This window comes from Lissotriton vulgaris, chromosome 9 (assembly GCF_964263255.1).
Source record: "Lissotriton vulgaris chromosome 9, aLisVul1.2, whole genome shotgun sequence".
NCBI lineage: Eukaryota > Metazoa > Chordata > Amphibia > Caudata > Salamandridae > Lissotriton > Lissotriton vulgaris.
The window spans coordinates 542164638-542236726 of record NC_141697.1 but is presented as its reverse complement, the minus strand read 5'-3'; positions in this window follow the sequence as shown (position 1 = coordinate 542236726).

Sequence of the window (72089 nt, the reverse complement as noted above, 5' to 3'; positions counted from 1 at the left end):
ATGGGTCAGAACCTGTGTTTCCCGGAATATATTATATATGTGGGAACAAGGCTTATTTCAAATTGCCGGATCACTGGTATGGAAGCTGCTACTTTGGCATTGTTTTCCCGAAGATATACCATGTGAATAATGCTGCTGGAAGCAATGATGAAGAAACTAATGGCTTAGTGCGTAGTAAACGTGAAAGTGTAGGTGAAATTATAGGTGATATCTTTAGTGCACTGATACCTGGAATGGGGGTAGTTCTGAACACTCATAGAATCTGCAAATTGTCTACAGTAGTGGATCGGTTATCTACCGACACTGCTGCTGGATTCCTGCTGGTCAATACTGAGATGGTTGCGATCAGATCAATGGTTTTGCAAAATCGCCTTGCTCTTGACACCTTATTGGCAAAAGAGGGCGGAGTCTGTAGAATGCTGAAGGCGCAACATTGTTGCACCTACATTCCTGACAAAAGTATCGAATTAAAACAATATGTGAAGAACATTACTAATTTGGAAAAAGAGCTCAAACCATTAGAGGTTGACAGTGCCTGGACGAGACTGACTGGAGGTCTCTCCTCTATAGGTAGTTGGTTTTCTAACCTAGGTAGAAACATCCTGTGGAAAATACTGATGCCAATATTTGGAATAGGTGTGATTGTGTTGATAATTTTCATCTGCTGTAAATGTCAAAAGTGCAAAAGAAAAACTGTAAACAAAAGAGGAGTGAAGAGAAACATTGATGAATTAGAATTAGAAGAATTAAGGAATGAAATCTACAAAAAGGTGAAGAATCATCACTCTCATAGAGAAGCTGAAAGAAAAATCAATAATAAGTTTATCGAAATTGAAATGAATGAAATGGAAGAATGAAAGTTGGCATCTGTTTCCTTTGTAGTGATGATAGTAAATATCATCAAAGAGGGGATTGATGGAGCAAGGATTCGCACGTAAAGCGACTTGCTCTCACTCATGAACCTCGTTTAACGTATAATCATATTAATCCCACTGTTCGTCATTTATTTTTGCATTTTCCCCAACACGCGGGTGTCCCCAAGAGGCTTGCCTGTGTGTCTTTTCATACTAACAAAGCTTGCACTAGAAGAAATGGCTGCTTCGCTGAAATTCAGTCTGCGCATGCGTCGGTCATACCCATGTGATGTGACGCACTCGCATTCTGGAGGGAATCTGTGCTCATGCGCACTGTTGCAAACATGACCGCTTGTCTCTCATCACGCTCTACGCTTGCAACTGCTGCTTTAGCCTATCTGTCTTTTCGCACTAAACCTTAATGCTATAGAAGTTATAAAGTAAGGGGTGTGTTTAATTTTAGCATGGTATACAGTGTGATCATTATTTTTATGTGATTCTAATTTGTTCTCGCTTACTTTTCATGTATCACGTCTCTGGGGCTGGGAAAATCGGGAGTGGAGCCATACTTGAGGCTCTGCTGGGCACCGTCATGTGACCAGGGAGAAACCCTACTGCGCAGAAGCTGAAACAAGCCAGCTGGCTCCTGAAGCCCAATGCGCCTGGGAAGCATCTCCAGGAGAAGGGATCTTACCTTGGAGCGAAGCAACACTGTTGCTACCTACTATGAACTGCATTGTCTTGCTGTATTCCTATGCATGGGAACGTGAACCCAAGGGGCGGATAAGAAAAATTAAATATGTATGATGTGAACTCTGAATTCTAGGAGGCGACAATGTCCAAGTCACCTCTCCTGACCAATCATAATGTGAGAAACTGTCACTTGCAACATTGGTGGGTGGTCTAAGGGTCCCCAAACAGTATAACTGCCCTAGTTTAGCTTAGGAAAATTGTCCGACTTGTCCGAGTAGCAGACCTGTCACTGACCCTACGAACTCTATAGGTGATCCAATCTTGAGTGCTGCAGAGCACTCTGTCCATACTTTCCACAAACTCCTAGGGGTGGAAATAGTCTTAAGTGCTGGCGGAGCACTTTGCTGGGAAATTCGAAAACCCAATCGGGGTTACTGGCGGATTACTTGCAGAAAGGGGTAACGCAGGCGTTGCTTCCGAAGCTGTGGGTGTTGGTCGTACCTTGGTGAGCCCAGTCCTGAACCTAAATCCTGAGGGGTATCCTGTCCTGACTGCCCGTGAGCTGTACCTGCTCGCTTGCTGGTATTCCTTTCTGAGGGTCCTTGTCCCCGTCCTTCCAATCTGACCCGTGGCCAGGGTTGGTCTTCATTCTGAATTAGGTAAATATTAGTCTGTGGGTTTGCGTCTCTCTCTCTCTCTCTCTCCTTTCTTGATAAAGCACTCTTGCCTGTGATATTGCTCTATCAATTTGAAATACCAATTATTTAGATGTGTTCCACTTCTCTCCCCACCTTTAGGATATCATTGATCGGTCATACATACTAGCGTGTTCCCTATTTTTCCCCTTCCTTTAGAGTGGTTGCAGTGAATGTAGTAAGAATAGCATAAGTAGTTTAGTTCAAGTATACACTTCAGGTCCCTTGTTCAGTTCCTACTTATGTTTGAATTGCGTGTTCTCTAAATACTCATATCCCTTGATGTCCACATATTCTCAATGGTCCTTGCTCTAATTCACAGTTATATTTTGGTTGTGATCCTAATGCTTGATGTGTTATTTTGTATCCTGCTTATCCTGATATATATATTTTGAATCATTAGATAAAACTTTTAACCCCATCAGGTGTCTGTGGTTATTTTGTGGATTATAGTGTGGACAATGTACTTTGGGTTATAAAGTGTATTTCTTCCAGGACCCCTGTCACCTATTCCCTGCTAGCTCCTGATCCATCTGGAGTAATGTGCCTGTGGTAAGTCAGGTACATGATTAGCAGTGGTGAGAAGTCACCCCCCCCGGATTACTCATAGTAGCGTGTATTAACTCACCCGGTTCACGCCAAACGCGAGTCATTGGTTTGAATGTGCACGCCAGGGCCCAGTGCGTGTGAGAATCAGGAAATCCAGTGACCCGGGTGAACTGCGCGCTCTATCATTTCCATCGCTACGCCTGCCTTGCTAATAGGCGATAGCGACGTTAGCGACTGCTAACAGGTTGGGTACACCCACTTTGCATGTCATTAGCGATAAATATCGCTGACATGCAAAGCAGGCCCCAAACCGCTCGCTATCGCCTAAAAGCTGTTGCTAACATCAGTTAGCAACAGCTTGCAAATAGAGCGATAGAATTATCGCTGCTCCGGCTATAATTGCCTATCAGCCTATCACCCCCCTTGGTAATATGCCCCTCAGTCCTGTTGCAGTTGGCCCAGAGCACCAATGCTATAAGAGCTGTATATGGAAAGTGTACATGTGGGGTCCCCAAAATAATCAGTTTTGTCCTTTTGTTCTTACTTGTGAATGACCTCTGAGAGGTAAGTGTTTCACTGGTGTTTGGGTGGTTTTGTTTCATGCAATACATTGAATGAGATTACAGTGCTTTTGTTAAATAAGCTTGGACCCAAAATACAACACTCATCTAACTAATTGCACTTGAGTGTATTGGTTGTTGACCAGAAACAGGCCAAACGTTAATGACTCAAGTCTAAGAATTACTGGTGGCAGGAACAGTATAGGTTTCATAGGCAAGGGTTTAATAGGTCCTAGGGGCATCTGAAAGGTGCTCAAAGAATTTATATATCTCTACAAGAAAACATATGTACATACGTCTGCCTCGATCCTCATGCGTGTTGGAAAATCTATGAGCCAATGAGAAAGGACACTTTAATGAAAGATACATTTAGGAAGTTTAGTACTTTTCAAGAAAGAAGTAAAGAGGCAGAGGAATAAGAGAAAGAAGGCTAAAGGAGGAAAAGGAGAAAGAAAGGAACAGAAGAGGCAATAAAAAAGGGTAAGGTAAGGAGGAGAGGAGGAGGATAGAAAGATACAGAATGTAAGAAAGAAGAAAAGTACAGATAGAAAACAACAGGAATAAAGCATAGAAGACGGATGAAAGGGGAGACGGAAGAAAAGGAGAGAAGATACAAAGGAGAGGAGGGAAAGATTGACAGTGAGGATGGAAATAAGAAATGAAGTAAATGAAGGATGGATGAATGGATAGCAAGAATGCAAGGAGGGGAAGGATTGAGAGAAAGGAAAAAAGGAATGTTAGAAAGTAATGAAAGAAATGAAAGAAACAAGAATGTGAAGCAAAGAAACACAACAGAGTACAAAGGGGAGAAAGAAAGGAAAGAAGAGATGAAAGAAAGAAGAAGAAAAAAGAAGGACGCAACAAAAAAGAAAAAAATAAGAATGAAGCAAAGGAAACAAAAAAGAAACAAAGGAGAGAGAAAAGAGACTAAATGAGAGACTGAAAGAAACAAACAAATAAGGAATAGAGAGGAAGAGACAGGAAGGAGACAAAGAAAGGAATAGTGAAAAAGATAGAAAAAAAGTAAAGCATGAGAAAGAAAACAGAAACACAGAAAAATAAGAGACAAAAGAAAGAAGGCAATGAAGACTAGATAAACAGATCAAAAAGTGTGCTCTGAGGTATTTATTTGTTAATAGCCTTCTTATCAGGAAGACTGATGATGGGCGGGGCGGGGCCAGTTGGAGCTAAAGCCCAATCAGCCCAAAGGGTGTTGTGCGCCTGATGGAGACAGGAATTAATTTTGTAGATAAATCCCACGGTTTAAACCAACCAACTATGGCCCGATTAACAAAGCCATTTTGCCTGTAAATCAACATTTTAAACCTATCAGGTGTCCACAAAATGATACCTAGAATGCGTCAGTGCCTTACGTACTACACAACTGTGTACAAGTCCACACATTCAAACTCGGTGCAAGGGGTGGGGAGTCGGCAGATCAAGATGTGGTTTGCCTTGAGAGTTTGTGAACACCCAAAAGCTTGTGAACTAGGTACTACTAGATACTCTGACTAGTCCACATCAGAAATGGTCAGAGTTTTCTTCCGTACAGGGTGGGAATAAATCACCTTTCAGGATGGGAACAGGAACAGAAAATCCCCAAACCGTTGGCAAAGGGATTTCTCCATCGAGAAAAATGTCTTCCCCATGAAAGAAAAAGGAGAAAAAGAATATGCAATTGCACAGCTGGGCTGCCCATCCCAATGTTTATCTGTAACCTCCATAAAATGTCTCATTGTGAAAATCACAACTCCCAAAAATGACAGATAGCTTTGCCAGTAGTATGCCTTGAAACCCGCAACTACCTACTCCTCGTCCCTTAGGGCCTAACTCCTCAATTTCTTCAAACTGAAATCCGCGACTGGAGCACTGATCTGGTATTGCCAATGTCTGTCAATCCCAAAAGATAGTAAATCTGCACACTTTCAAAGGAGTACTTTTACTGAATTGTTTTCTGACTGGGCCCATAATTGATATTGTACCCTTACTATCCCTATGCCCTGGTAGATAGCATCTCTGTGGCAGGGCATTATTCCCTCCCTCGCTGGGACGATAAGGAGAGCACATCGGCATTAGGTAACAGGAATGTGCAAACCTATATAAAGTTGGGCATCTGATCTCGATTTTGCAAAGGTGATGCTGAATGAGAGTGCTGTGTGGTCCATGTGCCTTTCCCTAACCTTTCAGTTGCTGCATCCATGACTAGTTTCCAGCCTTTCACCAGCTAAAATAATTCTGTTGTAGCTCTACTATGTTGTAAAGGTTAGCAACGAACTGACAAATAAAATAGCTTATAACCCCCTGAGTATTTAGGGTCAGATTACACATTCTGTCAAGTATTGCCAAATAGAATCACATTGCAAGGTAGGACTGTTAGAACATGGGTGTCTAGTTGGCAGAGGTTGACACCCTGTCAAGTAGAGACCACAATCCTATTCAGGGTAAGCTAGATACACGCTTTAAATTACCTGTGCTCACCCTCTTGTAGCTTGGCAGATAGCAGGAAGGCTTACCTTAAGAGGCAATTCATAAAGTATTTGTGCAAAACACACACACCCACACACACACAGTAGCACAATGAAATCACCTCAAAAGGACTCCACACAGGTTCAGAAAAATAAAGAATATTTATTTGAGTAAAACAAGATAAAAATGACAAAAATCCAATCAGTAGAAGTCAAGATATGATGTTTTAAAGAATACATGTAAACATAGTGCTTAGAAGTCACTAGCGATCAAAAGCTTACTTAGGGTCATGAGGGACTGGTACAAATCAAAAGTTCAGGCCGACCTCAATGGAGGGCAGGCCGGCTACAGGATCCAGACAGGTCCCGCTGAAGAAATACCTTGCTGGACCATGTATCAATGCCTCATCGTCGTGCAAAGGGGGTCCGTGTTGTTGTCAAGCTCCTTTGAAGTGAATGCAATGCATCATTGTCGAGCCACACACAGCCTGCGTGGTTGTTGGGCCACGCAGGCTGTGGATCCACTGTTATCGAGCAGCCTCTGCATTAGCATGGAAGGACGATGCGGCTGAAGTGTCGGTTTTTGCAGAAATCAGCTGCAGAACTCACTTCTGAGGCCCAGGACTGGTGGGGGCTCCTTAAAAAAGGGTAGGACTCACAGATGAGAGTCCAGCAGCACCAGCAGGATTACAGGAAGTCTTTTGTGTCCCTGAGTCTTTAGAAAACATGAGGCAAGCCCTTGGAGTCACTCTGGATTCAATTGACATAGGGTCTAGTCCTTGTCATCAGCAGGGCAGAGATGTGCTAGACAGCTCAGAAAAGCAAAGAAGTAGTGCCTCAGAAACGTCAGTTAAGGCAAAGTGGCAATCCTTACAGCATATCCGTCTTTACTCCAGCAGAGTTCTTCCCAGGTCCAGTAGTGTACTGATTTGGTAGGGTTAGAGCCTCAGTACTTATAATCAAAAGTGCCTTTGATGTAGGGGGTGACTTCAAAGCAACTCTCTAAAATGCACAAGGATCCCTTTTAACCCAGCCCAGTCTGTCAGGCTGTCTGTGGGAGGTGAATCAGTGCTTTGTATGTGGAAAGGTCACTACTTATTGAAGTGTGTCTGTCAACCCAACCTATCTTCCGTGCCCAGTAGGACACATCAAAATGCAGTTGAAGGCAGATGAGTGCTCAGATTGCAGATGAGCCTCATCTTCCTCTGTTTGTGGCTGTCTAGAGGAAATGCACAAGGTATAGCTGTTACACAGCCCAGACATACATTGGAGACAGGCTGCAGGCACACAGAGCAAGTTTAGAGCAGAGAACTGTCCAATTTCTAAAAGTAAAAAGAACAAATGATGGACAGAATACTGACCAAAGCACACATTCAGCCCAGTCACAGATTTGGGTTTGATCCATCATTTTTTTGCTCACAAGGCCACCCCTGTTTGGACCAAGCCACAGTCCAGCCTGAACTGCCAGGCCAGGTTCTCCCTGGTATCACCCCATATCAGCCGGGCTAGCTTGAATCAGAGGCACAATGAGGACGTGTTAGGGTATCCTCAATGCAAAGAGCCTGTCCTCTCTCTTCACAAGGACTTGGCTTTAGATGCTTTCAAAATGCAGAGAGTTACAAGTTTATGGTAATGACTGTTGTAATGCATGGATAACATATTGCTTTAGCCAAGGTTTGTTGAATCATAAAAGTATTGCTTCAGCCAAGGTTTGTTTAACCCTTATTAGACTGATTATGACCTTCAAAGGAGCCTCCCATTCAATTCACGAGCATCCTAGTAACATTGTTGAGCCCTTCGCTCGCATAATAAGGCGCTGCACGTTTTACAGAACAAACAGTTTCAATGTGCAGCGCGTGTTTCATTTCGGAGCCCCACCCGATGCTGTCTATAAAAGGCTGTCAGGAGCTTTAGTGGCTGCTTGTGCTCATTGGACAACCCTCCTCTCCTGAAGATCTCGATCGGCTTACCTTATCCCCGCGGCCGGAGCTCTTCATTTCGGCAGTGTCTCCCCTCTTCCAGAGACCTTGGTCCAGCTCGGAATTCCTTCCCCGTCGCTTCCGGCGCTTCAAGGCTTCCGGTCTCAGGCACTAATCAGAGCGCGCTACAACACAAACAGAAAAAGGGTATTAGAGGCTTAGATATTGCGAAAGACACTCGAGTAAGTACAAGTTGTTATTTTATATTAAAGGAAAGTACCGAACATTACGGAACCTTTCAGGATACGATTTCAAACATTAAGGCAATCTTTATTTTTACCTTTTAGTTGGTTTTGGCACAACACGGAGTCCTCGAACTACAAGAAATGCTTAGGACACGCTACCAGTCCAAATTAAGATAGAGACTTGATCAACATAAGTGACAATGAACAAAGAACCCTCCCTGTGATTATATAAGTGCTTATGAACATTCTATGTTGTAGTAAAATCATTCCAGGACATTTTATTTATGATGCAAGAACAAACAAGAGAAGTAAGCCATAGAGAATATGTTCACAAAATAATCTTGTCAAACCTTGTAACTGGATGTATGATTTAATGGTTATTATTTCTTCAGAATATGAGAAGTTGTGTTGAACTGAATATGAGAAGACAATGTCTGAGTACATATAAGAATAAGAACGGTTTGGTAATACTGTTGTCTTATGTTTCTTCTTGATAGATAATTCAGACAGCTAAAGCTCGCTTCAAGTTGACGTTTCAAGAGGAGCAGTGTTTCTCTCTATTTTATTATTTTATCCACTTCCCCCTTCCCTTGGGCTTCTTTTCTTCCGCACTATTTCTAAAAGCAGTGCGGTGGGAATAGAGGTTTAAGAGAGGGTAAGAATTGTCTTCAGAACTCTGCAGCAGAACTATCTGGATGTTCATGTGAGTGAGGGTTCAACGGGACGTAACCCACATCTGGGCATACTCTTCCCACTTAGGGCGACAAAAGAAAAAAGAATAAATGATGGATGGAATGCTGAACAACACCACCCCAGTTTAGACCCAGCCATATGCAAATCAGTCTTGACCCTGCTCCTCATGGGAACAGTCCAGTCCGAACTGCCAGGCCAAACCTCCTAGGATCAGTTTCAGAGAGTCATCCTTTATTAGCCACTCTAGCTTAAATCCAGTGGCATTGTGAGCAAAGGACTCACCCTCAGTCACAGATATGGGTTTAATCCATCAATTGTTTGCTTACCTGTCCTGGCAGTTCAGGCTGGACTGTTCCTATGTGGAGCAGAGTCAAGACTGATTTGCATATGGCTGGGTCCAAATGGGCATGGCATGGTGAGTAAAACAACAATGGATTTAGGCCCGGATCTCTGTACTGGGATGAAAGTTTAACATTGTTCAACATTACGTCCATCAATTGTTCTTTTTGCTTTTAAACAAGGACAATATCACATATTATTAGGCTATCGAAATATGGTGTATTTCTTTTTGCAGTCATTGTAAAGCAGCAAAATCAATGTACTTATTTTGGTGATAGACAGATCCCCACTAAAATCAATAGAGCAAAATATCATACTCTTCAACATGTAATTTGCGCTGGTAGGGTTGCAAGCACTCACATCGCAAGGAAGCTACAGCACCCTGTCTCCATGCCATTTTTCCACCACACCCTGTGTATTTCCATCTCTGACTCAACAGTATGCTGAAGGTTCTCCATTAGTTTGGCAATATTCAGCATCTGATGTTCCCCCCATATAGAGAGCTCATATCTTACTCTTGTTCGGGAGGTACACACAAGTTTTTCCTCTTCACTCTGTATTTTACGGTAGCACCCTATTAGTTATGACAGGTCACTGTGTTTCCAGAACAGGGATATGGAGGGGCTGGCCAATTGATGGCAGCTGATTATAGACCTAGGTCAAAGGCATTCTTAACTGTGCCCCTGGAAAAATTGAAGCCTTTTGTCTCTTGTCTAGAAAGTGGCTTCAGTCCCCAATTACGAAAGTTCACAGCCCTACTGTTGCTGTATATGCTGTTGCTTAGCCACCCTAAGGGCATGTATGTGCGCCACATGGCACTTTGAAACATGCCAAAAAGTGCATTATTGACAGAAATCGCAAATTACCACCAACTTGAAGAAATCGCACAACTTGGGTGCTTGATACATAGCGTTTAAGGAATCACAATTTGCGATTCCTTAAATGCTGACACAAAATTAAGGAATCGCAAATTTTGCGATTCCTTAATATTGCGATGCGATTTTCCTTCTACATCGCGTATAGCAAATTTTTAGTTGCAAACGCTGCTTTTTTTTGGGAATCGCAGCGTTTGCGACTAAAAATCGGTTTCATACATATGCCCCCAGGTGATTTGCCCTGAAGCTCAGGATGTTGAGCATCCCTGCCGAGATTCGAACCCGGTTCCCCAGCTCCGAGGTCGACCATTCTAACTGTTAGGCCACATCGACTTCTGCACATGCCTGTGTGATTCCCCATATTGCCCTGTGTTGCTTTAACTTCTAGACCCCCGTTGTTTTCTCGTACCCTCCAGCCTTTCCCCCGTTGCTTATGAGTCACCTCAGGAGTTCGCCATTCCCTAACTAAAAAGAAAAAAAAAACACCCACACCATTTTATAGGTGTGCACTTGCATTGTGTGCACAATTACAAAATGACACAGGCAACTACATCAACCACTTTTCTTTTTTGTTTTTTTAGGTCGAGCCTAGGCAGCGTGCACGCTCTGTCTGCAAGACCTGCTGTATTCGCTATACGCGATGCAATCCCGCCGGCTGCTCACTATAGGTTCACTCTAGTTTCGCTCTTCTTAGCTACCTACCCATTGGTTTGAGCTCCCGATACATTACTTCCGTTTGAAGCTCAGGATCACTGCTGAACTACATATTAATTCCAAATGCGCTGCAGGGTGCCCAACTAAATTTGTTTCATTTACTTATATGTTTACTTACCTCTTATCGGCTGTAATCCATAGTTTACTACCCCCCACCCTGCCCCTTCCCCCGCCCCACGTCAGCGCCCAGCAACACTCCCACCAGGGGCCGCTACTGCTTAAAGCACTTCCCCCACCTGGTGGGGGACACAGGAATTCACTTATGGAATAGGCCACTCGTCTGCAGCCGCAAATCCTTTGGCCACCAAAGCCCATTCTCTACTGAAAATGCACTCTGAGCCCCTCACTAAGAAAAGCACCCCTAACCTCTGAGACAGTAGTACGCCCAACCACTCTGAAGGTACCCAGGTCAGCCTGAAAGGTACACCTCTGCCTTTAAGCCCCTTCACCATTTGTCAGTGCAGAGACAACTCTGCCTTTTTGTGCTCCACCTACAGCCCACAAATGTAATTATTTATCTGTTTACCAGAGTGCCTACACTTAAGGCTAAACTTCTTCCAAGTATTTCGTGCTGCTGCACATAAGGAAGCCGGGATACTAGAAAGTAAAATTGTTTGCAGGAACAGACACTGCGGTCGGTCATCGTGCATCCCAGCCTAGTTGTGAAATACTTAGGGTTGGGATAGGAACGCAACCGTTTCATAATCTCCCTTTTATTCAAAATCACAACAAGAGATGGTCCCCTGCCCTCCTTTCACACTTTAGTCATTTTCGAAGGTAAGTTTTAATCACATACGCCAACACCCTTATTGCTTTCTGAGAGTGCAGAAGCAAGCAATGACAATGTTTAGAAACTCATTTAGACTTTGCGGTTTGTAAGTGGCAGTTAATATTGTTACTTTTCCCTGCATACTGGTGTTGTACTTCATCCTTTCTTTTGTACCTTTTCCCTTGGTGATCCACCCATGGACTTTATAGCCTAAACAATGCATGTGCCAGCATCCCTCTTCTTGTGTACACCTTGCACTGTGCGTTCTTACACTTTGGCACAGAGGTGGCACTGCAATGATACTAGCTATAGCCTTCTTCTAGGGGGTGGTTTAAACTGGGATGCTAATCTGCTTTAGGAACATGCCCAGCCGTTTGGCTTGGATTGCTTCTATTGAAGCAGGAAAAATGCTAATTTGCATATGGCTGGTTCATGTCTGAGCTTAGGTGACATGGTGAGCAAACAAATGATGGAATGGGGTGTAGCCAGGTAGTTACCAGTGGATGAGATTATTTCAAACATTCCATCCATTACTTTTTCGTTTTACTCAATCTACATTAGACCAAGCTTGTCGCCTCTAAAATCAAAGTGTGCACAGATGTACCCCTTTACATTTTTCTCCTATAGACATTTTATTTATGGAATACAGTCCCATTACCTCATTGAGTGCCACCAAAAAGCATAGTTACCTTTAAAGGAAGGATTATCTTATGCAGTGTCAGACTGTTGATAATATGTGCTCCAGTTCTCTTGTGATGTCCTGAATTGCCTACTTTTGTATGCTCTAGGAAGTTCTGACTGTTATCTATGTATGTGTTTGTGTACGCATGTGTGTATATGTATATGTGCAATTTTAAATGTGTAGGATGGCTTCTGAAAGTGTGTAATTGCATGGGTAACTTTGTGACTACAGGCACATATCGCTTAGAGATAACACACATAAATCTAGGGGAGCGCAAATGCTATTTCCGCGCGTTAGTACATTTAAGGCAGATAGTTTGCCTTCTGCAATGCACGTTATAAATGCCACTTCGCCTTATGACAGTTTATGGTTTATAAATGGCAGTGTGTTAAGAAATATATTGTTTGCTTTAAGAGATAAATTATGTGAAACTACTGATTATCATTTTCAATGCCAGTTGCTCTAAGTCTTGCAGATGCGAGACCTGTTGCATTGCAAATGCTTGTTGAACTTTAGCCACACTGCACAGCATCGCGGATACTGTGCAGTTTGGCAAGAAACATTGGAAGAGCAAACAGGTCACAAAAGCTAGATCTATTGGTTTTTACCAACACTTCTTTATTTTCTTCCCCACCCTTGTTCACCACCAAGGCAGGGGCAGGACAAAACAGTGGGGCATATTCTCAAGGACGTATCGCCGAGTTATCAGCACTTTATCTCAGCCAAAGTGTCGATAAATGTATCGCCCCATTCACAAGCTGGTGCTGAAAGCCACTATCACCAGTTTACCTGCGATAGCAGCTACAAAAAATAACACTACAGATGACCCCGGCAACTAATACTAATGAGATGCAGAGTAGGCGTTCCTGTGAAGCCGCGAAAACACCACTTCCCAAAATTCTTAACGACCAGCCAGATCGGTGATAAGATCCCAAAACAGGCAATAAGGCATGTTAGCAGCAGGGATTTAACACTTGCTATTACCTGGTGTAAAATCGGATGACAACCTGCACCATAAAAGAGAGCCCAGCCCATGTCACCTCAGGCAGTGAGATAGACCTGGGCCATGTAGCTGTGTCGTACCCCCTGTGAGCGTAAGCGGAGTGGACTTGCGTATGACAGTCCAGCGTAGGGGTGTGGTTAATCAACCCGGGGCTATGGGTGTGGTTAGGTTTAGGCCTTGCCAAGGAAGTAACTCATGTGTGTGTGTCTCTGTTGTAGTGTCGGCGCCAGCCGTCCCACAATGGACAATGTTGCTATGTAGCAGGCCCGCGGAGTGCGGGCTTGGCCGAAGGGGTAAATGAGGGAACGCAAGCCCGCTAGGGGTCAGGGATCATACATGCCAACTGTCCTGTGTGTCACTATCACCGCAGCATAAGCCAAAGGCCTATCCTCAACCACGTGGCAAGTTCAGCCAGCCATGAACTCTACCTCTGCCCTATCCTTACCAGAGGCCTACACACACGTGGCCACCCACCTTCAGAGCACAACATCACTGTGTCTTTGTCAGGCTTGTGGACATGCGCAGACAGGCATGACAATGGTGTGCAGAAGGAGTGCAAGTGATGCAACTCTATTACGCACAATTGTAAATAGGGCAGGGGAAATGGAGGAGCAGCAATGAGGCTATGTAATACACATTGATGCCGCATATTTGCTACAAGCAGTATATGTAAATAGCAATAGTCACACACATCACAAACCAATGTACCAGTGAGACTGCCAACACATCATGCAGCATGAACTATTGACTCCCTGCATTGTCACAGGTGATCAAGGATATGCACTCTGCGCTTGGATGATGACACCCCTCCGAGCCCTGAACACACAAGCCCAGAGGCAATACAATGCGGCCCACAAACGCACCAGGGGCATTGTGGAAGGCACATTTGGCATGTTGCAGTCCCGTTTCAGGTGCCTGGACATCACAGGTGAAAGGCTCCTGTACAGCCCAGATATTGTGTTCAAGATGATCATTGCATGTTGTGTGTTGCACAACATATGTGTACCCACCAATGCCCCATGAATACAGGTGCCATATGCACCGGACGATGATCAGGAAGATGAGGCAGGTGGGCCACACCCCACTGCAGCCACAGCAGGAATAGCCCGTAGGAACACCATCATTGACAATTTCTTCACATGAGCACGTCACATTGTGACAGTCCTTAGCAATCATGGGACAGTACAAAACGACCACAGGCACAGCATGTGCAAATAAATGCATTCCAAGACACATTCCCTGAGTGCATGGTACTCATCTGTACAAGAACATCACTCAGACAAGTGTAAGTGCGACATGTAGTGCTAACAATTTCATACTCTGATAATAGATAGTGGGTGTGTCACCTCTGTACAGAGAGGCTGTTTAGGGTGTCACATATTCGTAATGCCAGTTTTGTGTGTCACAGATAGTACAGAATCCCACTCTTCGGCATTTCACATGTGTCCCAAATCATTACATATAGGCTGTCATTTATGACCTACAAGTGACAACAGGGCTTCTTTTGGGGTCAGATATGTACCAACATGATGCAGGGATGCACCCTGTGACTTAATCCCACAACATGAGCAACATGTACGTAAGGGGGAGTCACTGCCCCTACATTCGTCCATGCTTTCATACTTGATTGATCATAGACATGACACGTCTGTGTGCAGGAGGTGTTGATTGTCCCTCTGCAATGTGAAGAGGAAATGCGATTTCACAGTGTGTGCCATGTATGTTTCCACATTGGCGCAGTTTACATGCAGACTGCATGTCAATGTACATTGTGACTGTTTGTGAGGAGATGCCTATTTGATACAGGACAATGTACATTTGTTCTACATCACTGATGTGGGGTTGTTCTTGTACATTGTCATCTCACCATTTTTTTTCTCTGCTTTTATGGTGCATTTTCCCCTGCATGTTACGTGGGAATTGCAGGCCTGTCGCTGGTTATCGCTGATTTTTGTATCGCAGTTTGGGACATCGCCACTTTTTTCGCTTTTGTGTTTCGCATTTTTGCAGCATTGCATTGATTTTAGCGCAGTAATTTGACGCCTTATCATGAGACTATCGCATGGTACCGCTGTGTTGAGAATACAACGTTAACAAAGCATTATTTTCCCACGATAGACTGCGATGTGAAGAGTTGTGTTAAGCTAATTTCGCAATAATTATCACACGTTCTTGAGAATATCCCCAACTGTCTGTTCTATTTGCTGGTATTTCTTTTCCTATGTAATAAGTTCCAAGTCTTATGACTTCGTGCACATTCAAGCTGCAATCGCACTCATGCAGAAAATCAGATTATGATCAAGTCTTCTGCAGAAAGAAACACTTTTTTGGCTCCAGTCCACATCTTTTTTTCATCCAACTGAAAAATGTCTCCCTCGCTTGCACGTTTTGGGCTGTATCCTGGCGCGGAGCGTCCCTCAGAGGGCGGTGTTTATATTATTCCGCTCGGCATTTACACGGAGCGATCCAAATTCGGACCTTTAATTGCTATTCTTCTGCCGTTATTTGGCAGGACAAATGTTTCCCCTTCCAACAGGGAACTCTAAGAGAATCTCTCGAGAGTGTTTCAGGCAGAAAATGCAAAATTTAGCGGTTAATTCCTTGATACCGTATTCAATGCAAGAAAGAAAATGACTGTCCAACATGAGCTTGCTTTATAAATAATTAGGAAAGAAAAGCGAGCTAATGAAGTCTGTGGGAAATGAAGTAATGTTTACAAATTCCAAAAGGTTTTATTTTCTATTTGTACTGATGAGTTAATTTTCCTCCTTTGTTGTTAATTAGTAGCACACTGTGGTGTTTCCTCCAGGGCACGGTGGTGGTGTACTGTAGTGGTTAGAGCATGAAACAACCTCGAGCCTATCGAATATTAAACCAAAGAACATTTAATACATTTAACTTAATGACAACATATCTTCTTTTGTTGAGTTTGCTAAATAGAAAATTAGGATCATTTTACAGAAACATTATATTGCTGCAACAAAAACAAGCCTTTACAAATATAGTTAATTTCACCTTGCCCAACTTTCTCTCCCCGAAACCCTAGTTGTCGAAGCGATATATGTTCTGTGTCTTGGAGAAGTTGGGTATGGTTGCATACATGTTACATATGTTGATCTGATGTCTTGCTTCCTTTGTCTTGCTTGAACTTTAATGTATCCCAAATTATTCATTTTGGCGTCTTTTTCATTCAATGGCTGCCACAACAAAGCAGGATTTACTGTGATTAAGTCAGGGCCAGCATTATTCTGTGGTGGGCACCATTACGCCATGCAGCCTCGCAATAAGCTTTAAGTAACGGATGTATGATGTTAGCACGCACACTTTTACCACGCATACCATTACCACGCATTTTTTACAACGCGATACCTTTACAACGCATAGTGCTTTGGGTGCTGGATAGTGAATAGTTTAATTTACTATTCCAACACCAGTCCCCGTGGACACTAGGGAAGGTTATTAGATAGTAAATTAACCTATTCACTAGCCATTCCCTAAGTCAGATCGCCTCAAAGCGCTATGCGTTGTAATGGTATGCGTTGTAACAGATGCGTGGTAATGGTAGTGCGTGCTAAAAGATGCGTGCTAAAGGTTGTATACCTTAAGTAACCTATATAAACTAGGAATGGCATTAGCAGGTGTGGGTACCATGGGTGAACACAATATGTCAATAATCTTCACCATAGTTTAAGAGGCATCATGTGTAATGGCTACCCATAAAAAGCCTGGAATTACCACTGTTGTGCCAGTGTGGTCATTATGATGGAATGGGGCACAATTTGATTTCCTCAATGAATCTCTAAATGTCTTTTTACTAAGACAGTTCCCAGAGACACAATCATAAGCTTAATTTTACAGCAGATATTCACAATGAACACTGTTTTACGGACTTCTTGTGGCCATTGCTGCAGCCAATCTTCTCACCACTTTATCTCTGAACCCAATAAGTTCAGCTCCATGTCCCAGTTTACAGGGAAAGAAAGGACAACGATTAGCCTGGATATTTTAAGTAGACCAACGGATCATCAGCGTACATTGACACAATGGGCCTAATTTATGAGGCTCTACTGGCACTTTTGCGATGCCGGAAGGTCACATTTTTGAAGTTCCGGTGGCGCAGTGTGCCACGGCATATTTACAAAGCCACATAAAGCCACTTTTCATGGCTTTACAAATATGTTCTCCTTTCATGCAGAAAATCATGCAGCCCCGCAATGCAGGCCCCCTTGCACCATGGCGCAAGGGGGCCTGCGTTGGTGCATGGCAGCCCACTGTGCACCAGCACAGGGGAAAGGACAGAAATGCACTGTATCGTATAGATACGGCGCATTTCTGCCCTTTTTTTACATAGGGCAGTGCAGCAAGATTCCTTGCAGTGCTACCCTACGTCAAAACCTCATAAATGAGGCCCTATGGGTGTTGTGGTCCTGATCTATATGCCCCAGTGCTTCATGATCTCCCTCAGCCTGCAGATCACGCACAAGCAATATGGAAGATAACGGACAGCCTTGCCAGGGCTCCTCTGTCCAATGTCCAGGAGTCTCAGATCCAGACCCCTATGCTCACCCTTGCCTTCAGTTCTACATAAGAATGTTTGAGCCAGTCAAGAAAGGGAGGCCCAAACCCCATTTGATCCATAACAATCAAGGTGTTGGAGTGCAAGCCCACCGTATCAAAGGTGCACTTTATATCCAGGGTCGCCAGGGCGTAATATCACCCATGAGGTCTTAAGTGAGCACAATATATACATGAGTTGCCCAGTATAATACAGCGGACTCCAACCAGCAATAAATCTATTTTGGTTTTCATGGAAAGGGGATTCTATCACCCTAAAAAGTAGCCTGTTTGCCAAGACTTTGCATGGCAGCTTTACATCTGTATTCAGCATTGATAAGAGTTGCTATGCATTATATCAAAGCATGATCTAAACTTTCTTTAGGAATCATGATAACCATTGCTTCCTTCTGGAAGGGGTGGGAGAGACAGCCCAAGTCCTGTACCTCTTCAGAAACTCCCATCAGCTTGCCTATGGGGAATGTAGGTATTGGTATAAGTCAGTAAGAATACCGCTGTGCCTTCTGCATCCCATTTGAATCATCTTTAAGCTTATGTATAAAGAGCAGGGCTTCCAAAATGGTAAGCGTTTGCCCATAAATTGTGGAGTTGCATCACACTTGAGTAGCCCAGGACCTCCTCTCTCATTAGATTATGGGGTTGTGCATAACCCCCTGCCAAATAGTCCCTGCATTTGATGTGTATTTGCATACTAGCTACCATAGCCTGTCCTCCTTCTTGGCACAAGCTCAGAATATGTTGGTGGGATCTTTCACATTTTAGTAACCACTGGCATCCGGCCAGAAAGGTCCCCCCTCTCTAAAAACCTGTTGACCATAATGTGTGTGTGTGGAAATTGGTCTAATTTAGTCCTAGTATCCCCAACTTGGTGTTTCATATCTATAGCTATTGACGTTTATAATGATCTAGTACTGCTTTGCTTTTCTAAGTATATCAGCGTTTTCTAACTGTCAAGAAGTGTACATTCCAACTGCTTTCATACTTCCTTAACTGAGGAAGTTGTACCAGGCCCTCTCTGCAGGGTCACCCCAAAACATTTAGCCTTTTTACTTCCATGTTTTGCTGAATTCGTTATTGTTGGGCTTAGCACCCTGTGCACGTTACCACTGCTAACCAATGCTAAAGTGTTTGTGCCCTCGCCCCAAAACATGGTTCAATTGACTTATACCCAATTGACATATTTTTTTACCTGTAAGTCCCCTGTAGAGTTGCATAGCATATTCCCAGCAACTGTGAATTAAATTCAACTAGGGGGTCTGCAGCACTTATTGTGCCACCCACTTGGGAGAGTGGCCAAGATGGCGGTCGAAGTCTCCTAAGGCTCCTGCCGCCCGCTACTTGTCCTCTTCAACAGTCCAGACAGCATCTTTCTACCACTCCCGGAGGCTCCCCAACTACTGACAGCTTCTCCGTCCCCCTCTCTGTCTTTTTTGAGCTGCCTGGGAGACTCCGACCTTGGATGATGGCCCTGTCTGACCGGGCCTTCTTCTGCTGCTGGACCTGTGACCACGGGGCAGGGGCTTCCTGCCCCCTTCTTTGTTGCTGCTGCCCAGGCCTGAACTGGGGACTGACTGGCACACCTGCTTATGTTCTGCTATGCTGCTGTGCCTGGGGTCTCCGTGGTGGCGGGATTGCCATGCATCTGCCTGTCAGTGGTGCCTGAAACTAAGAAGCGGAGTCTGCGCTGACGTAGTCCTCTGTTGCACATTCATGCCTGCGGACGTGATCGCTGCTTGCCACCGGATCTGCGGGCGAGTCAGGCCCGGCCTGCAGGTCAGAGCCCTGGAGACTAGACCGCTACTGCCAATCCTGCTCCCCTGTCAGGCTGCGGCTCTGCGGTCCCCTACGATGGGGCAGATCGCTGCGGGTGGTGTTGGTCCGGTTGTCTCAGCAGCGGGTGGGGTCCCCATGAGAATTGCACTGTCTGCAGCGGAGTGGAGGTGGGACCAGGGCACCCCTGGATTACTTCGCCAATACACCCTCTGCACCTGCAGATTAGGCCCTCTCCTGCTGATCCACGTTATGTTATGTTATGTTAACCCTTTGTTAAAGCGCAAACAGCTGCCCCAGCAACGGAGCGTCCCGGCGCTGACCTAACCAGTACCTGAGGAGAGGATGGGATAACCAACAGAAGACTAGATGACAGAAAAGAGATGGGTTTTGAGTTCCTTTCGGAAGGCAGTCAAATTGGTTAGGGTGCGGATGTGTAGAGGCAGGGAGTTCCAGAGTCTTGCCCCTAAGACTTTGAAGGAGCGTCCGCCCATTCTACAAAGCCTGGTTCGGGGGACTGTCACGAGGTGTTGTCCCAGTGAGAGCAAGGTGCGCTGGGGAGTGTAGGGTACAAGGAGCGGGTGTAGAAGTTCAGGGCAGTCTGAGTTAAGAATTTTGTGTGCCATGGTAAGGGTTTTGAAATGAATTCGGGATTCAATTGGCAGCCAGTGCAAATTACGGATGGTGGCTCTGGCAGAGCACCTGCGTGGGAGGCCAACCACAGCTCTGGCGGCCGAGTTTTGAATGCGTTGCAGCCTTGCTAGTTCTGCTTTGTTTGCCCCCAAGAATAGAACATTGGCATAGTCCAGCCGGGCAAGGATCATGGATTGGATGATAAGTTGGCGGGTTCTGGAGTCAAAGAAGCAGAGTATCGGGCTAAGGCTCCTCATTAGACCCACACACGTAGCTGCCACTTTCTTTGTGTGGGACTGAAAGTTGAGTGAGGAGTCGAGCCAGACACCTAGGTTCTTGACAACATTTTTAGGCACGGGGGTGGGGCCAAGCAAAGAGGGCCACCAATGACCGCTCCAGTGGCTGGGGTTTTTGCCAAGGAGAAGCACCTCCGTTTTCCCGGCGTTCAGCTGCAGGCAGTTGCGCGTCATCCACTGTGCAACTGCCGCTAGGCCATCCCTGAATTTAGTAGCCGAAGATGATGGGCATTCAGAAAATGTGATGACCAGCTGTGTGTCGTCGGCGTACGACACCAGCGTAAGGTCCCACTCTTTTGCCACTACTGCGAGAGGCTGGACGTACAGATTAAAAAGGGATGGGCTTAGCGCCGATCCCTGGGGGACTCCCTGTTCGATGGAATGGGGTTGGGAGATGTAAGGTGGGGCTGAAACTTGAAAGGACCTGTCCTTTAGAAAGGACCGGAACCATTCAAGGGCTAGTTCACCGATCCCTATGGCCTCAAGTCGTTTCAACAGGATATTGTGTGAGACCGTGTCAAAGGCCGCGCTGAGATCCAGCAGGATCAGCGCGGCACTTTGACCAGCGTCCAGGACACCTCGAAGGTGTTCAGTAGTGGTCAGCAGGGCCGACTCGGTGCTGTGACCTGGCCTGAAGCCGTTTTGGGAGGGGTCCAGGACGTGGTTTTGCAGCATGTGATGGGATAGCACTTTGTTTACATGGGCTTCAGCCAGTTTGGACGTCCAGGGGAGCAGCGAGATTGGTCTGAAGTTTTCTGGCTTAGTGAGATCTAATGTGGGTTTTTTAATAATAGGGGAAACCCATGCAGATTTCCAACAGGCGGGGACCACCGCTGAGGAAAAAGAAAGGTTGAGTAGGCTGGCAAGCGAGGGAAGGAAGAAGTCAAGTGAGTCCAGGAATTTAGTTGGTCTCATGGGGTCTGTGGGGGAACCAGACTTAACCTGTCTACACAGTTTGGCAAGGTCGTCGAGGGATATGTCGGGTATTCTTGACAATTTCGACATATCAGCCGCCGAGTTGGGAGTGTTGATGGGTACAAGGTCATCTTGCGGAAAGGAATTATAGATCTTCCTCCCTTTTTCAATGAAAAAGGTGGCAAGGTCTTCGCACTGTTTCGAGGAGGTAATGCAGGAACCTGGGTTGGAGACTTTATGGAGGCTTTGAACTAAATTAAAGATAGTTTTGGTGGGGTTGGAGCTTAGTTCAATTTCCTTTGCGTAAAAGGAGGCTCGAGTGGTACGAATCGCCTTGTGATACGTGCGTAGTTTAGACAAGTAGAGGACTTTGTCGCTATCTAAGTAGTTTTTCCTCCATCCGCGTTCGGCTTTCTTGCATTCCTTCCACAAGGTTTTGAGCGTTTCATTGTACCATGGGTTGGTGGGGGAACTGCGGGTTTTGGTCCATTTAGCCGGAATTAAGGCGTCAAGCCCTGTAACGATCCAGTCGTGGAAAGCGGCATAGGCTGTATTGATATCTCTGTTCTCGTCAGGGGGGTGGAATTCTCCTAGGTTTTTAATGAGGTCTTCGGAGGAGAGTTTGTGCCATGGCCGTTTGTGGCAGGGGTTAGCCGCAGCTTTGGCAGGCGTTTTTTTTGCCGTAATGATAAGTTTGACAAGGAAATGGTCGGTCCAACCCATGGGTTCAGGGGGATCAGCCGTAGCTTCCAACATGTTGGTAAAAATGGGGTCTAATATGTGCCCAGCAGTGTGGGTGGGGGAGTGGACCAGGGAGTTTAACTGCAGGGCCGTGAGGTTGGCCAGCAAGTTTTTAATGATGGGTTCTGTCACGGAATCAAAGTGGAGATTAAGATCACCCAGAATGGTGAAGTTGGGGGAAGAGACTGCCAAGGTGTGGGATATTTCTAGAAGTTCATCAATAAATCTGGCAGAGGGACCTGGTGGCCGGTAGATATAAAGCCCAGAGAGGGTGAATTGAGGGCAAATGGAGATATTAAATTGTGCGCATTCGCAGCCCCAAATATCTTCTTTCCTGAAAGAGCAGTTATATGTAGTTCGGTATATAACGGCTATTCCCCCGCCCCTAGAGTCTCTGTTAACCAGCTTTATGGAGAAACCGTTGGGCAGCGTAAGGTTCAAAATGCTAGTCTGGTCATCATGGAGCCAGGTTTCGCATAGAAACAGAATGTCTGGGTTTTCGTCCGTTATAAGAGTATGGACTTCCGCATGATGTTTCGCGAGAGATCTGACATTCAGTTGTAGAACCCGGAGGGGAGACAGCTTAGGTGTCGTCGCTATACAGCTTGCTAGGCTAGGCTTAGGCGTAGTAAATTTACAGGACTCACAGCGAAGTGCTGTTTGTCCGAGGCAGCCTCCAAGCTTGTCGCATCTGGTGTTGGTATTTAGTGCGCGGAGATGTTCTCTGTCATAGCTGACTCTAATCTGGGGATTTTGTGCAGGGGGACTGGCGAGAGGCGATGTCTTGGCGAAGACGGGCGCAGACGGGCTTGCCTTAGGCGCGCCTTCGGCGCGCAAACGGCGCTCCCGCTGCGCTTGTCCGCTGCGCTTCCTGTATGTGCACATTTATCCCAGGAAAAAGGGGGGTGTGGCCTCAACGGGGGCATGGTCAGTGCGCACGCCTGCTCTGATGGCGGCCGCTTTGGGTGATGGATTGCGTGAGGAGAAAGCGCAACAGCTTGTAGTCAGCTGTGCGCTCCAGGTCGGAGTAGCAGGCAAGATGCCAGCCGTGTTTAAAAACACAGTACGTGACACCACACCACACAAGAGAAATAACAATTTAAAAAAAAGCTTTGAGCACAAGTAATCAGTACCGCCAGCTCCCGGCTTCCGCCTCAGGACTGGGAAGGATTAGACTGTCACCGCTATTGGTCGGCGGTTATATAGTCAGAGGAGGGGGCGTGGCCTCAACGGGGGCGTGGTCAGCGCGCACGCCTGCTCTGATGGCGGCCGCTTTGGGTGATGGATTGCGTGAGGAGAAAGCACGACAGCTTGTAGTCAGATGTGCGCTCCAGGTCGGAGTAGCAGGCAAGATGCCAGCGGTGTTTAAAAACACAGTACGTGACACCACACCACACAAGAGAAATAACAATTTTAAAAAAAGCTTTGAGCACAAGTAATCAGTACCGCCAGCTCCCGGCTTCCGCCTCAGGACTGGGAAGGATTAGCAGCGGCACGTGGAGCTCAGCAGAGGTAGGAGGTCACCACTGTCCATCTTCCCCACCTGCGGTGTGGGGGCCTGGGTGGCTGAAGGCTGGGGGCCTCACTTTTGTGACGAGGGGCCAATCTTCCCTGCAGTAACTGGTCATACGTTCATTCCTTGGTGGCTCCTGGGGTCTGCATGCTGTTGGACAGCCTTGCCTTTCCCTGCATTGCTTATCAGAACACCGCTTTGGCGCACTGCAGTGATTGCTGCACTGTGCCCATCGGTCCACTTTGCTTTGATCTGCCTCCTGCCTGCTTGGCCTGCACTGCTGTTGCTATGCCTGGGGGCCTTCTGGCACTGGTGGCTAGGAAAGCGATGACTGCTGGGGGATGTGGTCAACGACCACTGACTAAGGGGTGATCGTGCTTAGCGGCCACTTGAACCTGCCAGGCTCAGGCTGCTGGGATGGCAGGAGGGCCTGCCCTTTCTGGATCCTCCAGTGGCTGCCACTGAGTTGCAATGACTGGCACTTCCCCAGTAAAATGTACGTTCTCTTGGTGGTGGTTGACTACGCTGTGCGGCGGTAGCTACTCATTCCTGTGTAATGAGGATCTACATTTCTGTAGAATAAAGACAGGTTGCCAATACAGGGGATAACAAAAAAAAATCCTGCTGGAACAGCATAAAGAAAGATGCTTAAACATGCATAGTCTAGAACAGAGGACGGATGGTCAGGGAGTGCAGGGAACTTGGAGACACTTGACACGCCAGGTGTATAAACACAGTAATGAAGAGGAGCATGTTCCAACAGTTGTCGTTCTGAAATAGACAGCTGATCAGGAAAATTAGAGGGAACCATGATATTATTCCAAATTAAGAAGTCTGGAAGAGATAAAGGGGCATAATTGGGATGCACAAACAGGGCTGGAAAGTAAGACCAGGACGTTTGCGCCTAGCTAGGTATAACTCGCAAGTGATAATGATTTAATAGCATAATCGAGAGCTGTAGCATTATCATTAATTTAGGCACTTTCAGTTAGACATGGAGAATAGCTTATGGAATTATGGGTGCTAAGCAGCTACCACACGCCTTTAGCTAGTGGTAATCTCCACGCATCCAACTGAAGCAATGCAATATTACAATATGTGAGTAATAATGTGAGATTAAGGCCCATACGTGTACGTTGTGCGATTTCCTAATGGAAATCACTATTAGAAGATTGCGGTTTACATACATTCTGTTTTGCAATTCCTAAATAGAGATTTCTAAGGATTCGCTATTTGAGAATTACAAAATTGGAATTTCGTACATATGAGCCTGAGCTTCATAATAGGTACCTGACACATGTCATTTCTCACGTCCACAATGGATGGATACAACTACGTCAGTGTTGGAATGACAGACATCTATCTGCCATACCACGTTGACGGAGTTGTATCCATGGATGGGGAGACTGATGACAGAGGACGACGGTTCTGCTGAGAAATCATCCTTCAGAATGATGTACAGTAGCCCATCAGGCCAAACCCTAAAATGGCAGATAGAAATGTGTCAGCTTGACAGAAGCAGCAGTCCCTCCATGATGGAGGAATGACAATCTAAATCAAACCCTAAATCAGAATGTAGAAGTATTAACCAGGGATTACATGCCTGACACCAGGACTTTGATGTCTGTAAAATTTGAATTTCTCCCAGTCAGTGCTTTATCTGCTAAAGCCAATGGCTTCAATAAGACCTTGTCCAACAGCTTTCCAGCTTTTTAGAGGACTTAGTCGAATGCAACCTTGCCCTGGTGGAGGATTTCGACTTCCATTTCAGAGATTAAAGCAGAAGATATATGTTTTGACCAGGTTGACTTGCTTGGGGAATCTAACCTGTGTGCCATTGTTTTCAGTGCAAAATCGTGCGGAGGTCCCAGTCTACATCCAACCATGACTACTGATTGTCTCTTTACTTTTTCTGTTTGCTTAAATCTTTAAAAGATCATATCTCTGGTTCCCCTTTTTGGAACTTTTTCTTTTTTATATCATTTAATTCATCAACTTTTTCTCTATTTTCATAAATTGGTAGTGTGATTTTTATTGTGTCGTGTTACAACTTTGTAACTGTTTAGTTATGGCTAAATACTTTACACATTTTCCTACATTGTCTGTCTACTCTGTCTAACAGCTGCCAGGGGGTTGAGCCCATGTATAAATTATTAAAAATGTGTTTTATCCTGACAAGTTTGTAGTTGTATTCCTTATGGTGGACTCACATCCACCCTAACTAATAATAACCCACTTTATTAAGAAGAAGAAAGTGCAGAGTTTTGAGTGCTGATTGAGGGGCACGGCCTGTGTACCAGCATTAAGGTGCATGGCGGAGGAAGGCAGCTGCTCTTTAAAGTCTTTGAAGATTGGAAAAATGCGTTATCACAAGAACCCCGGTCATGGCTATAGGCCTTCGCCAGCTGAAACCAGGAGCAGCAGGTGCTAATGCGCAGGAGGCCTCGCAGCATCGGCACTGAAGAGCCAGACCCCGCTGAGCTCACAGAAGCAGTCAGGGTGCGTTTGCCACGGCCAACGCAGCGTTCTCCCCTTCTTTGCCTCCCTAGCAGTAGGTGCAGCTCGAAACTGTGCTCCCGCCAGACGTGGGTTTGCTGAGGGTGCCCTCCTCTCTCTCCCTGTAAGCGAGGTGAGTGGGGGGGTGCCTTGAAGTGGAGGGGATACAGGAAATAGTTGGTTGAGCTGGGTCAGCGGGCAATTAATAGGATTGTCTGTAGACAGATCACCACTGTGGGAGGGGGTTTGGGCTACGTTCTGCCATGGCTGGATGGCTGGCAGCCTAGATGCGGCTTGTGGGAAGGGAGTTGGCCCTCACAAGGGAGTGAATTTGGTCACAGGGTCATCTGGAGTTGACGAAGTGGGTGCATAGGTGTTCAGGAGAGCTGGACTTTGTCAGTGACAGCGCGGTATTAGGCCTCACAAGCTGGGAGAGTGTTTGGAGGTTCTAATAAACATGGAGAGTATTTGGAGAGCATATCCAGGGGGCCTCTGCAGTTGCCAATTCCAGGCATAGGACCGAACGTGCCCTTCCAATTTCAGCCTCCATATGGTTGGGGCAGTTTTGGTTAATCCAGGTGTTTATTTTCCACCAGGGTTGCTGACTCGTGAAGAGTAGACTTAAGATGCCCCTGAATTACTCATTCTGCTATCTCAACCCCAACTGTACCATTTGGAGTCCAAATAACCAGTAAAGATGACAGCTAAAAAAATTGAGATCAGGTTGTACACTGACCACTAGACTGTGCCAAAAGACCAAAGCTAACCCGGTGAGGGATATAACTCCCCATTTAGGTATAATTAAAGCGGTGGTAAGATAACAGCTTTTTTTCAAAACCTTCCTGATGATAACCCCAGAGTGATAGAAGCTGCACAGTCAACTCTGTTGGTAGAGTAGAAGGGAGCTGTCATCACCTCTAAGGTACAGGTTTTAGATCAGTGGGCTGCTCCCATATCGCGACATTCTCAAATGCAAGTGTCATCTTTGGCCAGGGAAGTCTGTTGTCATTTAGAGGAGCGGACCTCTTTATACTCATTGTCAGGGAGAAACAATACTGAGGTTTCACCTGTTCACTTTGCCTCTCAGCCCTCATTACGTTTGGACTATACTTTACCTGGGATCTCACCATTTAAAGCAATGTTGCCGGTCTTAGATAAGAGGATGGAATTACCACCAGGAAGGCTAAAGCTGCAGAATCAATGGGCCTGTTCTCGAGTACAGCCAGTCTTACAATCTCGGATCAAGGTCACCTTTCTGCCTCACCTGACTTATTGCTGAACCCTCCAGTGACGACCTCAGCAAATTCTGTATGCTTCTCCAGATTCTTGCAGAGTCTTGAACGCATTTTGGCATCTATGTTTTCCTTATTGGAAAAGAATAATGACAGCTCAGACCACATTTTAGACATTCTATCGATTATACTGAAGTAACTACCTGTAAACTTAAACAGGTAAACGAATAAGCCCAATGTAAAGAGCGTTGTACCCAGTACAGAGGATATGGGTACCCAGGTGGCAATCCCAGGATCTTTCTGGGTAGGCAGGAATAAAGATGTGTTTAATCCTTGGTTCTAAGTGATCTTGGAGCCCTCATTATTGAGGAAGAGGTATCAGCCTATGAGGGAACAAATAATGGGCTAGTCCTCCCTGGCCAAATCCAGGCCTTAGGTGCATCAGGTTAAATATTTCCCAGTTTTCATAAAATCAATAGTATTAACCTGGAGGTCACTGCCCAAGAGCCAGGTCATCAGCTGGGAAGGGGAATAACTTACAATATAAAAAAACACAAACAAAAGGTAAAAAGGAAAGTGAGAAGAATAACCAAGAGAAGAACAAGAAAGGTTACATTTCAGGTTGGGGCCATGACACCAGAGAAGTTTATTGGGCCGCACACATATTACTGATACTGCCTCTGTTTCCCTTGGTCTGGCCTCCCCGGATGGGGCAGCAGTTCCAACCGAGCCCGTGGGGTCAGATATAAGGGTGGCTCTTAAACTCGCTCAGGCGATCATATTGTATTTTCGGCTTCCCAGGCAGTGGGAGCTTCTATTCTGGGCGCAGGAGTAGGGAATGCTAGATTGGAGGGGGACACATGGTGGGGGCTAAAACCTATTGCCAATTTCTACAATTACACCATTTGGGTTCTCCAATTTGTGGATATTTTTGCAGACTCTGAGGCAGAAGAATGCTTAACAGATCATGTATATTATGGCATTTTCAATTGATCACACAGCTAGTGAAAATCTCCTCTAAAGATATTTCCTTGGTCGTCCAGTCAAATACCAGAGTGTCATCTGTGGCCTGACCACATGTTTGGGTTCACTTCTACTCCAGGATGGTGGCGGAAGAAGGCTTGAAATCATTGTCGACCTCAGTCGGTTAGGCTTTGATATTTGTGCCACATTGATCCATCTGCAGGATCTCCCATTAAATCATCCAGTGTCTGTTACGAGTCCTGGGGAAAGGCTAGGAGTATTACTCCTCCTTATTCAATCATGTTCCCCCGCCTTTGGTCAAGGGAGGACAATTGGGAATAGGCTTGGAAAAGATCCTTGTAGTGAAGACGGATATGGGCAGACAAATCTTTACCAACCGGGTGGGACCAGCAGGAAATCCAGTGAATCTACATGGCATTGGATTGCAGGGAAAATCATTTCAAAAGGGGAGTTTTCAAAACCCCTCTTTCACAGATCCTGATGCCCCTCCTGGGTCAAGAAGTGGAGAAGTGTGGCTCAGGGGTTAGAGGCGGCAGACCCGGAAGCTGAGATCGGCCCTGGACCAGGATTCAATTCCCCGCCTCGGCGGGTCTTGGGCTCAAAAATTCCACGGACTCGATAATTCTCGCTCCGGTACCTCTCGACTCACGGGTTCACACTCTGCGACTCTGGGCAATAGCTTGCTTAATCTCCACAACGGCCCCTCGCAGTGGGATGCCTGACTTTCACCTTGTGGATACCCTGCCGGGGTTATCTCACAGGGGAATACCAGGACGGGTTCCCTAAGCAAGCGCCGGGAAACCCTTTGTGGGTAGCTGTGCGCTATATAAGCTCAAATACATTTACATTTACATTTACATTTTTGTGTCCTGGAACATAGCTGGGCTGAAAAGGAACTTTGAGTCTCCCCTGGTGGTCATTAAGGATAACAAAGTAGTAACAGCTGCCTTACAAGAACTAGTATTTTCATAATCTCTGCTTCCTTTAACCATGATATTCAGGGGTATCCTGACCTGACATTAATATACTTACCTCTGAAATTTAGCAAAGTCAAAAAATTTAAGGAGATGGCACTTTTGTTGGATAAGATTCAATTGGCCTTTCCATATGTGCGTATTCTTTTGATGGATGACCAAAATTTTAAAATCCCTTCTAGGCAGATGAGGGATGATGTCCAAAGGGGTAAAGAAAGGGAACTGAACATTTCCTGAAAGGTCTTGGGGAGTCAGAGAGGGGAGGGGGCAGTGGGCAACTGGGGATCCTACCTACTATCCTTAATATGACTATAATAAATGGTACATGCCCAGGAGATTAGCTAGCTCAGCTGTCGTTGATAATGGGAGGGTAATGTCCCTGTTCAATTATGCACTTATCTCCTTGGAGCCTTTTGGGATGGTGAAGTATTTATTGGTAGGTGGTTTTGCTGGTAGCGACCATACGTCTCGTATTCTCTTACTGTCCATGGTGGTGAAGCTAAGAGGTCGGTGGCCTAATAGTTTGCCCCTATACTGTAAAAATGAGGGTAGAATTGTGTAGTCTGCCAAACTAAAATTTCATATTATAAACAGCATGATGGGGTTGCTAAATGGGCAATTCAACTTATTCTTACCCCACACAGTTTAGGCTCGTGAAAAATTAATTTCTTCTATAAGGGATATGGCGGCAGTAGGGTTGGAAAGAGGTAGGGTCAAAAAGGGCCCTCTGAGTTTGGAAAAGTCATGGGCTAAAGCTGTGCTAAATAAGAAAATAAGGGAGGCCTTTAGGGTACCTGGAGAACAAAGGGACTTTCTGATAAGACAACATAAGAAAGCCTTCAGGAAAGACATGTGGCAAATCTAGTGGAGGGATTAAGAGAGCATGTGGACAAAGGCAGTATTTTCCCTGCACACTCGTAACCTAAAGGGTGTCTCAAGTATTTCTAACAGTATACTCGGGCTAGCCACACATATCACAGCAGTTTCAATCCCTGAAGAAACTTGGGTTAGTTAAATCTCAGACTTGTATAAAATCAAAGATGATGGGAAGAGTACCTCTGGAACACTGTCGGTGAGTTTGCATGTTAAGGGGGGGAAAGAAAGCATCCCACAGTTAGTGGCATCAAAGCAATGATCAAACGTCTGAAAGATCCAAGGGCCAGATGGCATTTCCTCAGACATCATTAAACTTTACCCTCATCTGTGGACACAGACCCTGATACCACTGTTTGGAGAATTAATTGGGGGGTCATAATTTGCTGGAAACCTGGAAAGGTAGTATTAGGTTGCTTTTGTTGAAAAAAAAGGGCAACAGGGCCTTGCCCCCTAAATATTGCATGCTTACCCTTTTGGATATCCCAAGTAAAATGTATGCGAGGCATTTGTTGGGTCTATTAGAAGATTGTGTGAGTCTTGCTAAAACCCTACCTTTGACGCAAATGGGCTTTCAGAAAGGGTACTCAGCTACAGATGGCTGTATGAGATTAAAGTTGTTGGGTCAAGGTTATGCCCTCAAAAGATAACATTTCATACATCGACTTGTCAACTGCATTTGACACACTAAATAGATCTCTTTTATGGAAAAAGATGGCCAGATGTAACTGTATACCAGGTCTTTTGAAGCTCGTAGTTCAATTGCCTAAGGGCTTTTGGACTAGAGTAGAACTGGGGGGTAATGGGGCATTGTCCAAAAAGACGAGCACCCCCAATGGGTTGAGGCAAGGGTGTATTCTGGCTCCGCGTTTGTTTTCAATATATATAGCGGATACCTTGGGGGTCCTTAATCAGGTCAGGTCCTTTCCTCCTAAGATGGTGATGGAGACTATATCTGCGTTGTTTTTTGCGGATGACACAGTGGTATTAGATCTGACGCCAGTTGGTCTGCAGAGATAACTTAATGCTATTTCACATTATTGTAACAGATATGACCTAAACATAAACATGGCCAAAACTTTTCTCAAAAGGTAACAGGACAGGTGGCCCGTGGGGTTTAGGTGGTGGCTGACTGGTGTTCAAGTGGAGGTGGTAAATGAATACAGATATTTAGGCCACAATCTGGACTTTCTGCTCATGTCTCGCTGTAAGAAGCAGGTGCCAAGTCTATTGCTGAAGCGCTTCAGAGATAAGATGCTGCTTTGGACCATAAGTCTGTAGAAGTGTTGAGATGGGACACTATATTACTCTGTTACTCTATGATTGTGAGGTTTTGTTAGAAAAACATGTTAAGAGCTTGCAAATCAGAGGAACAACCATTTGGAAAAAATAGTTGGGATTGCCCACAGGCTCTGTGAGTAGTGCCCTGAGACTAGAGCTGGGCATTACTAACATTCATTTTAAACATATAAGAGGTTGTTCAACTATTGTGCTGTTTTTTTTTTTCAAGTGGAAGAACGCTCCTTGAGGCAGCTCATAAAACTCCACTTACTTGGGAAGCACTTAGGGCAATGGGTAAATAACATACAGGTTATCAAGACTTTCCTGAGTTTTCCTGCATGGTAGTCCCCCTTAAACATGTCTGTGCTCCAACAGAAATATGCATTAAAATGCTTAATAAAAGTGTATTTGCTAACTAGCAACTTTACTGATGTTTGTAAGAGAATAAACTGGCATAAATTATTGGAGACAGATTATAGGGATCTATTTCAGACCTACTTGAGGGATATTAGGAGTAGATCTGTTAGACGGTGGGCCCTGGAGGTCAGGCTGGGTCAGGTACCCTACTTCATCAGGTGGAAGGGGATTAGTCGGGTGGGGATGGACAATGATCCCTGCTCTTTTTGTAAGCTTGATGCACTATCACGTTCACACATTGTTGTCTTTTGTGTTTCCATTGTTAAAATAAAAGCACAGCCTGCTATTGATGGTTTTTAGAAAGCTGCAGGTTCACATATTTGTGATCTGGTGAGGATGATTCCACAGTAAAATTGGCAAAATTCCTGTCCATTGTAACCGAAAAATGACCTACTATGACCTCACTTAAAAAAATACAGCTATCTGTACTTTGCACAATACTGCTGACAATGGGTACATATGTATTTTATTCTGTTGCTGTTTTTTTTAATTTACGATTGATTTTTAAATGCAACTTTGCACACTTTGCTTCTATTGCAAAATTTGTTTTTTATAAGTCAACTTTTTTCTATTGCTTAATTTGCCTATATAGTTTATACCTGATATTTGTAGGCTCTGGTCTGTGTTGCTTAAGCAGCCATGTGTCCGATACCGGGGTTAGGGTCTGGTGGGGCCGGGTACCACATTCTAGATTTACTTGGGAAGCCGTGGTCGATGGATCGTTGATTACTGCTTAAAAGTGTATAGGGGAAAAATATATTGTATCTAATTAGATTTCCCACTGGCAACAAACCATGACTCAGAAGAATCACTGACTCCAAGTTCTAAGTTTAGGTAGTTTATTACAAAGCCAAGAACAATTGGACATACAAACACCTCAAAATGAGGGTGTAGAAATACATAGGAACTAATATAATGCCAAACCTATGGGTGAATTTCTTTCTGTGAAGCATACAAAGAATAACCAGTTCTAGAATCAAGATGCAGAAGATAACTGCGCCGACATCAAGAGTCTTCTTCATTGGAGGTTCATTAGCAAAAAGCATGAATCTGTCCCTACACTACCACTAACGTGACATCCCTACTTAGCATTTCCTCAGGCAAGTTCAGGAAAAGGTGTCAATGAGTGAGGACTTCCTAAGAAGTGCACTCACATTAAATGGGTCAAGTAGCATAAAGCTAAGGAGCTTATTCTAAGATACTCCTTCTTTCTCCTTCAGGTCTCCTCTCCTAACTGGATCCCCCAGGGCACTGTCCCTAACCCCAACACAAAAATCTCAGGACTTAGCCATCATCTAAACACGCGATCATCTCATCGAGCTAGACACCTCCTCGTAGGTAAATTTCCATGGGGTTTCGATGCTTCCAGCCTCTGGCTTGATGACCTTGATTCCCAGGCCTTGTCCAGTGAAAAAAAACACTGTCCCACATTATCAGCACCACTTGTTCAAATGTATTCTCTCCTCCCTAAACCTAACTCCTAAAACAAAAGCGTTATTCTAACTAGCAAAGATGAATTTCTCCACCTGCAACAGAAACGTGAGAAAGAAAAGATTCTGCATACACATGAATATTACGAACAACACTTTTTAGAGAGCCAGGGAAAAATACACATGAGGCCTACAAAATCAGCTAACATAAGAATCAATATAAAGCTTCATTAATCACACGTATACATGAACATTATTACTGTGCACCTTTAAATCAGTGTGTTACATGTGAAATCGAACATTAAACTTCATCATGTAGTACACAATTACAATGTTACTTTCTCTACGTTGTACATAATGTCTCTATCACTTCACTTTACAAATTATAGTGTAGCGAGGATACAGGTTCAACTGCAGACATTGCTAGTTAGCATATATGAGGTGTATTCTTAAACGCCATTTTGCTGCTTTTGCCGCTTTTGCCCACAACACTATATGGCTATGGTGAATAACCTGCTTCTACTCACAAATCTAGGCGCACTCTGTGCCCACAGTCTGCACAACGCGTTCAAGGTAGAATAACAATGTATGCTGTTAATTCATGTTGATCAGTTCCACGCACATTAGACATAACAGAAAACGCAGCTGCTCAAACTCAAACTCGGGTGCTTTTATTAATGCATAGCATGCACCAGGAGGCACTTGGAGACAACCTTTCCAACATCGAGGAGCTGTTCTTGTCGTGGGATGTGATTCATTCCATCTGATCTCGAAGGTCTCCCTTCAAAGCCTAGAGGTCTTCTTTTATTATTAATCAAAACTAGCTCCTAACACAGGGAGAGTGGTAACTGAACTATCATCCTGTTTCCATTGTCTTTTATAATATGATTTCCCCTTTTGTGTTTTATGGAATTGTACCCATGCTGATCGTATTATTCTTATGTATCTGTTTGTTAGTATTGGCGAAAATACTGCATCTTAGAGCACGTTAGTTAAAATAAACATTTTAAACTATACCATGTCTCTGATTACTCACGTTGTGGACTCGTATGAGAGCTAGAATGAAAGAGTGTTCTTGATTCCCACTATTCCTGAGAGTTTCCTAAGTCGCATATTCTAGGTTCAATGGATGTGTGTGGAGATCGCACTCTGTATTTTTGAATGATAATTCAAGCTAGGTTGATATGTGTGCTATGTTAGATTAATGCCTGCTAGCATTGATATGATAACATTGAAAGTGGCCCAGCCCTAGGAGGCTGCTGGGACTCTAACATGCAGCTACAAAGAAAGCAGTATTCCTATAATAACATTTTATTCATGTTTTTCAAAAATCAATAGTACAATTTTCAAATTGTTTGCAATTCACATAACATGACATGAATTTTTTAATGCAACATATATAGCATATATAATGAAATAATTTTGAATCAAAATTAAATCACCCAATACTATATTATACAAATAAGAAGTTCATTTTTCATTGATCAATATATGTAACACTTCCATTTACACAATGGATGAATGACTTGACTTTTAAGTAGCAAGAGACAAGCATATCATAAAAAAAAACATTACAGACCCATCAGTACCAAAACAACAAATCATTTCATTAGATCATTTTTTATGTACTATGAAAGTAACACATAAATAAAAATGCAAGTATCATAATCAGTTTTTAGGAAAATTGCAGAAGAGTAAAGTTACTAGCCAGACTGCAATTAAAGTATTATTATGTTTCTCACTCTTGAAAAGCTCCCTAAATCCCTTAAAACTTAAATGAAGATTTATTCCCATCCCTTCATAGAGAATCTAACACAATGGTTTCCATGGAATCGCTCAATAAAATAAATTAATGATTTATTAGTTACCAGATAACACAATCGTATACGCAAAGTTCAATAATGGCTTAATATCACATTTCAAAGTGACAAAATTGGTGCAAAATACTGTTTCAAAACGTATGTATATTATTTCACCAATCATCATCGGCGTAATGGTCATTTATTGATATTTCGCAAAAAAAATCATAATCAAAAATACATTAATTTAAAAACTGTAAAAACAGAGTACTAAAACAGATAAGCACAGCAATAAATATCATTAAAAGAACCATGTGCAGAGATACATCAAACACTTATAATCACAGAAGAACCACTTAGTACCTATCTTTATAATGGCTTTTCTAGGGTGTACAACCGTTACAACAAAACTTTTACAACGCACTACCATTACAACGCGACCATTACCACGCATACCATTACAACGCATTGCGCTGGGGGGCGCTCTAGGATAGGGAATAAGTTTAATTTACTATCCAACACCTTCCCTAGTGTCCACGGGGACTGGAGTTGGAATAGTAAATTAAACTATTCACTATCCAGCACCCCAAAGCGCTATGCGTTGTAATGGTATGCGTGGTAAAAACCACGTTGTAAAGGTATGCGTGGTAAAAGTATGCGTTGTAACGTCATACATCCCTTTTATAGCTTTACTTCTAATTATCCATGCTGAGTGCAGGAATTTGGATACAGTCACAATCGAGCAGGTGTCACATTTACATATTCTATATGCCTATCCACTCGTCAATAGGCAGAGTGATCTGCCCATAGGGACAATCCATTTGGACTTGGGTTTCCCATAAAAGGAACAAAAAACCCAACAAATTTTCATCGCGTTTGCGAGTAGTTGTGAAGCGTAGGCAGCAGTCAGATTCCTGGTTCACCTTCTTCCAATTCATAGTGAAGGCTGCTACATGTGAACACCCATACCTGAATTGTGTGTAATTAGTCATATAGTAGCAATTTGTACTGAAACAGATGTGAAAGCGTTAGTGAAGGGATCAGGTTAATATGTGGTTGCCTTGGTGCTTTTCCAGTACCTCTACATGCCATGCCTCCATGCACTACTCCACTGGAGGGGGGAGGGTCCAGGGCAGACCAGACAGAATGATATAGCCAACTGAGCCCGTACAAGTTCCCAAGCTCATGATGTACAAACCTGGTACACCAGTGGGACAGCCAGGTGCTATTCCAAGGGGTTGATACTTCGGTCAAGAGAGACCAGAAAGGCAGGTCTGAACAGCCATCCATCTCTGCATACCCAACCTTTTAGGCAGAGGGTAGCAGGCAAGGGCTGGAAAAGACCTCAGGCAGTACCTTCAAGTGGTTGGAAAGTATGTGCACTCTGGCATACTCCACAAACACTTCCTTCCTCCTCTGAGTCAGAATTTCTCAGATGTAGCTTTAGGTGGTGGTAGATCCCAACGAAAAACTAAGAATGGGCAGAGATATGAGGGTGATGGTCCCAAACAGCAGTCAGCATTCAAGTAGCAAAGAACTAGGATAAATCCAGCAAGGAGACATTGAAACACTCTCAGACAGATGCCCCACCTACAGCAACCATCACAGCCAAGAGGTAAAAGGAGCACTGTACGTTTCTCAGTAGTTTAATAGTAGGTTCAGGAATAATGCATAGACAAAGGCTTTTGGGGAGTTGTCTCAGGATCGTCTTTGTGCAGTGGCATACTGCAACCTATATATCCGCCATCTTGCAGACAGGCAGATCAGCAAGATGGCCAGCAGTTAAGTTGCATCATGTTGTAGTTGTAGCGCTGTGTTGTTGTTGTGCTGCATTGTAATGCTTTCTCGATTAATTTTGGATTGTTCTAGTTTTATCAGTTTGTGTTCTAACTGTATTTGTAATATTGTAGTAGTTGCAGTGTCGTGGCTCTATTGTTTACATGCTGGTATACTGTGGATGTAGTATTGTAGTTCTATAAGCTGTAGAACCGCTGTGGTGTATTGGGTAGCATTATAGTGTTGCAGCTGAAGTATTGTACAGTTATAGTTGGTGTGAAAACGGCTGTTTAATAGTGCAGCAGTTGCAGTGTGTTGAAGGTGTAGTTTTTTATGATCTGTAATGATGAAGGGGAATTTGTATGCAGTGGTTTATAGTTGTTTTTGCCCTATTTAGTTGTGGTGCATCTTCAACAGTAATTGTAATATCGGATTGTTGGACTGCTGGGTTGTCTTCTAGAAATTAAGTTATAATATCTGTAGCAATGTTGTTGGAACTGTGATAGCAGCGTTGTGTTTGGGTTGTAATAGATGAAGCTTTTTTTTTTTAAATCTTTATTTGGATAAAAAAAATATACCCTTAAAAGCATTACAAATTGAGTCCACAAATCGGTACATTGTAATTAAAAAATTTCAAAACATGTTTCACCACAATTGAACAGTAAAAATTGATCAACAGCTGTTACTCGCGTAGCACCTTAAAACTTAAAACAATTGTGGGATAGGCAGCGATAACACTTAGTGAAAGAATTTGATGTACTGACATTCGGCAGCTAAAACTCATCATTTTATTTTTCCCTTTGTCTTAAAACTAAGTGCTAAGATGCAGGTTGGGTTGTGCCTATGGGCGGGACAAGCTGGGGGATTACTGCTCCTTCCGCCTTTGCTGTAAAAATGCGGTGTGCGTCCCGAATATATGTTGTAAAGGCAATATTTAGAGCTATGTTTTCTGGGCACAGGGAGGTGATAATTGCCTGTCTACAAGTCCGAAAGCCCAACCTGTTCCACTCTGCTCTGAGTTTGCGTCTACGTTGTGCCATAAGTGAGGGGCATAAGCAAACCACGTGCTCTAGCGTTTCACTTGTCTTACCACACCCCCTACATGTTTGAAGCTTTATTGTTGAAGTCTTGACATTAAGTGTCACATGGTGTCCCCCAGGTTGTCAGGCAAATGGTTTCCACCAAGTGGGGCGTGTGCCGCTAAATGACCCTCACAGGGCTGCCTTGCAGAAATCAGATGTGCTGCGGCACACAGAAGAAGCACAACTCTACACTACTCACTTTTCCTTTGTGTTGGAGCTGGAGCTGCATCAGACATTGAGGGCCACATCTACAAGAAAATGATGCAGCGCTGCACTGCAAGCTATTTAGCTGCCCCGTGCTGCATCATTTTCAAATCCCAGGGATGCGTTTTATTAACAACAATACAACACATCCCTGTTCTTTCCCCTGCACTGGCACACAATCGGCCACCATGCAACAGAGCGGACACTCTTGTGTCATTTTGCAAGGGTGTCTGTGCTGCTGAGATGATTTTTTTTGTGCAGGAAGGGAAACCTTCTTACACAAAAATAATCATTAATGGAATTTTCCTCCTTCTATGTGTGCTGCAGAATGCAGCACATATAAAAAGAAGAAAAAATGAGGAGAAATAAAAGTATTTCTCCTCATTGCACCATTCCTATTCCTCCCCTGAGGCGGCTTAGGCTTCTAAAACATTCCCATGGCTTCATTTTGGAGGCTCTACTGGCACTTTTGCACTGCCGAAAACTTCACTATTTTGATGTTCAGGTGGAGCAATGTGGCACTAGCATATTTATAAGGCCACGTAAAGCCATGTTACCTAGCTTTTCCTGGCCTTATAAATATGTGCCCTTTTCAAGCAGAAAACTGCATTAAAGGGGCGTTCAATGGGTGTTCCTGGGGGCGTTCCCAGCAACATTCATGGCTTTTTGACACTGCCCGAGATTTACGAGAAATAGTAAGTCTGAGGCAGCACCATAAACCTACGCCTTACAGGGAAGGCAGAAGGGAGGCACAACGAGGAGAAATGTCTTTATTTCGCCGCATTTTTTCTCTTTTTATGTGTGCTGCATTTTGCAGCACACATAAAAAGAGGAAAAAGCTTCATGTGATTGTTCATATGCAGAAAGGTGATTGTTTTTGTGCAGGAAGGTTTCCCTACCTGCCCAAAAATAATCATACCCACAGTGCATGCACCCTTGCACCATAGTGCAATGGTGCCTGCGTTGACGCACAGCAGCCCATTGTGTGCCGGTGCAGGAGAAAAGGACAGGAATGTGCCGTAGATATTAGATACAGCGCATTCCTGCCCCTTTCTTTAGCCGTAAGTCAGCGAATCAGGAAGGCCTGCTGTGCTGCCCTATGGGGGAAAAAACATTAATGAGGTAACACCCACAGTAACACCCATAGAACGCCCCTTTCACGCAGAGTAATTTGTGAAACGGTCCAATATATAAAAGGCCATAAAAAGTCACACAGGTTGACTTTACGTGGCCTTCTATATATGAACAAACCCATTGAGCAGCCAGTGCGTCAAAAAATGTGACTTACCGGTGGCCCAATGGCTTTATAAATAAGCCTCCCCCAATGCCTGGGGTTCCAGGGATGTCTCGGGTGACAGTCGGTCGGAGTGAGGGTGCTAGCGATCACTTACCTTTGCAACTCTTATTCAATAAAGAGTTGTACCTCTCTCTTTAGCTGACGCGCTTCTTTCACGATTGGCAGCAGCAATAGGAAGTCTTCAAAGTATGATAAGTAGTTATTTCACAGAAAGACCATACAGAGCTGTTAAACCGAATACGAAAACAAAAAGGCACTTTTCATTTTATAACAAAACATAAAGTAAGTGAATATGTCTTTAGGGAAAAAATCCTAGGCTAAGAAGAAAAAGCAGTTTAATTTTATATAGCCATTTCTTTTTCAATTTACCAGTGTATTTTCCAGTGTAGGTGCTTTAATAGTGGTTGACCAAATGGGCACAAATGCACTCAGGCGAGAAGATGAAAGCAGAACCAATGGATTCGTTTTCTGTATGTGACTCGACGCAGCAATGGTGACCTTTGCATTCTGAGAATAGCACTCTATTTATAGCGTGCCACTAGGGTATTAAATGGATTACTCGATGAGATTATCTGAGCGGATTCTTCGCAAGACACCTGCCTAAGGCAGTGTTTCCTGAGTGAGAGGAACACGCTGTCGATAGCGGCGCTGCCCCGTTTCAATGCAGCGCGTGGCAGCAGCTTCCTGTCGCACAAATGACGATTACGCTAGCTTCACTTCCGCGTGTGATCAGACTATTCCTAAGGGGCTCAACTGGGGGACAAAATACTGCATTGAAGTCCAATTGAGTCTTTTAGGTGTCTTTACCACCCCATAGGATTTAAAAGCCACTGTGCAGAGGGTTTAAGAGACTCAAAACAGAATGACGTGCTAATTAGTGTCAAAGATACATTTTAAAAGTCACTGAGACCCTTGGTCAAACTTTGAAGTGTTTTAATTACTTCGCCGGAGTTTGATGGCTTTCACTCACTGACTTTTGGAAAAATAAATGTGAATTGGGCCATTTTAAAGCACGTTTATTTACTTCTGTTTGTTGGTGAGATATACACATATGGGAGGCGTGTAAGCACACTGAATGCCCTCATGTACATCCTCACTTCCACGCCAGGGTTGCTTTGCACACCGTCTGGTTTGCACTGGCATGTCATCTGCAAAGCTACCAATGTATACATTGGTCGCATTGCAAATTGTCCATCCTCAGGCTTATTGAAGAGCTTATTGAATGCAATTTGCAACCATCTGTCATTTGATGCGAATGCTAGGAAGATTGCATGTAAAGAACAGCAGACCTCCATCCTTGTATTTTACTTCCCAAACAGGAAATGTGTATGTACATTTGTACAGCAGGACTTACCAACTGAAGGGACAGGTACAGCTTATTATTTTATTTAACTGTTTGGGAACCCACGAGCAGGGCCGGTCCTAGGCCTTCTGAGGCCCTGGGCGAATGGCAAGATGTGAGGCCCCCCCAATTGAATATTGCGTCACAAGAAGTGACATCACAGAAAGTAACATCACAGTACTATTGATCTTATTTGGCATCACTGAAGCTAACTAATGTGTATATCAGTAACATGGACAAAAAGTAGAGGGGATGGAAAACAGGTGAGCAAATATCCAGATAAAAGGAAATATTGCAATCAAACAACCACACACACACAACCACACAAACACACAACCACACACAACCACACCCACCCACACACACACAAGCACACACACACACAACCACACACACACACACAACCACACACAACCACACACACACACAACCACCCACACACAACCGCACACACAACCAGACACAGTCTTGGCTCGCCTTGATTCCCTGCCCCTTCTTACAAAAGAATCCTTCCTCTCGATCCTGCCCTTGGTCAAATCAGGTTCCCCTCTGGATCCCTGCCCCGCTCATATCCTGAAACAGATCTTTTCTGCCTGTGTCGCGCCCCCTCTCAATTTCCTCAATAACTCATTGTCACAGGGCATTGTTACTCCAACTCTCAAATCAGCTATCATCCTTCCCATCCTAAAAAAACCCGGCGCCGACCCTTCCGCTCTTGAAAATTATCGCCCCATTTCCTTATTGCTCTTTCTGGGGAAGGTACTAGAGCGCCATGTGACCAGAGCGCTTGGCCCCTTGTGGAGGAGAACCGGGTATTAGCCCCCCCGTCAAGCGGGCTTTCGCCCCACACACTCCACCGAGTCTGTAATGTTATCGGTCCTCGATAACCTCAGAGAGGGTATGGACACTAACCACCCCCAGGCCCTGGTCCTCTACGATCTCTCCGCCGCCTTCGACACGGTTGATCACTCCATCTTATTATCCCGTGTCAGGGCCGCGGGGATTGGGGGCTCAGCCTTGGTCTGGCTGTCCTCCTTCCTGAGGGACCGCACCCAGGCGGTACGCCTGGGCAACTATTCGGCAGACTTTCGTGCAGTACACTGCGGAGTTCCCCAGGGCTCCTCCCTTTCCCCTTTGTTATTTAATTTGTACATTGCCCCCCTTATTTTTGCTCTTCAACAGATGGAGGTCTCCGTTTACAACTATGCGGACGACCTCCAGCTCATTTTTTCTTTATCCACTTCCCCTGAATCCATGTCTAACTTCCAATCGGTGATGTTTTTTATCCAGGACTGGATGAACTACAACCACCTGAAGTTAAACCCCCACAAGACTGAGCTGATCCTGACAGGTGGTTGCTCCAGTCCCTGGACCCCTCTCTTCTGGCCCCCTTCCTTGGGTTCTCCTCCTTCCCCCTCTTCATCTGTTAAAACCCTCGGCTTCAAACTCAACGATCAACTCACTCTTCACTCCGAAGTAAGCTCTGTGGTGTCCTCTTCTTTTCTTTCACTTCGTACCATTCGCAAAGTTTCCTGTTTTTTTACCCTCTCTGCCCTTAAGCTCATAGTCCTGGCAATGGTAACCTCTCGCCTGGATTATGGCAATGCCCTTTACTGTGGCATGCCCGCCTATAGCATGAGATGACTCCAGCTGGTCTAAAACCAGGCGGCTCGCATGGTTTTCAACTTGGCCAAATCCCATCATGTCACTCCCCTTCTCAAGTCTCTACACTGGCTTCCTATCCGTGAACGAACCCAGTTCAAGCTGGGCTGCATCATCTTTCAGGCCCGGGCCGGCGCAGCGCCTGCCTTTATCTCCTCTGAAATCAAACCCTATGTCCCTGTCAGGGAGCTACGCTCATCTGCCCAACAATTGCTCACAGTTCCTCGCTTTAAACGCAAAAAGTGGGGTGGCACGAAATTTTCTACACTCGCTCCTGCTTTCTGGAACTCTCTCCCGGCCCATCTCAGATCCTGCCCCCAATACACACTTTTTCGCAAGGCCCTAAAAACGTTTCTATTTTCTCAAGCTTTTTCCCAATAAAGCGTTGTATCCACTCTCCCCTGCCTCCTGCCCACTTGGGCTCAGCATCTTATAGCGCCAAGAAACTGCCAGGTGTACGTTGCGCTCTATAAATAATTTTAAACTCAAACTCAAACTCAAACACACACAACAACAACCACACACAACCACACACAACCACACAACAACACACACACAACCACACACACAATCACAACCACACCACCACAACACCACACAACCACATACGAACACACACACAACCACACACACACAACCACAACACCACAACCACAACACCACACACACACTACCACACACACAACCACACACACAACTACACACACACAGCCACACACACACACAACCACGCACACACACACAACCACACATGCACAACCACACACGCACAACCACACACACACCACACACACAACTACACAAACAACCACACAAACAACCACACACACACAACCACACACACACAACCACACCAAGTATTGGCATAGCCAATAGGTCTCGCCTTTGGGACCTTATAAGTGTTTAGCCATGCAACAGTTAATGTGGTTGCACCAAAGATATTGTGCTGCATAACTAAATACTTAGAAGGTCCCAAAAGCGAGGCCTGATAGCTATGCCAATGCTTGTTTTTATAACCCATAATACGCAAACCCAGTCACAGTGGTGTGTTTTTACGTGACAACATGTGGAGTCAAGAAGACAGTACTACCCTGGTCAGTTCCAGGGATTCAAAGATCACTAAATGTAACTGAGACACTTCATTGTATATTTGGCCTGTGTCAACGAAATTCCAGCTCTAAAACAACACAATCATGGGAGAGCATCCAGATGCATACTTATCTCCAAGGTATCAGACCTGGGACGTAAGGTGTTCGAACTATCTAGTAAAAAATAAAATATTTACATTCTAAAACTATATGGTTGATGTTGAAGCACTAAAGATCAATTTGGATATTACTGAACACGTATTTGAATCACGGGGAAGTTTGTCACCAAAAGATACATATAATAATGCTAAAAAGTTAGGTGTTAACCTCTGGCACAGCTCAAAACTGTTGTGGGCGGAGAATGAGCACGGTAGCCAAGGATGTTAAAGCGAGCCCCAGGTCAAAATTTAAAGCGTAGAGTACTTTTTTAAAAGGTCCACTATACTTAAACGGCAAGATGCTGTTGCGTTCTACTAGTAACTTATGAGCGTGGTTTCCACAGCAACTGATTTTGCTTCACTTACTTTTTAACGTCTCTGCTTCCTGCCCAATAGCCACCGATGGCTAAGGTGCCCACTGCCATGACAAAGATGATAAACATATTGTAGTCCAGGACAGGCTCAATAGAGGCATACATTGCCACCTTCACTGACTTGCCAAATGTATCACCAATATATGAATGAGTCCTACTTAAAACTTACACTCCTGCTGCGCTTTCTGAAACAGACACCAAAGGCTACAAGGCCCAGGGAAGGGGGCCCCCACACTATGACCTTGCAGCTCCATCCAGCGCTAGAAGGCCTTGGGAGGGGGGCCCCCTCCCATGGGCCTTCAAACAGTAACAAGGCACTTCCCAAGACACTGCTGAGAGCTCATCAGAGTACAAAAAAAAACAACAAAAAAAACCTCAGTTGAAGGGGTGTTCTTTAATAGTGGACAGAAAATAAAGTGGTAGTTGTACCTAGCTTAGATGGCAACGAGAACGGTAAATATTTTTATGTTTTGTATGTAATACTGCCCCCCTGTGTCAGATCAGTATGAGTCAGATAGTGTTTCTGCATAAATGAATTAATTGCTTTTAATTTATCGAGCTAGGAAGAATGTATCGACCACTGTATGTCACAGGCATTATTATTACCAAACTTTAGCTGTATTCAATGAAGATGAGAGACACTGTCCTATCAAGATTCGAAGGCTGCTCCCTCCTCCCCTCACCCACCTCCTTTTACCTGTGTCCGGCTTGTGCTGGAACCAAAGGGGCCTTCTGTTGCCTAGATACAAAATGCACAAACAGCGCCGATAATGGCCTGTACTTAACCGAGGCGCTGCCCTGCCCCTGACATTGTGAGGCCAACATAATTGCTGGCCCAGCCATTGTGCCGTCCCCCATCCAGGTTGTCGCATCCCCACCCGTAATGTAATCAGGAGAGGCAGGGGGCCCTGTGGTGGGCTGAGGAGGTGTGACCTTTCACAGGGGCGCGACTCCCCCTGAGCGCAAGGCCCTGGGCAGCTGCCCACACTGCCCATGCCTAGCGCCGGCCCTGCCCACGAGGGGGAGAAGAGAATAATTGAAGAGCACTCCGCTCTCCCCAACGATGCCCAACTTAAGTGCTTTAAATGAGCCGGTACTGTCCGGTACTAAGTATCTGCACTTTTCTATTTTGACAAGGAAAACACCAGCACTTTTGAAGAGAGATGTGCTGGCACTCTCCCTGTTAAAATAGGCATGCACGTGGTAAAAATAAGCATGGTAAAAATAAGCGTGCTAAAAATGCGTGGTAAAGGCACAACGAGGTAAAAACCTCGTTGTAAATGCTGTTTTCCATTTGGAAAGGATCTCAATACCAATTTATTGATGGAAAGATTTTTTCAACTTCTAAAAGGGCTTTAGTACATTGTAAAAATACCTTGTGTGGACGCAAACCTTGTGATTTTTTGTATATCACAGGGTTTGACATCACAAAAGGGCGTTGTTCAAAAGACCCACTTTTCTTTGATGAACGGCAAAAATCCTGAAAAAATTACAGGAGATTTACAGTACTAAGTGAGCAAGTACTTGACTGCTAAAACTAAACTGAGTATACTAAACTGCAAGATAAGTAAATTGATCTGCATCTATCACAATGCATTGTGAAAGGACTGATGCAACATGTGAGAGTGTGAACCTCACCTGTGAAATGTTAATAATAAATCACAAGCAGGCCAGATATCAATCAGTTGCCTGAGCTGGTAGGATGCACCAAGCTTCATTAGGTATTTCAGCGCAGTGATATACAAGTATCAGCAGAGCATTTCTGAATTGAAATAATACTAGTCTCTGATGAATGACAAAAGCATGAAACACGTGCCAAGGAGGGGTGTAAAGTCAGGGGTTGTTTGGGATGTAACACCCCGAAATAAATGTTTTCTTGGCTTGGCCTTTGGGTCAGTGGACCCTGAAGTGGGTTTGCTATGTCTATGTTGGTGTTGCTTGTCCTGATTTCACTCAGAGTTTTTAACTGTTCTTTTGACAAGGAGCTTAAATATACATAACAGCGTGTTTACTAAAAAGGTAGCAAATCTGCACCCATAGATGTACTTGAATGGATGCAAATTTACTCCACTTTGGAATTCATAAACATTGGCAGTAGTAGGCTTGAAAAGCTGCCGCAGCCTCAGGTTTCCAGGCATACTACTGGCAATCAAACACACAAAAGTTGATAGGATGAATGCTTGCAATAGCCTTTCCTTTAGCAACCACTCCCAATGGCACTCTGAACCATTGTTTTCCCCCTATGTTACCACATTTGGCAAAGGGACTCATTTCGGGCTTCGCACGTGGAGTAAAGGCAGACAGGGTGGTGGAGGAATAACGTCTGCCAACCAGCCTTTACTCCACCCACCAAATAAAGAGATGTCTCTCGGTTCACTGACATCTCTATACATTGGCAGGAACTGCCATCATGGCGATGCCTGTCAATCTAGGAAAAGCTTTATAGACGGCTCCATCAAACATGTTGGTCGACCGTCAAACTTCTACACATTTTTTTATTTTTCTAAAACAGACTCCCAAAGTAGGAGTTTCTTCTTGAAAAAAAAAAGTAAAAACAAATGACCACTACACGATGGGAGTTTTCTCCCATGGTTTGAGAGTCATTTTTTAGGTTGAGCCTGGGCAGCGCTTGCGCTACACGGCATGATGTACTCCAGTATGGTCTTGAAGCCCTGACCACTCTCTGCCCATATTTTTCATTAGCTTGTGTCATTGTCCTTTGTAAATGCTGTGATCTGATTCGTTAATAGGCTTGTTTGTCCCTCCTTAGTACCACTTTGTCTTCATTTATAACCTCCCATGAGGACCGGCCCTTTTTCTTTCTGTTGTTACAGGTATGTCGTATTTGGTCTGTAAGCACTATTTTCTTTAATAAGTTTCTCCTACTGCAGGTACGACATGCTTCACTGCAACATTCAGCGTGCCATGCACGCTTTCCCTTTCCAAGCAGCCAAGGACAATGGTGACCACATTTTTTAAATAAAGTAGGTCTTTCATTTACAAGAGTTTGAACTATTGGCATTGTAAATGGCAAGTGTCACTGCAACAAATGATGGACGGAATGCTAAATGATTCAAACATTCTCCCCCAGTCAAGAGATGTGGGTTAAATCCATCGTTCTTTTGCCCACGCCACCCCAGTTTGGACCCAGCCATATGCAAATCAGTCTTGAACCTGTGTCTTATGGGAACAGTCCTGACCGAACTGCCAAGCCCAGTCCTCCCTGAACCGGAACCAAGCATCCTGGGACCTGTTTCAGGGTATGTCACCCTTCATCAGCCAGGCTAGCTTGAATCCAGTGGCACAGTGAGCAAGCAACTCACGTCTGGGCATACCCATCCCACTTAGGGTGAAAAGTGTAACTGCAACAAATGATGGACGGAATGCTGAATGATTAAAACATTCTCCCCCAGTCAAGAGATCTGGGTTAAATCCGTTGTTCATTTGCCCATTACGTCATCCCAGTTTGGACCAGCCAAGCTATCCAGGCTGATGAGGGCTGAAAGCCCGAAACTGGTCCTACGATGCTTGTTTTCAGTCCAGGGAGGACCTGTCCTAGCAGTTCGGGCTGGACTGTTTCCATTGAGTGCAGGGTCAAGAATGATTTACATATGGCTGGGTCCAAACTGGAATGGCAGGGTGAGCAAAAAAACGATGGATTTAGGCCCAGATCTCTGTACTGGGGTGCATGTATGACATTGTTCTGCATTCTGTCCATCAATTGTTCTTTTTGCAATTGTAAATGGCAAGGCCTTTTATTTATGTGTTAATTATCAAAACAGATAAATAAAAGGCATTGTCATTTACAATGCAAATAGCTTAAACTCTTTCAAATGTGAGACCTATTGCATTGCAAATGCTTGTCTTTTTTAACTGTCCCTCAGAGACAGGGTATATCTGGCAGGGAAAGACAGTAAAAAAAAATCTGACCATCCCCTCCAAATAGGGCAGATAGTTGGATAGCTTTCCACCGATGGCCCCTACTCTGTTGTGCTGTCAGAGGAAGTTGTACACCAATAGAGTACATTTTATTCTGTCAGTGTAAAACTGGCAATCCAACCGACTCAAAATCGGGTGGGAATTCCTTGAGTTTGGTGGACAGCATACCCGCCGCTGTTGCAATGGAGTGTCTGTTGACCAAACTCTTAATAAGCCCCAGAGGCCCGCTAATGCAAATCAATACTGACATTGCTTTTCATGAGAGCAGAACATCCTGTTCTTCATCATCTCACCATTCACCCTTCTGCACACTGCTTATTAGTTGGGAAATTTGAGATTCACATCCCCCTAACATTTCTTAAATGCAGATTTATCTAGCGCGAATTCGCCCCAGAGGTATTGGAGCACTTTAGATGAGCACCGGTTATGTTACACAAGGGCACATTCAGGCACGGGGAGATTAAGTGATTTGCCCAGATTCACTGTATGTGGATGCGGCCCGAGGCTCGAACCTTGGTTTCCAGCACCAAAGTCAGCAGTCTAGCCTTCAGACCACATCCTCTCCCAGGCCTATCTGGCGTCTAATGATATTGATGACCTACTCAACTCTTACTCGCCTATGCTCAACACCTACACGATCCCTCCGTGGCAAATCCAAGCCATCCACTCTAACCCAAACAGAGAACCCCCTCATAATCATAGAGTCATTAGTAATGACAATCTCACCAGAGTGAACATTATCCAGGTTCCTTCCCCCCCTAATCAGGTGCGACTTAAATGCGTACTACTCAACTGCCAGTAAACAAGCCTACGATATCTTCAAACCTCATCCAACACAATGAGTTAGACATCATCATCCTCACTGAAACTTGGATAAATCCCTCCTCCACTCCTATCCTAGACCTCCTAGTACCTCCTACCCACAACATAATTAGTCTGCAAAGAGCTTTGAAGCCGGGTGGGGCCTAGCCTGTATTCACTGGAGCACACTCTCATTTTCCCTCTCGGAGTCCTCCACGCCATCCTCCTGTGAATACCTCTGTCTCAACATTTCAAGTAATAACCTGCCAGTGTGCAAACTTCACACTTTTTATCACCCCCCGGGGGACAATCTCCCTTTCATCGATCAACTAATGGAAATCATCTCTGGCAATGTTGACTCGGTATTGTCCCAAATCTTCCTTAGTGATTTCAACCTTCACAGGTCTAAACCCGATGACCATGCTGTATCTTGCCTTAAATCATTCTTAAGTGATCAAGAGCTGATTCAGCATTGTGACCGGCCAACCCATAATAAAGGAGAAACTCTAGACCTTATCATCTCCAAAGGACACATCATCACATTGGATACCATTACTCCTTGTGACTGGTCCAACCACCACTGCATCTTCTTTTATATTAACAGGGAGGTGTCTATGAGGAAGGCTCAAACAATGAAATCGAAGATCTGGAAAAGGGACCTCAGAGCTATCAATACAGATGAACTAGCAGCCAACTGTAAATCTGCCCTCTCCTCCCAAGCTGACATATCTGAGGTTCAGGTACTCACTGACTTCTACAACTCTACTATCTCTAACATCATGGATGCCATTGCACCACTCCAACAAACAAATGCCTCAACAAAAATATCCAAACCGTGGTTCAACAACAATTTAAACTCGGATTGCGACAACCTTAGGGCAATTGAACGATCTTGGAGATCCAAAGCTTCCTCGGATCAACTAAAACTCCTTAGAGAGGTTAGGAGCCCCTACAACAAACAAATCAAGAGCACTAAGGCAGACTACTTCAGATCCCAACTTGATCAAGCCGCTAATCGCCCCAAGAAACATTTTGAACTGGTTAAACAGCAATCAGTGGAAGGTCCAACCCCTCTGACTCTGGAGTCAGCCCACCCTCATACGACGAACTGGCTACTTTTTTACTGAGAAATCAAGACTCATCAACATTGAACTCGCTTCTAAGAAGGCTCTACTGCCTTTCTCTGGCTCCGCAGCACCTCCTGCCCTCTTAGAGAAGCTCAAACCTATCAGTCGGAGCACCAAGAACAATGCCTCTTGGGGCACCTTTCTCCCTTCAGGGAAAGAGTATCAACCTATATAATCACTTCAGCGACCCGTTGCCTCCTTCCATCTTCAAAGAAATCAAGAATGTCATCATCCCCATCTGGACAAATATTGTCAATGCTTCACTGTCATAAGGCATGATCCCAGATTGCCTAAAAGCAGCTCAGGTATCACCTATACTAAAAAATACTAATGCTGATAGTGCTGACTTTAACATTTTCCGCCCAATATCTAACATCACCACCCTACCCAAACTCCTAGAAAAATGCGTCCAATCACAACTCTGTGCTCACATCGAGAATTTCCAACTCCTGGCCAGCATCAATATGGCTTTCAGAGTGGGCACTGCACTGAATCGGCTCTCACTCATGTGATGGATGACATTTTAAAAATGCTTGACCAAAACGGATCTTGCCTCCTTATCCTCCTTGACCTTTCCTCTGTGTTCGACACTGTCAATCACGACAACCTCCTATTCATTTTGGAGAACAGGATGGGCCTTTCTGAGCTGGTGTTGCAATGGTTCTCGCCCTTCCTCCACCACAGATCACAAAGAGTCAAGGCGAACCACTCTCTCTCCCAGCCCTCTCCAGTATCTATGGGGGTCACCCCGCCCTATCTCCTATACTCTTCAACTTGTTCTTGGAAACATTAGCTAATGCACTAAATTCCACGAACATTCTCTTCCATATGTATGCGGACGATACGCAACTGTACCTGAAAATCTTCCTCCCGGATAACCTAATTTCATCAACACTACTCCAACGTCTACTCAAAACTGCTAAACCAAGAACCACCTCCTGCTCAACACCTCCAAAACAGAATTCCTTCTCATGTCTCCTCCGAATCACATCGCCAAACTAGACCTTTGGAGGAATTACCTCACTGCCTTCAACTGCAACCCCCTCATTATCGACTCAGCCAAATCTCTCGGAATCACCCTGGACAAGCACCTGAACATGAAGAATCATATCAGCAATGAGGATACTCAGAAATATCAAACCATTCCTTCCACAAGCTGATTTAAAGCAGGTGGTCCAAATGCTTGTTTTGCTGAGACTAGACTATGGCAGTGCTACGCTCTGTGGCCTCCCCAAATATACCTTGGCCCCACTAAGGGCATCATAGAACTCTGTGGCCAGATTGGTTACGGGTGCCAAAAGAAATGTGCACATTCTCCAGTCCTAAAATCCCTTAAGTGGATGCCCTACGGAGCACAAATTCATCTAAAGATTGCCTGTCTGTTGCACAAAGCCCTCCATTTCAAAACCCCAGTTGCCTAGCGCATAAGCCTGAATTTTCCAGAGCTGGTAGACCCTCAAGAAGTGATAACACTTTCCTCTTGAAACCACAGATCTTTCTCAAAAAGAGAACCTACCACAGAGCTTTCTCCACCGCTGCTCCGAAGATCTGGAACTCTCTTCCACCTGAAGTACGCAGAATCTCCTCCACAGTTGCTTTCAAATTGGAAGTCAAAAGATTCCTTATGAACAAGTTCTTACCTTAATGGGTTAGGAGCATCTGCTCTAAGTCACTGATCCTACGACCTTAAGACCTTCATTGGATGCCACTCTTCTTTAACCTATTGTTTGCTCCTCACTTAGCTTGATATGTACCAGTTATTGTATTACTCTCCTTTGACCCCTTTGTCTTGTAATTGTTCTGTTTGGTATTCTCATCTGATGCCGTTATTGCATTTACTACCTTCCCTCCATCCAATAGTAAAGCTCTCTGATATCCTTCAGGATCTTGTTTGCACTATATAAAACTTTATAAATAAATAAATAAATAACATAACTGACTAAGCTATGTCCTTGGTGACAGCACCCACTTTCATAGTGTCTTACAGTGACCTTTGATTCTGTGAAATACCCAGGGCCAACTAATTGGAAATACACAACACCTGTTAAAGATACAGCAATTTTCACCATGTTTTCCTACTGTACTCTCTCCAAAGCATTTGCCAACTCAGAAAGATAGTGATTAAGCTGGAGACAGCAAACATCTTTTACTATTTAGGTGCTGGGTCCTTGTCTTAAGCATCCTCCATAGGCGGCATACCAGCCACTGCCTCTCTTTTGTGACAAACAACACACTGGGCTGCCCTATACTGGGTCTTTTCGAGCATGCCAGGCTGCCCAGTAAATTGTGACATTAATTAATGTGCCAAATACACACATCCTCGGGATAATTGAAGGGGGTGCTCAAATGTCCTAACTGAAATAATGTGCTCTTTAATACACCATGAATATTGGAGTTCCTGCTCCGGTTACTGTCAAAGTGTTTCTAACAACATCTATCTCTGAATTTATTGGGTTGCAGGGGCTACTTCAAGCTATATTTTACTGTTAGATGTGGGAGGACACTAGGATTACCATAGTACACTCCGGCACATATCCCTAGCCATCAGAGCCTAAATTTAATGCAGGCGAAGACTTTTTCCATTTTGAAAATGCCCACAGTATATTGACTGAACCCAGCTGTTGGCTTCTGCCTGACTCCCAGTGAGTCTCCAAGACTCTCCCCTGAGGACCTGATGGGACTTCAGAAGTGTATCCTTTGGTGCATTGGGACTTAAAAGACAAATTTTTGCCCAGAACGAACCTGGTTGGTGTATCTGACCCACGGTTCATCGTGGTCAGCGTCAAGTTGCACCTAGGTCCTCTTCTACCATGACCATTGATTATCGTTGGCACTTTATGCTTCTTGGCGCTAATTATAATAAACTCTTAAAAATTCATATCTGCTGTTCCCGTTATTGGATTTTTGTCAATTTGGTGTCTTTTTCTAACTCATTTTGGAAATTTTGGTATTTTGCATTTCAATTTTATTAACATAACATGTGCATTTGTAAAGCGCATGTTAACCCCAAATGGGGTATCTTGGCGTTGAATGACATATGTGTATTGTTACTCAACTCAGTGGTACTCAGTGGTACAATTACTGTTTTAGTACTGCATACATATTTACACATTGCCTCTAAGTTAAGCCTGCCTGCTATGTGCCACAGCTATCAGGGGGATAAGCTCAGGTTTGTTTAGTAACTTAAGTGGTTCACCCTGACAAGGATTGTAATTATTGTTTGAGGTGGGCACTTAGGGGGTCATTATGATGGCGGATTTCCCGCATACTCCGGGCCGGCGGAAGCCACCACCGGCCCGGAGGATGCGGGAAATCCGCAGAGGAGGCTTGAAAGACCCACCGCCAAATTAGGATGGCTGGTGGGTCTCACAATCTGTCCTCCGCTTTTCCGCCGCGGTCGGAAGGCGACCACGGCGGAAAAGCACTAACATGGCTGGCGGTGTCTATCAGACACCGCCAGCCATATTAGGATGTAGGGAAAGTAATGCTTTTCCGCGGCGGCTTTTCCGCCGCGGAAAAGCATGCGGACATTCACTTTGGGGGCCCGTTGCGGGCCCCCTGGGTGAAGGTTGCGTGGGGGGTGCACATGGGGGGTACCTATGGTACCCCCCTGCCTTTGCATGCACGAAGCGGCAGGCACCGCGCGGTGCCTGCCGCTTTGTGCATGCAAATGCACTGCTTTCATTATTTACATTGCGGCGGGTGCTGCTTCAAGCAAGGAAACTGACGATAAAATGGCGAAAATGGTCTTGATAATACGCCCTTGTTTATTCTCATAGAAGCCCATGTTCTGGAGTTAACATGAGACATGCGGTACCATGTAGATGCCTTTAAGGGGGATCAGAATAGAGTCTGAGAGGCCATGGAGCAGGGTGTTTCTACCATCCAGATGTGAGAGTACAAGCTTTTGAAAAGCAACTCTGTAATGTTTTTTGGGAGGATGCTATCACTCTCATTAGTAAAGAGAGTTGATACAAGGCCATCTTTGTTTTCTTGTATTGCGTTACTTGAGGGCGAGGTTGGTGTCTGGAATGTATCTTAATGTATTGCCATTGGGTGAAAGTTGTGGCTTGAAGCTGTCAATGTATGTGTCGTTGAGCCATGTTTGGATTGTTTTCATTGTTGTTTTTTAGAAATAACAGGAATTAAGTCTTGGTGGGGTTAAACTTTAGGTAAGTGCTGTGCATCTAGGTATGGATGAGGTGTAGGCAGTGTTTGAGGTATTGGATGTCTGGATCAAAAAAGACTTTCAAGCAGAGTTGTGTATTGTCAGCATATTAGTAAATTTTTATGCTATTAGTAGAGGTTGAAGATGAAGTGGGGGAGGATCACATCCTGGGAGACTCTAAAGGTAATAGGGATCTTCTAGAATCTTAAGGTGTCCATGTGAACGAACTCATATTGCTTGGAAAGGTAGGTTGAAAAACAGCTAAGGACTTTGTCAGTGAATCCCATTTGAGACTTCAGGGTGTGGATGAGAATGAGATGGTTGACAGAGTCAAAGGCAGCTGAGAGGTCCAACTGAATCAGGATTCATCATGATCTGGAGTCAGGAGAGCATTGTCTACAATGCACAAGTTAACTATCTCTATCCTGCATGGTGGTCTGAAGCCAAATTGGTTGTTGGACATGAAATGGTTGGTTTGATCTGATCTTGCCAATGAAAAGAAGGTAAGAGATGGGAAGGTCGTATGCAGCGTCATCATCATCATCTAGTGTAGGTTTCTTTAGGACTGTGAGGATCAACCTGTTTTGAGAGCTTGTCTGAAGACAGCTCTGATGAAGGACGAGGGTAAGACATCATCTTCAAAAGGTGGGGAATGAAGGCAGAATCCCAAGTTATGTTTGAGCAGTTAAGAATCAAAGGGACCTGAGGTAGGGATCATGGATGAGGTGGACTGGGGGACGGTTTTGATGTACCCTCGGGAAGTGGCAATTAAATCTTGCCTCCAGCTCGTACAGTTCAAAGTGCTCCACCGATCATACTTTGACAGAGCTAGGTTACACAGAATGGGAAGGGCGTCGGACCCCTGTTGTCTGAGTTGCGGATTTGAGAAGGGGGATTTCTTTCATACCATTTGGTCCTACCCGAACATACCGGTTTTCTGGGACGAGGTGCTCCTGGAATTGGGAGAGGTGCTGGAAGTAGCCCTGCAGTCCGACCCTAAGCTGGTCCTCCTGGGTATGACGAATTAAGTAGATGTGAGTCGCCCACAACTAATCTTTCTGGTATTGGCCTTGGTGATGGCCAAGAGGGATGTGGCCAGGAAGTGGGGGGCTTCTGAGTGCCCACAGCTGGAAGAGTGGCATAGTGGAATGGACCTGTATATGGCTGCTAAGAGGGTCGCGTACAAGGCAAGAGGGTGCCCCAAAAAGTTCGGCAAAGTGTGGGGGAAATGGTGCGGGTATCATGGGCTAGATGGAGGTCTTTAATTGGCATGTGGTAGCAAAGGCACTGGGGGTGGAAGGGATTTGGACAGTTGACCTTTGCTTTCACCTATTTGACTGTGGAATCAATACAGAGCTAGTACTTCTAGCGTCGGATACGCATGTTAAGGGTCCGAGGATGAGGGAGGTTGGTGGGGGGATTCAGGGATGGGATGTGCTGAGTAATGATGACATGCTTGTTCTTGTTTATGCAATGAAAAATAAAAATGTTTATAAAAAAAAAAAAAAAGAATCAAAGGGACTTGAGCAGGGCTTAATTAGAGGGTTAAACCTAGGCATGATCAGACCAGTTGATATAAAGTTTAGGGTACTGTAGTTCTACAAGGATAAAGGATGTCAAAAAGGATGTCAAAAAGTGGAGATGATTTGAAAGAGCGCTTTTTTTGTGGATGCCTATAACTTTGTCAGTGAAGAAATCATTCATTTTGGGAACAGTACTTGTGGGAAGTAGCGTGGGGTTCTCCACAGGTATTGTTAGGGAATGGCTGAATGGTTAGCAAGTTTTCCTTGAATTTACTAGGAGCTGTGCAGAGTCTGCCTAGGGTAGGGTGACCAGATTTTGAGAAGCAAAAACCAGGCCATGCATGACATAAAAGTAGGATTCTAGCCTTACTTCTATGTCTGGCCTGTCTCTGTTTTTGCATAGCCTTGTAAATATGTGTCAATACACACACACACACACACACACACACACACAAACATACACACACTCTCACACTCAAACTCACACTTCTGCCCTCCTCTCAAAAACGATGACGTATTTAGAATTAAGAAAAGTGTCAGGATGCTGGGCCAGTCCTCTGAAAACCAGGACTGTCGGGGGAAATCTGGGATGTCTGGTTACCCCTGTCTGGGTAGAAAGTTTTTTGACATCAGAAAATATTTCTAGAATGTGGCTGAGCTTGTTTGCCAGCATTTAACAGTCTTTCTCCAGGAAGCTCTAGCTTGTGACAAGCTGGCTTCAGTTTGGTGAGTGCTGGGTGAAACCAGGAGAAGTTGGCAGAGCAGGCTAAGTTTGAACAAGGGAAGTAACTTTGTCTGAAGCAGGCAGGGAAACCCAGTAAATAACATAATCTGTTCTCAAGAGACTAATGAAGGAAGAGTGAGTAGCAACTTCAGGACAAGTATATTTTAATTCTCTAATACTCATCTCTCAGTCGACGCAGTGGGCACTATACAGTAAAACAATTTCGATTTGTGTGGAGATAGAAAACGAGATGAGAGAAAGCACAGTCCAGGCGGGTGTCTAGTTGGGCCTAGTGATGACTGGAATGAAATAGCAACCTTTGTTTGTGGATGTGGTCACAGGAAGGAAGTTTAGGCGTTAGTGAAGTTGTGGAAGGAAAATACGTCCTGGAGTGAAAAAGATCAGAAGTGTGCACAGTTTAACAATAGGACTTTTATAGTGCTCTTGTTTTGGAAGCATGTGAGATAAAGTGTATTTGTGATGGAAAATATTCAAATATGCCTACAGAGTCTGCAACTAATCCTACAACTGCCTGGATCTTCAGAAATCTTCTACCCTATTTGCTCCATCATCTATCAGAATCAGCTATTGTCACTGAATACTTGAAAAAATAGGATTATTCCATCTATTGTAAATAAACCCTATTTGGATGATTTTGTGCCACTTAATTTTTCAACTCTTCACTATTTTGCTTGTTTTGTCAAAAATACAATAAAGTTGCAATTGGACTGTCTCATGGATTACATGGCCAACCGCTCCAAGAATCATTGGAAGAGCTAACACTGTCTTTCTCCTACAGAGTCTCGACTGGTTATGGGATTAAAACCTCTATTTTTGTGTTTTGGGATAAGGCATTCAAGTTGAAGGACGCGGGAGTTGCTGCATTGCTGGTTATGTGAGACTCATCACAGCTTATGATGAGACTGTTGATCGTTGTGCTTTGATGGTGAGGATGGCTAAGTGGCGTATGCTACCCCCAATATCATTAAATGTTTTGGTAATTTCTTAATCAAAGGAATCAAAAAGTGTCAGTCTAGGACTGAATTTGTTTCTACAATATCCCTGTTGCCAATCGTGTCCCTCTGACTCTTCATTTTTCCAGGATTTATTTAATGTCTATGTGTCCCACCCATTCTATCCATCCTGTTCCATTTGATCTGATATTAGTCCCTCCTGTCTGAATCATAGCACCATCTAGATATGAAACAAGTTCTCCCACAATATAGAATCTGTCATGGCCCTTTAAGATATTCTAATCCATATACAGTGTTGGATACTAACCCATTACCTTTATTGGATGTGTACCAAAACTAAGCCTGGCATGTTTGGGGTGAAAAGCAGAAGTTGATTAATATGAAACTTTGTGATATTTTTGAAATAGTAATCCCTGCATCTAAAAAGGTAATGAATATCCGTTATTACATTGACTCCGGTGTTACTTTTCCACCACAAGTTGGGTCAGCGGTAAGTTGTTTTCATAATCAAGGTTCAAGGGTTCAAAAACAATTTATTCGGATGGCATCGTATCCATAAAAGCACAGCAGCATACCAAATTTTAAGATGCACAGGAAAAAAGTCATAGTAAAATCCATTGGCAATATACATAACAAGTGCACAATAATAAAATATGTCACATAATACAAAAACTCATGTGTACGTAATACAAAGACTCAAGGATTAGACATCTTCTGACGTGCTCGAGCGGCAATTCTCAAGACGAATGTTCGTGAATTTCTCCAAGAAAATGGCCTGCTTGGTTCCGCTCCTTCCCTGAAAGTTTGGGGGTGATTGGTCAAGCGGGGGCCGAGAAAAAAGGGGGGTCCCAAAACGTGTTTTCCCCATGCAATTTTCCATAGGGACCTTTAGCCAAGGCTACAGCCCGAACGGCTGAACGGAATTACACGAAATTTGGCAGAGAGGTAGAGTTCTGTTTGCAGATTGTGCTTTTTGTTCAATGGTGTAAATCCGGTCAGTAGTTTCTGAGAAAATTGCAAGTAAGTAAAATCATAGCGATATCTAGAGTCGGAGTTCAGTACGCGTACTGAAATCTGTTCAATTACGAGCGCGAGCTGCATGCTGATTGGCTGTGAACTGTCTGTCAACACTCGAAACCAGGAAGTGTTGGCGGCCATCTTGTGCCTCGCTAGAACCGAGTGACTAGAAAACAGTAAAACAAAGTTGAGAAATAAGGGAAGGGGTACATGGGTGTTTAGGCTCTATTTTTTATTTTATTTTTTTTAAAGAAAAATCGCAGCGTACGTGCATGTATATACGTACAATTATGAGCAGGAGCTACATGCTGATTGGCTGTCAATACTCCAAACCAGGAAGTGTTGGCAGCCATGTTGTTTGTCGGGAGAGCACAGTCACAAGAAAACAGTAAAACAAAGTTGAGAAATAAGGAAAGGGGGCAGGGTAGAAACATTCTGAGCCTATAGTCTTGGTCAGGGGGTGGTACATGGATCTTTGGGGTACATTTTTATTTTTTTTAAAATAAAAAATGGCGGGGTACTCGTGCAGAACTTGTACGCGGTGGAAAAGTCTGTTTTATTCATTAGTTCCCGGGGGGCAAATTACGTGGGCATTTTTTCTGCATAATGGGGGCTTGTAAGGTGCTCCGAGCACTGGGGTACGGCACTTCTCTGGTTTTATTTTGAAGTATGCGGGGGGGGGGTTACGGTCCTACTTCCTGCAGTCTCGGGGAGCGGCACCCCTCGGGTCTTTTTGAAAAAAAATATGTTTTGAGCTCTCCCTCCCTCTCTCACCGTACAGGTCGCGGGGAACGCCACCTTTCTGGGGCAGTGATTTGTAAAATGACCTTCCAGCTCTGGGTACCTGCATTGTCTGGAGTCTTTTATTAATGTTGGGAGGGTGGGCTTGATAATACGTCCTTGTTAATTCCCATAGAAGCCTATGTTCTGGTGTTAACATGGGCTTCTATGGGAAATAACAAGGCTGTATTATGAAGCTCATTATCGCCGTTTTATCGTCCTTTTCCTGCCAATAAAATGGCGATAATTTTAAAAGCGGACCTTGATAATATGCACCTAAGTTTACTGGTCAAAAAAAGAGCAATGATCCATATTATCAACAAAAGGCGGTACATCATCGTCACTTTTATCGGCAGGAAACTGCCGATAAAGCAGCGATAATGGGCTTGATAATATATGCTTGTGAATTGCAATAGAAGCCCAGGTTAATACTAGAACCTGGGCTGCTATGGGAATTTACAAGGGCCTATTTTCAAGCCCCTTATCGTCGCTTTATCTGCAGTTTCTTGACAATAAAAGCGCCAATAATGTATCGCCCTTTACTGATAATATGGCACGGGCGGGCATATTATGAAGGACCGGTGTTAAAATTATCGACGTATTATGGGCAGGAAACTGACGATAAAATGGCGAAAATGGTCTTGATAATACGCCCTTGTTTATTCTCATAGAAGCCCATGTTCTGGAGTTAACATGGGCTTCTATGGGAAATAACAAGGGCATATTATCAAGCCCAGACGCGGCCCCTGGAGGGAGTTGCGGTGAGACAGGCAGAGCGGGGGAGGGGCAGGGTGGGGGGTGATAAAGAACGGAATCTGGATGATTGTAGGTAAGTAAACAATTAAATTAATAAAACGAATTTCAGGCAACATTATCAACAACATAAGGCTATACATTCTCGCCGCTTTTATCGGCAGGAAACTGCCGATAAAGCGGCGATAATGGTCTTGATAATATGCCCTTGTGAATTTCCATAGCAGCCCAGGTTAACACCAGAACCTGGGCTGCTATGGGAATTTACAAGGGCCCATTATCAAGCCCATTATTGCTGCTTTATCTGCAGTTTTCCGTTGATGATATTTTTTGCATATGGGAGGGTGATATTGTAAATGCAGGCCAGTTTGTGCAAACCCTCAACAACAACACCAGCAACTTATACTTCACGTCCAGTGTCAGCAAGTTATCGGCCCAATTTCTGGATGTCCAGATTGACATTGAAGGAACCAATGTCATCACCTCATTATACCGCAAACCCACTGCTGGCAACAGTATATTACATGCCAGCAGTGGACATCCCCGCCATGTGATCGAAAGTATACCTCTGGGGGAACTTTTGCGGTTGAAAAGAATATGCAGTAACGCTGAAAAATTTGAGCAGGGAGCGAGTCAGATGATGACCCGTTTGAAAGCTAGGGGGTACAGTGAATCAACGCTGTCTAAAGCACTGCTTAAGGCTAAAGAAAGATCTTGGGAATCATTGTTGACGCCCAAGCCTGTAGAGGATAACACTCAAGAGCAGCCCCCCAGACTAATTATTACCTATAGTCAGCAGCACAAACAGATTAAAGCAATTATCAACAAGCACTGGTCGATTCTTAAAACTGACGGTGTTTTGTGTTCAAGAGTCCCTGACAAACCTATTGTCACCTTCAAAAGAGCCTATAGCATGCAAAGTAGACTTGTAAGATCCAGTCCGGAACTAGCCTTAGATAGCAACTGGCTGAATAGAAAAGGTTTCTACAAATGTAGTTCCTGCCGTGCATGCAAATTTGGACAAAATATGACCCATTATGTCAATCCTTTCTTTGGGGCTAAGATTCTGATTAAAGGCAATTACAACTGCCGCACGGAGTTCTCTGTGTATGTTCTGGCGTGCACCTGCGGCCTGTGCTACGTTGGCAGCACGAGATCGTAGGTGCACGTCAGGATTTTGCAGCATCTCCGGGCGATTGTGAACCATGACCAAGCCTACCCCGTGGCACGGCATTTTAACTCAGTACATGACAGGGACCTGTCATGTTTGAGTTATTACGTCATTGATGCAGTGCCACCACTAAAACAGGGAGGTAACAGGGATAAAGCACTAAGAAAGTTGGAAACCCAATATATCATAGCGTTGGATAGCAAACAGCCATATGGGCTTAACGCTACGGAAGACCTTCATAACTTTCTGTAAACTTTGGTTTTTGTTCTCTGCGTGTATTTCTTTTGTGTCCTTTGTGGCCATGTTTTACATCTGTGGTTTTGAGTTGGGCAGTACCCCACTCCCAAATTACTGCAACAATCACTATGATTGACCTATCCGGCTAGACACTACTACATTTCAGGCGTGCAACATGAAATTAGCACATCTTACTCAGTAAAGTAAAGTGTTGTATCAAAGTGAATCTTTTATCTCTCTTTTTGTATACTTTGTACATACGTTTTATAGTACTTTTATATCTGTACCCTTTATTTTTATGTTGGGTTATTTCCAGGGTTTTCTTCACAGTTTTTTCCTCATTCACTATTCAGCACATGTACATAAAACAACAGCACTGTTACTTTGAGAGGAAGAATATCATTATTTGTCTTTTGCATTAGTATGTACAGTGTATATAGTATTAATATTGATGATGTGTATAAATTCAAGGATTTCTGAATTATCAACTAATATTTAGTACATCAGCTGGGGGTTTCATGGTTTAGTTCCAACTCATTTAAACTTTAATGTCACATGATTGTTTCACGAGTAGGCAGAAATAATATGCACAAGTCTGATGTTTGTAACAATAAATATTTTTTCGTTACTGGCTAATTTGCACTCACGCAGTAAGGATATAGCACTAGTCGCTTTATCAGCAGCGATGCTGTTATGCATTCATGCAGGCACGATAAAAGAACAGCAGTAACAGCACTAGTCACTTTATCAGCCGTAAGGCATTTTCTGCATTCATGCAGTCATGATAATTTTTGTTTACAAAACTTGTTATTTGTGCAATAGTAATCAATGAAAGCTATCAATGTTTTTATATGCCATATTTTAGCATTATAAAATTACAAAATTGTACATAATTGGTATAAATGAAAACAACTATGTATAAAGCATTGTTTCAGGCTAAAGGGTATTGCTTTTTTAAACAGAATAGTTTATAGCAGTCTGTTTTCCATTCCATTATGACCCAAAATACCTTTTCCATGCCTATGTTTTTAAACTAATCATGTGATGCACTTTTGGAGGTGTGGCCCATAGGAGGGGTCAGGGAAAACTAGCATTTAAAAATGACAGGCTGACTTATCCATTGGTGTGTGATCAAGAGTACCAGCTACTCGAAACGCGTCGCCAGGAAGGTATCAAATAAAGCAACATCTTTCCTGAAGCCGTGGGGTCTGTCTCCTTCTTTCGCCGCGCCGTAGGTGTGGAGGTTAGAGGATTTTCCTTCATATATATACAGATGTAGTGAGCAAGGCGGTTCCATCCGCCGAAACGCGTCTGATCGCTGTTATTGGTGAATAAAGAAACCTTTGATTACATCCACGGAGTCGGTGCCTGTTCTTCTTGAATGCTGAAAGCCAGGATTGGGAGAATATATATATATATATATATATATATATATATATATATATATATATATATATATATTTTTTTTTTTTTGGTTTGATTTTTTGATTTGCACACAATAATGCCATGTACATATTAGGGGATACACCCCTACATAACATCAGGGATGCCTGTAAATGTGTAAATAACATTGATTGGTATCACAAATGTAATTATTGTAAATATGTGCTAGTCATGCTAAACATTTGGTCAAATGTCAAACTTTGTTTTATATTTTTGCACTGAGCACTTTATTTGTCGCCATCTTTCAACAGTAGTAGAAACCTTATATTAACACACTACGAGATGGCCGCCACAAAATTGATTTTGTACCATCGTTTATGTCTATGATTCAGAAAGGGCGGACTGTTTAAAATGGCGAACTTGTTTGTACACTGACGACACTGACGAAGCCTTGAGCGAAACGCGCCTGCCGGGGGTGCTGGGGGGTTTGGAAATAAAATAATCAACGAGATCACGACATCGGAGTGCTGGCCGTTTCTTTCCTGACATTATTTCTTGGGAACGTGTGACGATATATATATATATATATGCTGTCAATTACCCGAGGTTCGGATTTTGCAGGACCGCCTCATGGTCGGATCAGGCAAGTGGCCACTGTTAAGAACAGCCCGTGACTTCACGAGGGAAACGGGACCACTGCATCCTAGTTTCATGGCTCGGTCTGACTTGGAATATGGGGCAGGAACACTGGGGACCCGAGGAGGCGCTTTGACTTTTACTTACGGGGGTTCTCCTTGTGCACTACACTCGCACTACTTACAAGGATCTACAGCGCTATTTTACTCCACCAACGGTACTTACCTATGCACTGCATGTTGGGAAATGCAGTCCAACTACTTTGAACTGCAGCTGAAACTTCGCAGTGGGTGGAGCTAGCTGACCTCCGTCAATTGGGAGGACCTGTGAATATTAAGGGTGAGAGGAGGAGTGTTCCCGTTCAGCTTGCGGCATCCGAAGAAGGCACAACGCCGAAATGCATCATGCCATCTACAAGCAGTCATTAAAGTGCTCCCGAAAGCTCCCCTTGTGTCCTCTGGCTTTCTTCACGGAGGGGTCGATGTTTTGCATATATATATATATATATATATATATATATATATATATATATATATATATATATATATATATATATAAATAAAAATGTCATGAGGATTCGTCAAACGACGCCCAAAGTTATCAGCAAGTCAAAAAAATGCTTTTCCTATGGAAACGTGGTCCTAACTATAACTACCTACTGGTGATATATTTGTGCTTAATCAATCACTCACCATGTGGGCAGGTTTCACAATAGTTCCCACTGGAAGTGTTTGAGAACTAAACTGAAATCAGACTTCCCCTAACTATTCAAATCTGGAAACCAAGCTTTCCCTCACTGAAGGCCCAATTCTCAAAGCCAAAGTCACCCACGTTCATCTTAGGTATACACATGGCTTGTATTACTTGTGCATTTTCATATACTCTACCAAAGCACACATTTACACTCGCCAAGTGGTTTACTCACAAATAAACGTACATTATTATAATATAATTTTACCTGCAATACAATCTACTATTAGGGTGGGGAGTAGACTATTCAGGTACAAATGACTTAGAAATACATGGACACCCACAAATGTCCTAGTTTGTGGGTGAATTATCACAATGGATTTGATCAGAGATGTATTCCTGTCCGGGTAAAGTCACTAATCAGGGGAAGGAAACACCCATAAAATAGTAGTGTATAGGGGTTTCTCTACATGGATAATAATTTTCTCAGTGGTGGACTAACATTACAAGATTAGCAAGAGCATATCCAGTTTTGGTAAACAATTATGCATGCATAAATGTCAACATATGTACACATATGCTATGTATGCAAAGGTAAAAGCTTGTAAATATCACTACTCCCGTGGAGTACCTCAGGGTGCCGAGATCATTTTCCTGAACTGAACTGGAAATGTTCTGGTCCAGAGGCTTTCTTCTATCTACACTACACTACACTGGCCCAAGGCCTTACCACAAGACCGGGATTCTTGCCAATAGTGATGCCGGAAGTGCTGTCTGCATCCAGAGAGATTAGCTCCAGACAAAGAATGGCCCTGTTTAGTCTTTATAAGGAAGGCATGAGGCATGATTCAGTTCCTCAAAAGACCTTTGGTTAATACCCTCTAATTGAGAGCAAAATAACTTCTTGCAAAGGAACAGAAGACAATGAACAGTATTCTTCAGGAAGTGGACCACCTCCAAACCATTCAATCAAAATGCACGTCCAATCCCTTTTTGTAAACTACTGGCTCCTAATAATTGCTGCTTGCTCCAATGGCAGAAGCTCATTGGAGAATGAATACTTCCACTGAAGAACGAGTCAACTAGGTACTAAGACTGCAACATTTAGTAGTTCTAAAAAGTCCTGCTCTTTTCGGAGAGCAGTGGGAGGATAGCTCTTTAAACAACGAGTGGAAAGAATAGTTGGTATATGTTCCAGCGTATAAGACCACAGTGAATCATTTATTAGTCTAACAGAGGGTACAGTTTTCTTTTGTATCAATGGGATTACTTGGAGAGGTAAACACAGAAGCTTCTAAAGAGTCATTATTGGAACAATCAAAACTGCCTGCAGGTGTATTACGCAGACATTTGGGAACCATATGTGGAAAAGTGCCTTTTTTTGCATGATTACCCCCTACTGTTTGCCTGACATCTGCTGCAACCTGACTTGAATGGCCCTGGGTCCCTGCCAATTAGGTTCCCACCCCCTGTGTTCTTTCCAATAACTGCACCGTTGTACCCACAATTGGCACTTCTCTGGCCACAGGTAACCCCCTTGTAAAAGGTACCTTAGGTACCAAGGGAATTGTGGACAAGGTGGCCCTCTAAAGGCTGCAGCACCACCCCTAGAGGCCCTGTACCTTAACACCCACACACTGCAATGGCAGGCTACGTGTTTTGGTGCAGAGAAAAGTGAAGAGTCGACAAGGCACACAACCCTGTGTGCCATGCCTACAACCCACTGCCTGAGGCCTAGGAAAGCCACCCCTCTAGCAGGGTGCACTACCCCTCAGGTGAGGGTACAGGGGCATGAACCCTGCACCCCGATAGTGTCTAAGTCCTTGCTTCGACATTGTAAGTGTTGTAAAGCCATAAGGAGTGTATGGTCTGGGAGTTGGTCATTACAAAATCCACAGCTCCATAATGGCTTTACTAAAGCATTAGTGTGGGATTTAATGTAAAATGCACTCAGAGGGCATATTAGAGATGCCCCCTGAAAAGGGCCATCCCTGGCATGGTTCCTGAATGGTTGTCCACCATTTGCCACAACCAGACAGATTTCTGGACCCCTGGGTAGAGAGCCTGTGCTCTCTGGGTCCAGAAACAAAGCCCATCCTGGGCAGAGGTGTCATGCCTCCTCCCCCAGGATGGGCTGGGTTCACAAAGGGGAAGCTTCAAAGGCCGGCCATCTTTATAAGCTGTTCCTGCCTTCTGCTGCCCGAGCAACCAACTCCCACCGGTTCTGACCGCCACTATGGGCAGGAGAATCATTGGGAAAACCAAGCTAGGAGGAGAGGTGTGCCCTCCTTTGCAAACCCCGCTCCTCAGGTGGGGTAGGCAAGGTGAAACACACATCTCAGTCCTCTTCATTTTGAAGATAAGAGGCCCCAGTCGATTAGGGAGAGGATCATGCCCCCTACCACTGGAGAGTGGCATAATAGGGGATATACCCACCCCAAGGAAGGTACCCATTGGTCCCGACTTGCACACTCCTTTAATGCCCCTAAATGTAGTATTTAGGGGCAACCTTGACCCTTGCCTCCCCAGATTCAAGGAAGAAAGAAGAAGAACCGAAGAGACATGCTGACCCAGGAAGAAGAGGACACCATCTGCTTTGGCCTCAGCCCTACCGGCCTGTCCCGACTCCGACCTGACTACAGTGAAACCCCAGTATGTGCAGCAGCCCCCAGAGCCCGGAAGACCTGCCCTGCAACCATCGTTAAGACTCTTACTCCCGTGAGCACCAGATTTGCTCAACCAAGACTCACCTACATAATCTGGACCCAGGCAGCTCCGCAATTTGCATCACCCTGCACCCCACGGCCTGAGTTCGAGTATCCCAACACCATGAGGAGGTCTCCTCAGTGATCCTGACCTGGGATCTGGTGATCCTCGACCTCCTTCATGCTTCAAGCTAACGCCTGCAGCCTCAACCTGAAGGGTCCCCCCGACCGTGACCGGAGCTGGTAAGCAGACCCCAAACCAAAAGACACCCCTGCACCCAATGCCCCACGGCCTTGGGTGGCCCAACCGACAATGTCCAGGCAGCCCCCAAGATCCCAACTTACCTCTTCAGCCAGTGGTCACCTCCAGGAAGCCTCCCTGCCTCAGCCTGCAGCATTGTTACTGAACCGGAGATTCTCATGAAATCCACAGGGCCCCTGACTTCGGCTTGGCACACTGCACCCGGCTGCCCCTGTGTCTCTGATGGTGCAGCTCCTGTGCTGATTGTTGGCCCCTGCAGTGCTTATCTCTATCCCAAGACCTTTTCTCCCACAGCCAAGTGGCCTGCTCACAAGCAGTCCCTGACAGGAGGCCCCCTTAGCCCTACTGGCTAACATTGGCCACTGCACTCTGGCGCCCCAGTGCCACTTGTAGTACAACTAGAGTGCCAACCTAAACCTTGGGGAACCTTGGTCCTAACCCCCAAACCTTCCACTCATAAGACGTCTACTTACCTGTGAAACCGATAGCCATTTTTCTTACATAGGAACTAATGTTACGAGTTTTAGTTCCAAAAATGTTCTGTGTTGAGCTGACTTTGTATGAAAGAAAAAATAACTAAACTGCAAACCCTAAAAAGTCTTATATACCTTGTATTGTGAGATCCCCTGAGTCCTATCTCTGCATACTACCCTGAGTAGTCAATGTATTTCAAAAGTATTCTAAAAGTATTCCAAATGTAATTACTTGGTAATTTAAACAGCTTTTTGAACCAATACAAACCTGTAACAATTGCAAATCCATTCTCAATTACACTTCTTGAAATGTTCCATGATTGAAAGTAGATTTTACCTTCTTGTACCAAGTCGTGCTTGGCTCTAAAAATAATACACAAGTATACTTTTTTATACTTACACAATTGGTCTCGATTCAGTCTCTGAGTGTGTGCCTCAGTCTTCTTTGAGTGAATGCAATAAATGCTTTACACACCCTCTGGATAAGCCTAACTGCTCGCCCACTCGGCCACAAAAAGAACTGTTAGTACTTACCTAACTTAGCCCCTGCTATACTTCTGGGGACTCCCTGGACTCAGTGCACACTATACCATACTTTGGTATAGTACATACAGAGGCAGCTTCCTACACCATAGTGTTGTCCAAATTACTCCATTCATGGAAGAAAACATCCTTGTCTACCTTCTTCATGGGAAGACCCTTCTTGGAGGATGTATGGAATTGTGTAGATAAAGTTTCACTATTGGAATGCCCTTCTGCTGCACTTAGTAAGTCTGTAACCTTTGATATGCTTTCCTCAGATATCAACTGACTGTTTACATCTAGTTTTGAAGGTCTTTTTAGCTTCACATCTTATATGTGGAAGACAAGGAAAGAAGCAAGGAGGGGCCGGACACAGAAAGCACAAGAGACTTGTATCTAGGCAGTACAATGCCAGAAACATGAACATGTCCCCTAGAATCTCTCTCATTATACCGTTCAGTGTGGATTCTGATGCTTCTTCCAAGGCTTGAAGGCTGGGCAGAGCAGGACATCCTTTCTAACCTGTACCTTCTGTCTGCCTCTAGAGTTAGGAGAAGATAATACCGACTTATCGCAGTACTTGTGATGATCTGCGTCAGTCACATAAGTTCAAAGTAAAGTGGGAAAAACTCCCTTTTAACTCTGAAAAGCTTTTTTCTTGTGTTGTCACTGCAGCAAAACTGCTGCAGACCCAAAAACACTGGACCAATCTTCAGACCCTCCTCCTTGGTGAAATGCAAGTTGTCAGTTCCCAATATAAGGCTGCTAACCTTGTAAGCATAGTGCTCTACAAGCTCATGCAACTCTAAACTGGCAGTTCTAGGGCAACGTCTACCCCTTATGAGTTTTGCAGGAACTATGAGAGAATCTCAACTGTATCCCGCACTCCAGGTAGACCAACTGATCCAAGCCTAGCTATGAATCAAGAAGGTGAAGAGACATTTCTCATTCCACCACACCTAATCTACTATGTAGCGGCCCGCTGATGTGGGCGTTGGGGCGCTACCTATTTTCTGCCTTTTTCCACTCTACTAATAATAATTAATAAAATGCTATTCACTATTAGTATCTACAAGATGTGGACCATGCAGGGAAGTGAGGGTCAAGCAGTTTGACACAGTGAAATCCATCTAAAGACTGGCTTAATGGTACCAGGGCACCTGCATGCATATATGACGATACAACGCAAGCCATTACAGCGTATACTTTTACAACTCGGTTTTTACAACACAAGTACCATTACATCGCCAGTTTTTGCAACGCATATCTTTACAATGCAAAATAATGTTCATACCTTAACCCCTTCGCTGCTGGGGTTATTCCCCCGTAGTGCTGGGGGGTAGGGGGGCGCGCACAGCGCCCAATGCTCATGACGAGCTGAGCCCGTCATGGGCTACAGTGCTCCTGTGCTCATGACGAGCTCAGGTGTATTGACTCCCGTGGAACGCTCAGCACAGCAGGGGAATTCTCCCCGCACCTGAGCGTTCCACGGGCCATGACGAGCTGAGCTCATCATGAGCACCGGAGCGCCGTGGCTCATGACCAGCTCAGCTCGTCATGAGCGTCGAAGGAGTTAAATAATCCATTACAACGCAAACATCTGCAATGCATACAAGTACAACGCATACAATTACAGTGTATTTTTTCCCCAAATGTATAATAAACCCCTGGGACGGGATGCAGGGAAAATAGGGGCTTTGGGTGGGGTAGTGTATTAAAACACTATGGGGCCCATTAGGAAGTCGGGCTTCCCCCAGCTATATTACTATGGCGGGGGGAACCGCGGCGGACGGAAAGACCGTCCCCCGTTTTTTCGCCCCAGTTTAATATGGTGGCGGTGTCTATCAGACACCGCCAGCCATATTAGTATGGGCTAAAACTGATGCCTTTCCGAAGGGCAATATATAGTTGAGGAAAAGTTCCAGCAAGGGATTTATTTTAAATGTTTTTATTAAAACAGTGTGATAGAGTCTTTCTTACTTGAGTCTTATCAACTGAGACAATCAGTCACTGTTGTAATTATTGATATTTTTGCTTAAGACCTCATAGAAGCTACCACACTAGCCCTGAGGAAATACACCAAAAGAAATGGTAATTCTGTTCAACAAATGAAGTTCAAAGAATAAAGAGAAGCAACACAGGAAATTATTTTTTAAAGAAACTTATTATTTGTATCTTCAAATCAAATTTAAATTTTGCAAGGGTTCATGATCAAAATAGTTGCAAAAAAATCTTAAGTATAAGGAAACGACAAAATCAATCCATCAATACATAAGAAAATCAGTCCAGTCTGTAAATCAAATAGAAATTGACTCCTTATAAAATAAACAGAAAGTCAGATGCAGGGTGTAGACATAGACTGGTGTGTCGACGTTTCGGTCTCACAAGTTTTATCCAAAGACCATCATCAGGACGATAGGTTTTAAATGCAGTAGGCGTTCTGTATGCGCTGGAGTCTTCTCTGGGGTTTGGCTGTGGTTCCCGCATAGAGGGTGTTCCCGTAGTCCAGTCGACTGGTGACGAGGGCTTGGGTAACCGTCTTCCTGGTTTCGGTGGGGATCCATCGGACGATCTTTCGGAGCATGCGCAGGGGGTTGAAGCAAGATGAGGAGACGGCTTTGACTTGTTTGGTCATCGTGAGGGAGGAGTCCAGGATGAAGCCCAGGTTGCGTGCGTGGTCTGTTGGCTTGGGGGCGGTGCCCAGGGCAGGGGTCCACCAGGAGTCATCCCAGGCGGAGGGGGATGATCCTAGGGATGCAGAAAAAAAGGGTTTTGGGTGGGGTAGCGTATTAATACACAGAATTTTAAAATAGTAAAAATGGTTTACCTTAATACTCGAGTACTACAATTAATACTCGCGCAATTTTTTAAAAATCTTGAAAATTAAAAAATAAACCACTAATAAAATATAAATTTAATTTATAAAATAAACATGTATTTATCACACAAAATACATTTAAAAATTACTAAATAAATTATGATATAATTTTTAAACAAACATTTAAATTAAATACACATCATATTGTTTTTCAAAGATATTTTTAAAATGACAGACACCCCACAACAAGAATAATAACACTCTTTGATATACCAAATTATCTACCTTTAATAGATGAAAATATAAAAAATACTTAAAAGCCAATAACACAAAAGTAATCGAAAACAAAACAAACAATCCACCATTTTCAACTTCACGTAAACGAAAGTCCTACAACACTTTCTATGAAATCACCGTGACCCGCAGGTCAACAAAATGGCGGACATAACAAATATAAAAAAAAATTGCGAACTTGGATTATTCCCAAAAAATAATTACACTTTTACACAGCATTAAAAAGACGACCAAAAATATACACATACCATATTTTCTTTACTATTAACGTACACCACAAAAAAACAAATAAATGCAGCCATCCACCATTTTAAAAACAGTGGCTAACTGACTATCAGACACACCACATGCATTTTGCCCGCCAGAAAAACATCAACATCAAACAGTACCAGCAACAGTTCCAAGTAATAAGTGTACCATTTAATAAATGTAATAAATGAACGCATTAATCCAAGCATAATTTTAATAACATATACAATTTAAAATATTTTTCATTTTTTGGGGGGGAAAATGTCAAAGTTGCTTTAAGCACAATCGTAAACACAGCCATAGAAAAAATATATGATGTAAGTAAACCAAACTTTATTTATTAAAATATTTAACATTTTTATTTTAAACAAACATTTATTAACATTAAAAAAGTATAATTTTGTAAAGTTTAAAATTAATAATACTACTCAAACAAATGTTTGCTGCAAGTAAAATGCAGAATGGTATAGTTTGCAAATGTACTACTCTTACTCAGAAAGGAACATACCTCAGGAAAATGCAGGATATTCCTAGGAGCAAAATACTATTCCTAATCCAAGAGTTGCTTGCCTAAGGGAAAGTGCTAGATTGTGTTGGGGGCAAAATTACTTTTCCTACTCCAAAGGTTGCTTGCCTCAGAGAAAGTCCTGGATAGCAGTGGGAATAAAACTATTATTCCTAAACCGAATAGTGCTTGCCTCGGGAAAGTGCTGGATAGTGGTAGGGGCAAAATTACTATTCCTACTCCAACAGGTGCTTGCCTCAGGGAAATTGATGGATAATGGTTGGGGCAAAATCACTATTCTTACTTCAAAGGTGCCTTGCATCAGGGAAATGCTGGCTAGTGGTGGGGCAAAATTACTATTCCTACTTCGA